At 39.3% G+C, this 63421-nt stretch overlaps 2 protein-coding genes across 4 annotated transcripts; both read right to left on the bottom strand.

The window, feature by feature from the left end:
- Window positions 1-10911: 10911 nt before the first annotated feature.
- Window positions 10912-18994, bottom strand: Nras (NRAS proto-oncogene, GTPase). Its single transcript, XM_051199559.1, has 7 exons — window positions 18864-18994; window positions 18269-18396; window positions 16982-17160; window positions 13344-13503; window positions 12246-12369; window positions 11505-11546; window positions 10912-11430 (listed from the first exon to the last, which is right to left on the bottom strand). Exons 2-5 carry the CDS (start codon window positions 18377-18379, stop codon window positions 12250-12252), a joined length of 570 nt encoding a protein of 189 aa, XP_051055516.1. The 5' UTR covers window positions 18380-18396; window positions 18864-18994; the 3' UTR covers window positions 10912-11430; window positions 11505-11546; window positions 12246-12249.
- A 123-nt stretch (window positions 18995-19117) lies between these two features.
- Window positions 19118-55021, bottom strand: Csde1 (cold shock domain containing E1). 3 transcript variants are annotated; one of them, XM_051199181.1, is made up of 21 exons: window positions 54869-55021; window positions 45868-46280; window positions 39537-39683; window positions 37464-37662; window positions 36414-36523; window positions 35923-36015; window positions 35208-35305; window positions 32862-32943; window positions 32437-32565; window positions 32195-32320; window positions 31325-31537; window positions 29698-29838; window positions 29438-29602; window positions 27548-27655; window positions 26674-26849; window positions 26089-26201; window positions 24368-24487; window positions 22541-22719; window positions 21749-21912; window positions 20795-20927; window positions 19118-20400 (listed from the first exon to the last, which is right to left on the bottom strand). In XM_051199181.1, exons 3-21 carry the CDS (start codon window positions 39672-39674, stop codon window positions 20353-20355), a joined length of 2535 nt encoding a protein of 844 aa, XP_051055138.1. In that variant the 5' UTR covers window positions 39675-39683; window positions 45868-46280; window positions 54869-55021; the 3' UTR covers window positions 19118-20352. The 3 variants fall into 3 exon arrangements, with proteins under 3 accessions (XP_051055138.1, XP_051055139.1, XP_051055140.1); XM_051199182.1 differs by lacking the exon at window positions 35923-36015; XM_051199183.1 differs by lacking the exon at window positions 39537-39683.
- Between the last annotated feature and the right edge of the window lie 8400 nt (window positions 55022-63421).

The following is a 63421-nucleotide window of genomic DNA, read 5'->3' as shown; positions in this document are numbered from 1 at the left end:
AGGTTATCTGGGACTGACCTGGGCAGTAGCAGATAGCAAGCAAGAAAGAAAAAGTTCCTACTGACAATATCCAATAAAACACTTTTAAAACCAGGTATGATAGCCGGGCATAGTGACATACCTTTTTAATCCCAGAACTTGGGAGGCAGATGCAGGCTGAACTCTGTGAATTCAAGGCCAGCCTGGTCTACAGAGTAAGTTTCAGGATAGCCGAGACTGTTTCACAGAGAAATCCCGTCTCAAAAACAAAAACAAACAAACAAACAAACAAACAAAAACCCAGGCATGATGGAAGTAGAGAAGTTCCTGGTCATCCTTAGCTACATAGCAAGTTAAGACTAGCTTGGGGTACATGAAACACCGTCTCAAAAACAAAATTTCTAAGACAAACATCAGGTTATAATGAGTACTATGAAGAAAGCAAAACACCTTGATTTCTAATGGTGAAAGATGATTTTTGGCTAATTCTGTAACTTAGGATAGGAGAAGCTCACTCCTTAATGCTTACAGAAAAATGGGGGCTAGAGTCGGCTCCGAGGTTCAGTGCACTTAATGTTCTTGCAAAGGTCCTGGGTTTGCTTTCTGGCATGCATATGACAGCTCACACCTTTCTGTAACTGCAGCTCTGAGGGACTAAATTTTCTCCCCTTACAGCACCCAGTCTATACAGAGAACACATCCATACATAGAGGCACAACACAAATACATTAAAATTTGTTTCAAATCTTTAAAATTTTTGAAGTCATACTTTGTTTCTTTATTTGTGCTGGATGGAAGTCAGAGTACAACCATAGACAGCCAGTTCTCTCCTTGAGAGGGGACCCCAGAATTGTTACTAGTATGGCAGTTAGCTACTGCACACATTTCCATGACTCCACCCATGAATGGCATAATGCACTCTCAGATTGCCTATCCCTCTCTCGAAACCACTGGGGCTGGAGAGATGGCTCGTTGGTTGGGAATGCTTGCAGAAGACCTAGCTTTGATTCCCAGAATCCACAGCAAATGATTCACTACTCCCTGCAACTCTAGCTCCAGCTCTAACACCCTGTCCTATTCTGTGGTGTATACACTCATGTATGTAACTCTCTCTCGCCCAGTCCTACTAGACAAGTGTTCTACCACTGAACTCTACCTGTAACCCCAGGACTAATTTGGATTTTTCTTGAGACAAGTTCTCACTATGAAGTCCAGTACAGCCTTCAACTTTTTTTGTGGGGGGGTTGTGGGGGGGTTGTTTTTTTTATTTTTTTGAGACAGGGTTTCTCTGTGTAGCTTTGGAGGCTGTCCAAATTGGCCTCAAACTCATAGAGATCCACCTGCCTCTGCCTCTCAAGTGCTGGAATTAAAGGCATGCGCCACCACTACCTGGCCAGCCTCCAACTCTTTATCCTTCTACCTCAGCCTCCTGAGCTATGTACGGCATGTTCTGATTCTACTCACTGTCTTTCACGATGGAAGAGCAAGAACAATAGCTTGTTCTCCAGAATGTGTTCTGATCTATAGACTGAAAGCAGTTTTTAAGACACTGTGTTTGGAGGTCAGGTTTGTTGATCACTGTTATCCCCACACTCGAGAGGCTAAAGCAAGAAGATGGCCAAAATGTAAGGCTAAGCTGGGCTACAGGGTAAGATCCCGTCTCAAAGGAAGAAACAAACAAACCAAAAGGAATGAACAAAGTGTGTTCTAGTGGTTGGAGCCTGTAATTCAAACTACTGAAGAACTGAGGCAGGAGGATTATAAACTCAAGGCCTGCCTGGACTATAGAACTAGTCCCAGGGAAGACTGGATGGTTTAGTGAGATGCTCAGATAGACACCCAAAAGATTTACTGGGGCAGTGTCTGTGACAGACAAAGGGGGAAGAGCCAACAGAGTAGATGGGAGGGTCCAGGTCACCCCTGTTACAGGTCTGATACAAGGGAGAGTGATGGAAGGAAGCAGGAAGAGCCCCTGCAAGAGTGTTCCAATCAGACCAGCGAGGAACTCCCCAGAAGAAGACTTCCTGTTAGAGGAGCCCTACAGACAGCAGACTTGGCACCCCCATTCTGTTCAGGAGTGATTGTGGGGAACAAAGGGCAGAGACAGACATAGTCTCAGAGCTACAGGTAAAAAGATGAAGCAATTAGAGGCTTTCAGGCAGCCATGCTCCTGCAAACCAGCTTAGGAAGAGTCTGGGGAGATGGCTAGGGACTTAAAATCACTTGCTGCTCTTCTATAGGACAAGTCTGGTTCCCAGAACCTACACCAGGTGGCTCACAACACCTGTAATAACAACTCTAAGGGAGCCATTACCTTTTCCTGGCTTTTGTGGGCACTGACACACGTTTGGCACACACACACACGCACGCACGCACGCACGCGTGCGCACACACACACACTTAAATAACTTGGGCCTGGAGAGACAACCTAGTTGTTTAACTCACTGGCTGATCTTTCATAAGACCAGGGTTCAATTCCTAGCACCACATGGTAGGTCACAATGGTTTACAACTCCAGTCCTAGATGATCTGACTGCCTCTTCTGGCTTCTGAGGGCTCCAGGCATGCATATGGTATACAGACGTACAAATAGGCAAAACTCTCATACATAAAGTAATTTTTAAAAATGAGTAGGTAAAATTTAAAATTAAACTATAAATGGGTACATTTCAAGAGAATGTCTTCTTTTGTAAATTCAACATGCAGGTTAGAAATACACTTTTTTTTTAAACATTTTTAGTTCATGTATTTTGAGTGTTTTATTTGCATGTACATATGTGTACCATGTGTGGTGTATGGTGCCTTTGGAGACCAGAAAGCGTTGTTATTGTCAGATGCCTTATAACTGGAGTTATAGAAAGTTGTGAACTGTCATGTGGGTGCTGGGACTCAAATCTGGGTCCTCTGCAAAGCAACAAGTGCTCTCAATGACTGAGCTGCTGTTATTACTGTTTTTGTTTTTTTGAGACAGGGTCTCACTATGTACCTCTGTCTGGCCTGGAACTCAGTCTGTAAACCAGGCTGATCTCAAACTCACATATCTGACTTCCATGCCTGGCTTTAAAAAACAAAACAAAACAAAACAATCAGCCAGGCAATGTTGGCACAAGTCTTTGATCCCAGCAATTGGAAAGCAGAGGCAGGCAGAGCTCTGTGAGTTGGAAGCTAGTGTGGTCTACAAAGTGAATACCAGGACAGCCAGGATTGTTACAAGAGAAACCCTGTCTCAAAAACCCAAAAACAAAACAAAACAAAACAAATAAACAAACAAAAATAAAAACAAAAACACAGTCTTATGTAGCCCAGGTTGGTCTTGACAAAGAACTCCTTGCCTCCACCTCCCAAGTGATGGGATTTACAGATGTGCGTCACTGAATGTACACAGCTGGGTTAGAAATGTAGGACTCAGCTGGGTATGGTGGTGCATGCCTTTAGTCCCAGCACTTGGGAAGCAGAGACAAGTGGATCTCTGGGAGTTTGAGGCCAGCCTTGTCTACAGAAGGAGTTCCAGGTCAGCTAGGGCTGTTAGAGAAACACTATCTTGAAAAACTGGAAAAAAAGAAAAAGAAATCCATGACTCTTTAACCCCAGCATTTGGGAGGCAAAGGCAGGAGGATTTATGTAAGCCATCCTGGACTACACTGTGAGTTCTATCCAAGACACCCAGAGCTGTGTAGAAAAACTGTCTAAAAAATAAACTTGGGTGGGATGGGGGCTCAGTGGGGGGCATGGGAAGATGGGAGGGAGAGGGAATTGGGACTGATATGTAAATAAGTTTGTTTCTAAATTAATAATTTATAAAATAAAAAAGTAAAGAAACCTATGACCAACTTTGTTATAAGCTTCTAAAGCTGTATCACTTTTGTAATATATATATATTGTAACATATATATACATGCATGTATATATATGGCATACATACATATTACACACGCGCGCGCGCACACACACACACACACACACACACACACACACACACACATAGTTTTTCGAGACAGGGTTTGTAGCTTTTGAGCCTGTCCTGGAACTTGCTCTGTAGACCAGGCTGACCTCCAACTCACACAGATCAGCCTGCCTCTGCCTCCTGAATGCTGGGACTAAAGGAGTGCACTACCACTGCCCAGCTTTTTTTTTTTTTCCCCTGAGACAGGGTTTTTCTGTATTGCTTTGGAGCCTGTCCTGGAACTAGCTCTGTAGACCAGGCTGGCCTCGAATTCACAGAGATCTGCCTGCCTCCGCCTCCTGACAGGCTCTTATTTTTAAGACAGGGTCTCACTCTGTAACAGCTTGATTTTTTTTTTTAAACACAAAGGTATTCAATGGCTTATTTCAGAAATCTGCTTTCTTGAGACAGGATCTCACTATGTATCCCAGGCTGGTGTCAAACTCAGTCCTCAGCTTGTCATCACACCTAATCCTAGCACTTTGCCTGAGTGTGATGCACACACCTGTAGTCCCAGCAGTTGGCAGAGGTAGGGGCAGACCAGAATTGAAGGCCAGCCTCAGCTACACTTGATATTAGGTATGAACCTGTTTCCAAGGTGGAGTGTGGGTGCTGGGAGCCCTGAATTTAAAGCAAAACAGACCTTAGGCCCATCATCTGTCGATTTTAGGGAAACTGCCCCAGAAATTCTTAGCAAAAAGATGTTTTTGTTTACTCATCTTTTCCCTCTAATTAATCCTGCTTTTCTTTAGTTGTGTAAAGAATGTAAAATAGTTTTCATTTAATTCTATTTTTGGTTAGTTTTTAGGATACCAGTATTTTCTGTTTTTTGAGGTGCTGACAAGATGTTTTGGTGACTAAAGGTACTTATGGGTAAGCCCCACACATACACATACACTACAGCCCCCCAACACATCTACACATACCATAGCCCCTCACATATAAACACATACACACACTGCAGCCCCATACACATATAAATGCATCTACACATACTAAGACACAGTAAAAATGTTTGTACAAAATATTAGCCATATTATGAACTACAGATTGTTTAGAACATTGTTCTGAGGTCCAAATAAAATTACATTTTTTTTCTTCCCTTTTCTGTCTTTTCTTTCCTCTACCCCTTCTATCTCTTTGAACTTTGGATCCTCCTGCCTCACCTCTGAAGTGCTGGGATTACAGGTGATTGCCACATCCCACACAAATGTGTTTCTCAGAGAATTTTCAGCCAACTGGATGGCCCAACTGTTAGAGGCACTTGCCACCAAATCTGATGACCTGAGTTCCAACTGACATGACATGGTAGGAGCAGACAGCCTCCTGTAAAAATTGCCTTCTGACTATCACACACACACTCACATCCACTCTTATAAATGCATACAATAGAATTATATTGTGTTACTCAACAGTTCCTTGACTTAGAGGTGCTTGCTTGTGAGCTGAGGCCCTTGGGGAAGCTGATGACACTCTGCAGGTATGAACGTACGGTTTGGGAGTCTGAAAAGTTCATGATTAGACAGTTTGGTAAGGGCCCTTATGCTACATCATAACATAGCAGGATTGCAATTGCAGGAGAAAGAGGCCAAACTGGTAGGGCTACCTCACTTTCTAACAACCTGTTCTGTCAGTAGCAAGCCCAGTTCTTCAACACCTCCCTTGAGATGGGCATTAATTGTTGCTGGAGGTGGTGCCCTATAACCCAGTTAGCTCCTATTAGGTTTTATCTCTTAGAGATTCCACCATCTCTCAATAGTTACCTTGGGAACCAAGCCTTGGGGCTATAAACCATACCAATACCCAAGACCCACGGTAGTGTCTGATATGTATGATCTGAGCCATTCACCACTGTGAGGACCAAAGGGTGTGGTGAAGAGCAGCTGTCTCAAAAAGCCAAAAGGAAAAATGGCAGTGAGGTAGATCACATTTGGGGCATCATAGATAGTTCCCAGTATCTTCAGAAAAACTCAAGAGGGGACTGTGGTCACTGAACACAGGAGCTCCAATCACAAGCTAAGGAAGCTGGACCGGAGCTCCAATCACAAGCTAAGGAAGCTGGACCCTCTGAAAGTAGTTTCCAAATTGCAGCAAATAAACTTGTTTTGGTTATTTGTTCCCAATAGAATGTAGGGATCATCTGGCTCACTGCCATGTGTCCAGAGAAGCACAGAGCCTTGGCACAAAACAGGCCATGCAAGAACGCTGCTAAAGCAAAGTACATTAGGCTTTCCCAACACTGGAACACTTGGTTAGGACTGTGCCTGTGCTTCCCAGTAGGGTCCAAATGCTGTTCTCAGGGAGGAACACAGGCTTTGCTAATCTTGGTTCATATGCCATGCTAGGGTTTCATTTTTGAACTTTAATGTTAAATGTCAAAATCCTCAAATTTTACAGGCAAAACAAGCATCTCTTGACCTATCTTTCAAGGTGTTTTTAAATTCTATCTACCGTGGACTAAAAACCATCCAGATCAGGCATGTTTGGTCTCAGCTGTAAATGTGGAGAACTGATTTTATATATACCAAACTGTTTAAATAATGTATAAGGCTTTTCTTTCAGACTTAAATATCATACATAATCTATACATTTCAAGCGCCTACAGAAAAATGCTAATACCACCAATTTTGTCACATCCATAGCAACCATTCTGGAAGAATGCTTTTTCTAACTGGGCAAGACCCCAGGCTATCTTTAAAAGCTCTGCCAGCTGCCAGCTTCCAACCACATCTGCCCATCAGGCATGTGGCTGCTTCTATCTTTAGAAGCCGTTAGGGACTTTCACCCTTAAGAGTTTCCTACACAGTAGTTGCATATGGGATTTATACTTGCTAAACAAAGACTAGATTCTGCCATTTGGGTTGAGAAGTAACCAATTCCCACTCCCAAATGGGTTAAAATGATGATGATGTGTGAAGTAGTTCATGCGACATTAGTCTCCACATCAGTGCTGCAGGCCAGCTTCAGCTCATTGGTGTCAGGCTTTTCAGTAGGTTCACTTTGACACTAAAAAGCACACTGAACTATTTTGGTATATTCTTCAATTTGGTTTTCATTTAGTAAGGTAAAGTACCACGTTATTGCCTGGCTGTTTTAAAAGCATTCCAAAGCCTTCTTAGATCATGCAGGGCCTCTTGGCCTCTTTTCATGTATTTATGGGTATCATGTAGCTCATGCAACCACACTGGCCTTTTGATGACCTCGAGGATTGCTTGTTATGAGGCGAAGCCCACACCACAGAGCTGCCAAGCTGAACCCTAGGACCTAGGGAATCCTGGGTCAGTCTAAAAATCCTTATTCTAAGTGATCCTACTTAGCAGTGTTTGGTCACTTAAATTTGTTTTTCTCCTGTCTCTACCTCCCCGGTGCTAGGATTATAAATGTGTGCCACTTCACCACACCCAACAGTAGTGTGCTGTTTCTTCATGAACAAGAGTATAACAGTTTTGGATAATTCCCCAAGACAAAGCAAACCTTGACTTATTTTATATAGTGGTCTCCATTTGTTCATGAAGGATACAACCTAAGTCTCCCCATGGATGTATACAATTGCAGGGAGAAACACACAAACTTTAACCTCTATGTATACTGTTTCTTCCTGGGCAGATACACATATGAACATATGATAAAGTTCAGTTTATAAAGTAGACACAGTAAGAGCTTGACAGCTCACGCAATAAACACAGTAACGTGCTCTGCTGCACTGCTCATGTTGAATCTTTAGGTAAACCGTTCTACTTCATCCAGACAATGAGACAAGGGACCCCAAAGCAGGTAATGAATGCACCATGAGGCTGTGTGCTATGAGGAAGACTCATGATCCAGCAGGGTGGGAACAGAACACTGTCAAACTTCATCATGCTACTCAGAAAGGAATGCTTCCTTCCTTTAACACAGTGAGGCCCCGGAGTGAAAAAACCACAGAGAAGCTTCAGTGAAGGACTGAGGCGTCACTTACTGTACTGAGATCAAGTGAGCCTGAGTCTCCCAACACTGTCCAAATGGCATATCAATATCTGAAATATACATTTTCTGTCAAGGACCTTGGTGGGGAAAATACAGGTAAGCAAAGAACTTCCAGTTTTTTATTTTTAAAAATTATTTAACAAGGAAAACAGTCAATCAAGATTTTAAAAATTAGAATGGATTAATTTACAACATAACAGTCAACTTAAAATATGAGCCCCTTTACTTAGAGTCACGGAGGCCAAAGTCCTCATTGGAACAGCAGGCGTACACAGCTGATGTTCTGACCTTTATTTGACAGCATGGAAATACAAAATTCACACAGCCTCCACCACCTCCCCTCTCTCCAGAGTTCAATACTTGTTTAGTTAAGAGTAGTACTCAGACTTTTAAAACCCAGTTGTATTTTTAAAAATATCTACAACTAATCTCATGAGAATACTCTTAAAACAATTCTTATAAAAAACAAACACCTTAAAATAAATTTGTGGCACATCAGACAGCTTAAGAAATAGCAAAAATAAAAACTAAGGTTTAAGAATTATCTTTTTTTTTTTTTTTTTTTTTTTTTTTTTTTTTAAGAAACCACCCAGGCAAAATGTTATTAACTCTGCTTCTCATAATTAGCAGAGATAATTACATGAAACAGAACGCACCATTTTCTGATCCTTGGTTGTAGCTGCCAGCTTGAGTTTATGACTAAATACATAGGAAGATAAGACTAAGCTCACACAATCTGGAATGAGGAAAGCAAACACTTCTCCTTATAAAGTTTTTGTCTATCTTCATATTCAAGTCATGAAAAAGTTCACAGCAGTTAAAAGGCTGATTCTACAGGTGGCTGCCTAAAACCAACTCACATCCACATCCCACACGGCACTCGTACAGGAACACTAGTAAACATAGTGTAACCAACTCATACAGTCTAAGTGCTGGAGCACATAGCATTGAACAGGCTTACACAGGTTAGGTATCATAGCTCTCAGAACACTTCATTTTCATACTTTCCAATGTGTGAACAAAGCTTAAATAACTGCCTTAAAGGAATATGTTCATTTGTGACAGCTGGCCAGGCACTTAAACTCAGGAAGAGAGGCTTTGTGATTCTGAGGTAAACCAGAACTCTTTTTAGTAACCACACATTCTAAATCCACTTTTTGATACCACCTGGACTACTCAGCTTTTAAGTTGAGCCAAAATCCATACCCTGTGGGACATAAGCTACCAAGAGCATCTGAAGCCTCAATTGGCTCCTTTTGTATATATATTACTGTGCTCAGAACACACGAGACCAACTATAGACCTATACATACAAGAGATATGGTCAAAAGCCAAGGGGAGTAACTTTCTCCCTAAATAGACACTAAGTTTAATAGACATTTTAGGTATACATCACCAGTCACAGACACATTAAAACAGTACAAGCCTGAGGTGATGGCCTCAGCAGCTTCAGGAAAATGACTCTAAAAGGCAGTGTTTAGGAATGCAAACCCCACTAAAATGGTCCCAGCATTAGCACAGTGTATGTTTCTCCCCTCTTCTGACTTAGTTCCATGGTGATGGGGAATTTGCTTAACAATGAAAATTTGTATTAGAAAGTAAAGGATCAGCCAGGTGTTGTGGAACATTCCTGTAATCCCAGCTCTTGGGAAGTTGACACAAGCAGACTGCTGTGAGTTTGAGGCCAGCCAGAACCACACAACAAGGTCCTGTCACAAACAAAGAATCCCAAGTATCTCAGTAGGTTTCTAGGTATTACAAAAACAGAAGAGAAAGTGGCCATTTCGGAATTACTTTCGGTTTTTCAATCAAGGTATTCATTTTACTTTTCCATTAGAATTACTAAGCTGAGTATTACACAAAAAACAAAACCAACTAATGAATTACCTGCAAATGGAAATACCAAACCCTATATATCAAGCATTAATGGCATTTTACATTCCTTTCTCAAACAGCAAAGGAACCCTCTTGATTTGAATGAATGCATCAGTTTTTGTTATTTGGAAAACTAACTTATTGACATGTTTTAAATACTTTAAAAAAGCTATATAGATTAAAGAACAGTTAGCCGATAGGGGAGAGAGATGGAGCGTTGAACTCTGGCTTTAGTTTCCATGTGACTAAAAATGAGAGTCTGAAAATGTAAAAACTTCTAAGTTTACCCCACTGCACACCAAATGTTTCCAGACCTGGTATAGGACCACTCTTTTATTCTTGTGGCGCTAACAGCAGGCACCAGGCAAAAACCTGTAAGCAGAAGCAATGGGCAGGGAGCAAATATGGGTGAATTTTTCTGTGATGCTAACTGGCTTGTTCAAGTTTTGAAACCATGACCTTGGTCCATTAGCACCATGGTTTATCCAACTGAAATAATTACTCAAGCCTCCATGGGATGCTTGAACTGCTACAGGATGAGGGACTGGGATAGTAACAAGGGGACTAAGGGCAACTCTATATATGCCATGAAGAAACATTGCAGCAAAGATATACTCTGCTAATAAACTATATTTGAGTTTGGAAGAATCATTGATCATAGCTATAAAATAATAACATCAATTTTTATAATATTTGACTAACTATATATAGATAGAATTTCTTAGTACGACCCAAATTTAGTTATAATGGAAGTTCATTGAATACTAGAGTATCAGTAAACTAGAAAAAATTAGAAATATTCATAGGTAGTAGTAAGCTACCAAAAAAAAATTAGATGAAAATTAAGTAAAATTACTCATAATTGTTTCAGTATCATCTTTCTCTTGGGAGAATCCCAAACAGAGACACTATCTTCATGTTCATAGACATGGCATCTGCCATCAGGTGGATACACCTTTCCCTCAAAGATAGATGGCTTATAGTCACTTTCCTGTATAATGGCTCTTGAAACGTTTATCCCATTCACAAATTGCAAATTGTAAAGGAAGCCTACAGACCACTTTTAGGAAAAAGGCACTTTGTTGTAAAAGTTGGATTTAATTTCATGCAGCTGAGAAGACTAGGGTGGACTCAAGTCAGTATTCATGTTTGCATTTATGAACACAGAGCAGATGCCAGTTTATAGAACAGAGCTGATCACAGTACAAATCAACCAATCAACAACATTAGTAATATTCTTGGGAAAACAGTAATTTATGATATTTCCCCCCCAAACTAACAAGGCCAAGTTCAACAGTTGGGGGGGGGGGAATCACCAGCAGTTGCTACCTTAGAGCTTACGAAACTGTTGTCAACAGAATTACATGTCTATAGTTTGGTTCTCTGTATCAGAGTGTAAATTGCTTTTCAGAGGACAAACCCGGCTGGCAGAGGTGTGTTTGTTTCTAAGGAGGAGAACCCAGGTCAGAAAACTACTGGGGAGTAACAGGTGCATTTCTCTGGTCGGACAGCCGAGTGAGGAGGTAGTTATTCTGAGGAGGTCTCAGGTCAGATGACTGTGCTCATCTACTGAGTCAGGGACGCAGGAAGCAGGAGCTTCGATGAGATGCAGAGAGCAGCAGGGACACGTCTCCTCCAAGGATGTCAGAACCAGGGCATCAGTGCAGCTGAAAGAGTGGGATGTATGAGAAACAAGGGCAAGAAGCCAAGTGTGAGTCAAGACATTTCAAATTTGTCCTACCTTGACAGTGGCTCTTTTCTGATGACAGAACTTTCAAAGGGTCTAGAAAAGAACACAGTGTCATTTGTTTTCTATATTGTGAATCTTCAAACTCTTGTCCATTCCACAAACATGGCACACATAGGTCACAAATTTCTAATACTAAAAATAGGAAACTGTAGAATAAATGCTGAAGGCAGGCTGGAGAGATGGTTCAGAAGTTAAGAGCACTGGCTGTTTTTCCAGAGGTCCTGAGTTCAATTCCTAGCAACCACGTAGTGGCTCACAACCATCTGTAATGAGATCTGGTATCTTCTTCTGGTATGCAGGCAGAACATTGTATACATAGTAAATAAATCTTAAAAAAAAAAAAAAAAAAAAAAAAAAAAAGAATAAATGCTGAAAGAATAAATTAGGCCTTAGCACTCTGAAAGGGTGCCATTAGGGAAATTAGTTTATAAATGTCGTGTGTGTGTGTGATGTATATCAGTGCCTGTGGAGGCTAGAGGAAGGGCATTGTATTTCTTAGGGCTGGAGTCACAGGTGGCTGTGTGCTACCTAACATGGATGCCTGGAAATGAATTAGGTTCTCTGGAAGAGCAGTAAGTATTCCTAGCCACTGGGCCATGTCTCCAGTTCCCAGGAAAGTTACTTTCTAGTTACAAATTCAGGGAAACTCTCATTTAAACTGCAAAAGACAGTCGCGCTCACACTATTTGGAACAGCCTAATGCTAAATAGTTATGAGAGAACACACACTCACCTTATTACATCACCACACAGGGCAAACCCATACAACCTTGAGTGCCATCATCATTGCTGTTGAGCTTTTTCATTCGGTACTGGCGTATCTCCCTTACTAGTGTGTAAAAGGCATCTTCCACACCCTATTTAAAGAAAAAGGATAGAAGAAAACAAACAAAAAATTGACACAGTCCAAAGTGCAAGCTCTCAAACTTCTTTGTGTGGATTCAAATACTAAATCAATAGTCAATAAATTAGGGTGACTAAGTGTGGTGGTCTGTATAGGAATGGCTCACGTAGACGCATGTGTTTGAGTGCTCGGCCCATAGGGAGTGGCACTATTAGGAGATGTGGCCTTGTTGAAGTAGATGTGGTCTTCTTATTGGAGGAAGTGTGTCACTGTGGAGGTGGGCTTTGAGGTCTTACATGCTCAAACTAGCCCCAAGTAGCACACAGTCTCCCTTCTTCCCTTTTGCTGCTACCTATGGATCAAGATGTAGAGCTCTCAGCTCCTTCTCCAGCACCATGTCTACTTGCATGGTCACCATGTCCTACCATAATGGATGGAAACTCTGAAACTGTAAGCCAGCCCCAATTAAATGTTTTCCTTTATAAGAGTTGCCATGGTAATGGTGTCTCTTCCCAGCAACAGAAACCTTAAGTAAGACAACCATTAAGAAGACACTAAGTCCAGCATTTCTAGGGGATCACACTGATATGCTGATAAAGAAATGGCACGATTGTTTCACAAAGGTAGTCCAGCAAAGAGAAAAGGGCAATGTGGGACACAGAATAGACTATTACTACAAAATATGAGGATTTCCCTCAGTAGAGTTAAGCCCTCGAGAGCGAGGAATGCAAATAGAATACGGATTCACGCTTACAAATATGTTTTAAGTTCTTCACTAGAAAAAAATTAAGCCTGCTAATGCAGAAATAAAAATGCCACAGAACAGTGTTTATGGGGTGGCAGATGACACACAGAAGATTAACAAAAACCCAAAACTAACCAAATAACCGGAAAGTCATTACAAAGAACACAGACTACACCTCTAGCACATTTGAGCAATCAAACCTGCCTTAAATAACCCTCACACTGCTCATATCTCTAGCATACCTGTCGGGTCTTGGCTGAGGTTTCAATGAATGGAATTCCATAACTCTTGGCCAGCTCATGGGCTTGCTTTGTGTCCACTGTCCTGGTTGGCAGGTCACATTTGTTCCCTACCAGTACCATAGGCACATCATCAGAGTCTTTCACTCGTTTAATCTGCTCCCTAAAACATAGAACACAGTAGTAGATAATGAGAATAAGCTTTTTGGGAGGAATAAACTGGGAGGACAAGAGAAGGTGGTAAATCCTTTTAGCTTTTATTATTCAGTTTACAAATTCTGAACACTTACAACTATAGACCCATAAGCTAAGGATGTTGGTTTAGACTTGGTATAGCAGCCATAATGAGGCTTTTAACTTACTAGAAATAGCTGGCTCATATATCCCAACACATGTTTTCATTAGGCTCCTACATTTTTCCAAAGAGCTTGGCTCTGAATTTCATTAAAAACTACAAATAGTACTTTAAGATTAGAAGAATAAAAAGTAGAGCTCATAGATTCTAAATGACTTTAAAAAAATGTTTTATTAATTTGTGTGTGTGCATATGCCATGGCATGCATGTGGAGGTCAGAAGAAAACCCCAGAAGTTGATTTTCTCCTTCTACTGTATGGGTCCTGGGAAATCAAACTCAGGTTGTCAAACTTGGCAGCAAGGACCTTTGCCCACTGAGCTGTCTTCCTGGCCCCTAAGTAATTTTTGGAAGCTACCTCTACAACACTATTTAATGGAATTGAGTCACTTTCAAGATGGGTGGTGCCCTAATACTTTCCTTAAGTATTGGAAGCCCAAGATATGTAACACCAAGAAAATTCTACATTTGCTCTCAATAAGTGTATTTGCATGCAGGCAAGAGATCCGGAACTACCAAAGATAACTTTTCCCCCTTTGTTTTGGTTTCTCAAGACAGGGTTTCTCTGTGTAGCTTTGGAGCCTGTCCTGGAACTCACTCTGTAGGTCAGGCTGGCCTAGAACTCACAGAAACCCACCTATGCCTACCTCCTGAGTGCTGGGATTAAAGGCCTAGGCCATCACATTTGGCAAAGATAGTTTCCTTTTCAATGTCTATAGCACCTGGTACATTCTAGATATTTTAGAATCTCTTGACAAAGAACTTTTTGTGAGAATAGAAACTGGTATCCAACATGGTAGCTACTACTGAGCACTTTGTCAGTTGCTTCTTTGGCCAAGAAAATAATTCTTCAGTTTTGTGTAAATGTTAAATAACCATATCTGGGCATGGCTACTACATTGCATACTACTATTCTAGACTCTATCCTTGGATTTCAGTCACATACCTCAACTGATTCCTACTGGCTATCTACATAGCTACTTTAGTATGTCAGGACCCTTAGCCATCCTCCATTCCCAAACCCAAAACAAAAGAAAAAACAAAAACAAAACAAAGCTGGGTAGTGGCAATACATGCATTTAATCCCAGCATGCAGGAGGAAGCAAAGGCAGGTGGAACTCTTGAGTTCAAGGCCAGCCTGGTCTACTAGCAAGTTCCAGGACAGCTAGGACTGTCTTGAAAAAAAAAAAAAAAAAAAAAAAAAAACAACCAATCAAACAAAAAGAAACCCTGTCTCAAAAAAAAAAAAAAAAAAAAAAAAAAAAACCACAACAACAAAAACAAAAAACAAGCAAATAAACAAAATCCCACAAACAAACCAAGATAACCCACTTCCTCCTTCCATCCCCCCAAAAAACAGGGTCTTATTATATGTCTCAGGTTGGCAGTGAACTCATCATCTAGACCAAGGTAGCCTTGAACTCTTAATCCTCTTGCCTTGGCTTCCCGAGTACCACCATGCCTAGTGGCAGTGGCCTATGTTAAGGATATTATTGTAAACCAGCCTAAGCATTACTCAACGCTTCTGTAAGGATCAGACAATTTCTTCTCAATGTCAGTGTACTTTTCTAAGCAAGCATATACAACCTGAGTAGACAGTTATCATGTCTGTAGTGTGCTCAATGAAGATCACAGGAGTTTCATGACATTACAGAACAAGCTCACTGAATTTGCTCTTCACCTATTCTTAAGCCCATTTCTAAAGTTAACATTATTTTTGCTACACTATACTACATACATGCTACAGTGTGAATGCAGAGGTCAGAGGACGGGTCTTTCCTTTGATCATGTGGGGTCCTGGGACTGAACTCAGTCACCAGGCTTGGTGGCAAATGCCTTTGCCAAGTGAGCCATCTCACTGACACCACTAGACATGTCTACAAGATGCTTTAAATAAGTGGTTGCTCAGCAATAAAGTCATCCCTTGGGATCTAAAAGTATTTAATTTTAAGATTTTGCTACCCCTACAAAGAACACCAAATAATGAAATATGGAAATAAGCTAGGACTCAGAAGGCAGACTTACAAATTATGTTCTATGGGCCAACCATTGTTCTGAGTGTTTATTGTTTGCTCTTGCAACTTTATGAAGCAGGTATTCTTTTATTATTATTATTGTTTCAAGGTTTACTTTTATTTTCTGTGTATAAGTGTTTTTGCTGCGTGCATGTCAGTGTACATGTGTGCCTGATGCTCAGGGAGACCAGGGCAGCGTATCAGATGCTCTAGAACTGGAGTTACAATGGTTTCGAGGCCCATATAGGCGTTGGCAATTGAACCTGGGTCCTCTGGAAGAGTAGTCAGTGCTCTTAACTCTTGAGTAGTTTCTCTAGCCCTGAAGGAGGTGTTCTTAACTCCATAATAAATTCAGAAACCAAGACACAGGTTTAGTATTTTGTCCTGAAGTTAAATCTTTATTTAAATGGTTTTTAAATAAAGCTAAATAAAGTTTAAATAAGACTTTGTCCTAAATTTAAATGTTTATATTTAAGACTTAACTTAGCAAATTAATAAGAGATAAGTTTCAAGCTTGACAGTGCCTAAAGACAGAATACTTCTCTAAGAGAAACACCTGGTGTTTTGGGAGTAGAGCTCTGCTATTAAAGAAAAAAAAAAAAAAAAAAATCACAAAACACTTCTGAACTCTGTGACACTGTAAAGTAAGAATATTGGTTGGGCACGATGGCATAACTGCCTGTAACAGGGAGGCTGAGGCAGGAGGATTATAAATTCAAGGCTAGCCAAGGATTCAGAGCAACATCCTGTCTCAAAAATATAAAATGAATAAATAAGAATGCCCTACTAGAATTTTTAGGGTCCATCTAGCTTTGAAACTTTACAGTTCTATAGGAAAAGGCCACCTTTGTGTTCTTTGGCTTTGCTGTCTATGCCTTTCCTGTTACTCAGTAGCATGCTTTGTTTACAAATGATTAGTATAGTGACAGTATACTATACACAGGAACATTTACTTTCAGTGATAACCAGATTCTTAGCAAGTGCTTTACCACTGAGCTCCAGCTCCAGACCTTAACCTCACTTTTTCTGTAAGAAAAAGGTATGCAAGTGCCAGTGAGACAGCTTAGTCAATGGACAAAGGTGCCTACTAAGCCAAGATTCCCCAGAATCTAAGGAGAGAACTTTCATTAGCTGTCTTCTGAGTCCCATGATGCTCATGTGCCACTGCACACCTGTACCCAACTCCACAAATAATCAAAAATTTAAAAGTTGTATGTTCCCTAAGTTAGAACACATGTAAAATTTTCCTTTCAGAAAATAATATTCCCAGTACCTGTAGAGGTTAATATCTGCAAACGATTTGCTATTGTTGATGGCAAATACGCAAAGGAATCCTTCGCCTGTCCTCATGTACTGGTCTCTCATGGCACTGTATTCCTCTTGTCCAGCTGTGTCCAGTATGTCCAACAGACAAGTCTCACCATCAATTACCACTTGTTTTCGGTAGGAATCCTGGGAATGTGAAAGGGTAAGGTGGTAGTGGTGGCGCATGGGCAGGCTCAATCTGTAACGCTACAGGAATATAATTTCTAACAGGTAGCATGAACATCTCTCTCTCTCTCTCTCTCTCATGCATGGTCAGGGGAGACAGAGGCAGGTGGATGGATATCAATAAATTCAAGGCCATCCTGGTCTATCTTGCAAGTATCAGGCCAGCTAGGGTAGCACAATGAGACTCTAAGCCAGCCTGGGCTATGAGGGTAAGGAAAAAACCAAAACAAACAACAAAGAAACAGATCATTAACAAACCAACAAACTCCAGAAACTTCTGATATGGCTTTATGGCAACAATCTTACTTTTATTATACAATATTCCCACATTTGGAAGGTTTTATCTGTGGTACTAGAAATGTGCTTATTGTTCCATCCTCTGTATGGTTCCAAGAATATTTAATAATGTGGCCTCTGTAGATATCTTAATTTGTCTAACACACCTATATGGTAGTAGAACGGTTTACACATGTAGAAATTCTTTGGTATTTTGTAAATAGCGTCGCAATATGCAGTTTAGGCAAGCCTTGAACTTGGAACCTCCTCCCTCAGCCTCTTGAATGCTGGACTTTACACATACTTACATCAAGTCCAGCAAGGTTATGGAAATTTAACATGGAGAAAAATTAAACTCAAGAGATTTAGGTGATTTTTTTCAATATTCCATAATTACACGGCAGAGATGGAATTCCTAAGCACAATGACTCAAAACTCTCAACTTGTTTCTATCCCAACAGTCTGTACTAGCTCAAGGATGAAAACTGTAGACTATCTAGAGCTCTGAGCTCTTTTTCTGTTGTATGATCTCCTACAATCTTTTTCCTTGCGACCTACATTTTCCTATTTAACGGCTGCAACATATAAAGAAATAAAATGAACTCAGTACTATTTTAAAAAGTCTTTTGAAATTATTTCTACACAAACTCTTTACATTTTACTGTTTTTGGAATACAGTACCTCAAACGCCTTCTTGCTTTCTCTCCTCTTTAGTATCAAAACACAGAGAGGATATATTGGTAAGAAATAGCCAAAAGTGGGAGCCAAGGCCAGGCAGTAGAATGGGCCTCACCTCTATGGTGGGATCATATTCATCCACAAAGTGGTTCTGGATTAACTGGATTGTCAAAGCACTTTTCCCAACACCACCTGCTCCAACCACCACCAGTTTGTACTCAGTCATTTCACACCAGCTAGCACCTGTAGGAAAGCAGCAATCACGATTAAACTGGCAAGGTAAACCGACAGTACTTCAAAGGCTTCTAAATTGAGTTACTAAAATCAGTTTCAAAGGCATCCATTCGATACACGTGGCCTCCCACTAAAGTTCTCAAAAATGATTCCAACACAAAAACACCTGAGGTGAGTGAGGCCACCGCTTCTTTAAGATCCGCGTCTACTTTTAATAGTACTCAGCCCCGCCCTCAACCTACAGGAAAGGAATCCCCCGTTCTATTCCTCTTGCAAACCCAAGCTCTGGGGTCCGCCAGGCACGACCACTTCCCGAAACTCCCTTCCGGCTCCGAAGATCACCCCACGGACCGCCGCAGGCAGCCAGGATCCCCCACCCAGGCCTTTGTCTCCAGCTCTCGAGTCTCCGCGTCTTCCTGCATCCGCCAGGCATCCTTATGCCGCGGAGCCCGTCGCCACTCAGGCAGGAGACTTACCTCAAGCTCCGCTGACCCCGCTTCGGGAGGTTCTTGGACCTCAACCTGAGAAACTATTAGAGACCCCGAAACCGCCATGAACAGCCCCCACCCGGGAGCGGCACTTCCGGCCCCACCCGCTACGTAATCAGTAGGCGCCCAAGCGCCCGAGTCCCCGCCCCAGCCACGTGGGCCCAAGACCTAGCAGTCTTGCAGCTGGCCGCACCCAGTCCCGCCCCTCCCATCCCGGTTTCAATAATGAAAGCGCTGGGTGCTTGTGTCTCAAAAATCAGTAAAACTTTATTCGCTTCCATTCTTTCGCCATTAACAGAAAAACGGAGAAAGCAAAAATGTCTTGTGTTTACAAAGATAAATGGCCTCTTTACCCAGAGATCAAATACTCAAACGACAACGGGGAAGATGAAAGCGCCCTCCCCACAACCCCTGAGCTGACTCTTGTCATCTATAGACAAAAAGCCTTCACTCCACTTGCCAGAGACCCTGTTTGGGGCCAATTCAATGGGGCAGAGAAATCAGGCCAATCCATTCCCGTGATACAAATTTGAACAGAAGCTACACCAAGGATCAAGTGCCTGTATTCAACAGGGCACTGGAACCAGGGGGCTATTTATAAAAAAAACAGGATTCATTTCAGGCACAACTTTTTTATTATTTTTTTGTTTGTTTTGTTTTTAAATCAGTAAAAGAAACTGGGTCCTAGAAGCTGCAGTGATCTAAGCAGCAGCAATTTTGTGCATTCGTCTTTTGTTTAAATATGTTTAAATTATCACACTGCTGGCACACTTCATTTGCATGAAATTCTGCACCATACATACTAATTGTAGTAAAGTTATTTACCCCCCATCCCAGGAAAAAAAAAAAAAAACCTACTCTTACTCTGGAAGATAATTTTCACTGAAATGTAATCAAACTCGTTAAGTGGATTGTGACAAGATTATAAATGATATGAAAATAACATTTTAACATTTGGCCATCAACTTAAGAAAATCGTTTGCTATATAAATTTTTGTAATTTTTTAAAGGTAATATATTCTACCTTCATATGGTCCTCAGAATAAAAGCATAATGAACAGGAAAGGAAAAGAATGCAGCTGAGTGCTAAGTAATGAAGGTAGAGTATATACTGAATAGAGTGCAGAATTTCATAGGGCCAACAAGGTAACAGTCTGTATTGTTCATTTACACAGGCGAAGTGGAATTTGCAATTACCAGTTGCGTTAAATGCACCAAATAAAGCTCCTAAATTGATACTATAAGGCGCCACCTTAAGTTTCCCAGGCTGCAACTGTGCATAATTTTAAAATGGTTTCTTAAATTTATTTATTTTTTTTTAAACATAACACGAGGAAGGTGTTAAAACTGGTGTAATAGCTCAATAGAATAAGTATTCCAGATTGTGGGAGGGATGAAGAGAAAGATATTCAGAACCCTTCACCAGAATCCCCCCAACTTGACCATAGTGGATTAATGATGTGCTTTGTGGGTGTGGTTAGTCAATGACACCAGCTTGACGGATCTTTCTTTCTGCACCAAATCCCTGTGAAGACATAAACCAGTTAAGAATTTGAGTGTATGACAATCACAATGTGAAATTCTAACAAACTATGAGAAATTTAAATTATCATATCCACTACAAATTCTCTCCTAAGAGTAAAAAAATTTACGAAGTAGGCCTGAAAACAAGAAATATGCTTGTTGGTGTGATGGCACACACCTATAAATCCTACCACAGGCAAAACAAGAAAAGAGTGGGGAGTTCAAGGCCACTCTTCTACATGTGACCCTGTCTCAAAAGGAATGAAAACGAGCTTCTTTTCAGAAAGCATCTACAGGGGAAGAATCAATGTGTCAGGAAACCCTAACCAGTGATAAGCAATCCTTGCTTGAAGTAGTATCAGTTGACCTCCCTCAAATCCCCAAAGGAATCATACCATTGAGTTATCTGGTCCTCTTGGCTGACGAAGAACCATTAGACGAGGAGCACTGGCATCATCCAGGGAGATATTCTTCAAGCGATTGACCAATCGATCAGGTCGAGGAGCTGCAACAGCTTTGGGGCCTTCACTGTAAGTATGAAAGTGAGAAAAACCAACAATTGCTGGGAAGAAAGCAATCAGTGAGCAAGTTTCCTACCCAAATGACTCACATTTAATGAGAGGGACTCTTGCCTCAACTTAGCTGGCTAGCAAGACAAGACAGACAAGTTTGGTTATATACATTTTTCTCAGCTCAGTTAAAACTGGATAGGTGTTGTGACAAATTGTTTTCAGTGAGACCCTATACTTGTCTGCAGAGAGACTAATTCCACAGATAACATAAAACAAAGTAACATGGAAAACCTTTTAAAAGTCTAATATAAACACTTCTAGATTTCTATCTTTAAAGGGACCAATGTTGAGATTAAAAACCCTAATAGCATGACTCACAATGACTAAGGTATAAAAATTAGACATTTAAGCAGCATAGGCCTAGAAATGACTTGACAGAAAAAGAGTGAATAAGCCAAATTTCTTAAGAATTATGTAACCTTTTAATATTGAAGATCAGCACACATTCAGTGCTAACACATAACAGTACCCTACACAAGTGTGTCTCAGAGACTCAAGGTCAGATAATAGATACTAGAGACAGAAAAAGATATGGGAGACGGCACATGTCAGCAAGCACAAGGTCAGCCATGAATATAAAGTTCAGACCTGTCTCAAACCAATGACTAGAGTCAAAGGCAAAACTAGATAATGCTAGAAGTAGAAAATAGTACCTAATAAACCTAAACAGACAGAGTGGAAAAGGAAAGAAATCTGGCAAAGCACAGATTACACAAATTGGGGTAATGAACTCAGGGCTGTTACTAATCCAACCACAATAAATAAGCATAAACTCACCAGACTCGCCAAACATTACAGGCACTGCATTTCCCAGTGCGCTGATTAAGAATCACTGAGAATTCCACCTCATCTCCTGCCTGTAACTCAATGCCATCCTGAACTTCTTTCACATGGAAAAAGAGCTTCTTGCTATCTCCTACTTCATAGTTAATAAAGCCAAACTAGAAAAAGAGAACACACACACAGAATTTACAATGGAGAAGACATACTACCAAAAGAAAAAGCACTTCATTTTGAAAGATAGTGCTAACTCTAATTAGAAAGAACTTATACTGATGAGCCAAATTCAGCTGGGTGTAAAGTTACACCTTTGAGATGATTGCCATTCATCTTATAATAAGCTTGACTAAGATAGTACCCACTGAGTAATTATTAATAAGAACTCTTATTTTTTTCCTTGTTAATGTAGCCACTTTCCCCCTTGTCTTCCTCCCAAAACAATATAAAAAAACTACAGGAGTCATGTTGAGTGGTGGTGCACACCTTTAATCCTCCCTCTCCCCAGGCCTGGTCTACAGAGCAAGTTTCAGGACAACCTCCAAAACCTTAGAGAAACCCTATCTCGGAAAACAGGAGTCAGGCATGGCAGTTTAATCCCAGTACCCAAGAGGGCGAGGCAGGTAGATCTCTATGAGTTTGAAGAGAACCTGGTTCACATCATATAGTGAGTTCCAAGCCAGTCAAAGCTATATAGTAGGGGGAAATTTTACATTAATATTGGCTGATGACCTTTTCTTATCAACATTATAAAAGGACAGATGCTGATCCAGAGACACAGCACTTAATTACCTGATCTTTCACACACTCCACAGTGGCCCTACGAAGGGGTGTGATATTGTAGGCCATAGTTTGTGCATTTTGACCAAGGACACACAACTGGAACTTGACACTCTCCCCTTTCTGCAGGCAATCCCCTTTGTTGGCCATCCCAACTATGCCAAATGGATACACTTCACCTTTCATATCCCCTATAAGCAAAGTAACACAAAGTCGTTATCGTAATTTTTTTAAACATGAAAAGTTTTGCCTTAAAAGTTAATAGGAACCTTAAATGTTAAAGATTAACATGGAAGCAGATGACAAAACAAAAACAAACCCAGATAGTTCAACTAACTAACTTCTAAAATTATGAACCAATCAGCCAGAGCTGGAGAGATGGCTCAGCCATTAAAGGCTAGGGTCACAACCAAAAATATGAACCAACCAGCCAAAAATACCGACAAGATGGCAAACTAGCAAGGCATAGGTAAATCAATGCATACATCTGTCATCCAAAATTATTTATGATCCAGATTCCTTTCTCTTAAGAGGTCAGGGCTTATAATCAGGCTCTTCCCACGTGTTCCAATCCCCCACCCCCGTTCTGCCCGTTCTGCACTGTAACAATAAAGAGTGACCTGGAGACCAATGCAAAAGAGAGAAAGTAAGTGACCTGCTCATTGACTATGCATTCAGACAAAGCTAATAGATTAGCAACAGAAATAAGCTATAGAGCAACAAATGCTTAGTTAACCTATTAATAATTATAAGGCTGAGACACAGGTCCCAAATGTTTGAAATAATTCCAGCAGACTAATCTGTAAAGAGGTACAACCATTTTTAAGACGTCTATGATTTATAGTAATCATAGACTCTCCCGAGGCTAAAGATACCACCGTCTTTTTAAAGATGAAGAAAATGAACTAGCATTTAATGTTAAAGTACCATGGGGGGAAAAAAAAAAGCTGGGCAGTGATCCCAGCACCTGCAAGGCTGAGGGAGGAAAACTCTTGAGTTCAAGGCCAGCTTGGTCTACAAAGTGAGTTTCAGGAAAGCTAGGTCTGTCACACAGAGAAACAAAAACCCCGTCTCAAAAAACCAAAACAGACAACTGACAGACAGCACACGTTAAAATTAGTAGACCACATATCTTTTATTTGTCAGGCAGAGTATAACTTGGGTCACAAAGTCAATTCCTATTTGGAGGGCTATGATGGGGCAGGGAAAATTGAACAGTGGAATTCATGTAGAAGGACTTTCTAAGAACCTCATGTGATAAAAAAAAAAACTGGTTATCAAGGTTCTTTTCTTTCTACAAATGAACTTTCTCCCTTAATTTCACATTCTTTCTAGGACATCTTTATGAGACAAATCATCATGTGAGTGAAATGTTTCAACTACTCCATTATTTAATCCTGTTATCCTAATCATTCAGCATTCCCTACTACTTCTATTACACTTACTTGGTGCACACTTTTCAAATAAACTTGGCCTTTATGTGTGGTGGCTAGTGGGAAAAAATAAGTACCAAAACTTTGATTGCTTGGAGATGGAGAAAGCCAAAACCTGGAACAGAACTTCAGGAAGTGAAGTATTCACAAAACTGAATGGCTATTAACTGTATAAATGACTAGAGGATTTAAAAAAAATATTACCATTCAACATTAAACATTGACATTTGTTTAGTTTAATCCAGACTGATATCATTTTCAAGGAACATAGAAATAATATTAAGCATAGGAAGAAACAGTCCTTTTAAATTAAGTTTCCAAAAAAATCTGAAAACAAATGCAATATTATTTGTATCATATATTAAAATCTTGTTAGTGCTCATTAGAAGGAATGGACTGTGCTTACCCTCCTCCACAATCTCAATCATTCCTTGGTATTCAATCTGTGTTGGATCAACACCTCTCAGAGGACGAATGACTTTACCAGAATAGATGGTGGGATTAGCTTCTTCAGTAATGCCATTCACTACAAAACAAATGCACACATAATTTTCACTCAGTAATGTTAAACTCTGATAGAGGGAATGCAAAAAATACAAGCCCAATGTGCATATGAGGTGAATGTTTTTTGCTTAGATTTTCAAGGATTTAAATTATTATTTCTAATTATATGTTATGGGTATGTCTCTGCAATGACTGTCGTACTGTGCTATAAGAGGGCATCAGATATGGAGCTGGTTTATAGAGAATTGTGTATGAACTACCTGAGGTAGGGGCTGGGAATTTAGGTCCTCTGAAAGAATATACATTATTATGCATATAGTTTTAAGCACTGAATGACCTTTTCATCCCATTTCCTCCCTTCTCCATGCCCAAACACCTGCATGAACACCCAATGCATGATTAGTTTAGGCTGACTTAGAACAAGATTTTACACCTAGTTGAGATTATAGGGAATGTGAAGCCAGTTTAATTCCTGAATAATTACTTAAACATAAATGCTTCAAAATGCCATTAAAGATGCCTGAGTTTGGCAAGTAACTCAATTAGTTTGGTATAACAAACACTCCTATTTAAACATGTTTTCTGAGCCTGACATGGTGCTACACACCTTTAATCCCAGCATTCACAAGGCAGAAGATCTCTGTGAATTCCAGGATAGTCAGGGCTACACAGAGAAACCCTGCCTTGTAAAATGAAATCAACCAACAAATAAACAGATAATTTTGTTATTGTTACTTCTATTTTCTACCCCATGGGGTAGGGAGAGAGAACCCAGCATAACAGACCAGGACTTGTGTGGTTTACTCATAAGTATTATCTCTAGGGCACCAAACACATTGTGTATTAGGTATCTGTGGAATCAAAATGGACGGTATTAGCTGTCCTACATCTAGGCTTCAAGGTAAAGTATTATTTGGGAAATTTAGATAAAGAAAGCCAAAATGGCATTGCAGGCTGTGTAAAAACAGAAGATGCCAGAGCTATACTTTTCAGGTGCTAGATAGACCCTGGGCTCCACTCCCAACATGAAAGCGCACTCCCCTAAAACTAGAGACCCTAAACAGCTAAAATTGTCTTCATTTTCCACATTTAGGCCTATAATTCACCGAAGTAATCTACCAGGAGAATCTATTTTCCTAAGCGCATTAAGATGTATTTATATATATAATACATTTCTGGGATTTAAAAAAAGCCCGAGGGTGTTTAAAAAAAAAAAAAGGACATTTAATACGATTCCCAAAAATGATCAGAACTGCATTAATTCACCTTCCCCATCCCACTCCTAGTGTGTGGCAAATACTCTAGGAAGCTAAAGCCAGTGGTTCTGAGTTTGAGCCCAATGTGATCAACACAGCCAGTTCCAGGCTAGCCACAGAGAGAGAGCCTGCTTTAAACTCCTACAGCTCCCAAATTTAAAATGCCATCTTATATGTTACCCAAATCACAAAAACATGTCCAGAAGTTTAGAAACCCAAGGTAGGAGTAAAAACATGGATGTCTTGACAAACAGCCAAGGTGGACTGCTGCTCTGGCATCTGAGAGCAAATGTTATCTTATGCTTTTCTCCCACCCTATCTATTGTCTTCCAATCAAAGCATAAGATAAGAAATCACAATTCATTACCTGAATGAGTTTTGTTTACTTTCTCAGCACTGACTTTATTGCCTTTGCCTTTGGACAAGCTGTATTCAACCATATCTCCCAGTTCCAGGCTATCAACATCACCAGAGAACTCACTAAAGGGAAATGAAAAAAAGAGTGACATTAAAAGAAGCCATTACTACTACTAACATCAACAGTTACTCTCCTAACACTCATGACAACTCTGCTTACAATGAACACGGTTTTAAGGTATTGATTCATTAAATGCTTAAACAAACAAAAGAAAGACCACATTAATGAGGCTGGCTCTGATTCAAAGAACCCACACTTTACACTATATGCTATAACTGTATCAAATCACGTCACTCTGGTACCAATATTTACAACAAAACTAATCTTTATTGAAGAAGAAATATGGAAAGGCAGGTTAAGTGCATATTTATCTCTTTGGCAAATGACTAACTTCTATATATATCATGCCATAATTACAAATAAGAAAATTGGGTCTCAAAAACTGTAATTATCAAAAAGTATCTACTGATTAAAATTTTGAAACTCTAATGCAAAAGAACATGAATAGTATGCTACCTAAAAGGTATTCCTTACCTATAATGGAAAAATATTTCCTTATCATGATTAGCTGTTTCAATAAATCCAAAATTATCTTTCAGAGTTGCCACATAACCCAAGAGCCTTTTGGAGTTAGAATTACGACCTAAAAGTCTCACACAAATTGCAATCTGCTGTCCAGGCCTCTGTTTGTCACTAATACTAAATTCAACCTACAAAAAATAAGAAGATCATTAGTACCATTGTCACTCCCACATCAAATTCTGTAACTCTAAAAAGGAAACCCAGAACACCCCACATCATGCTTGTTGTTTCAGATCTCTTTTGGAATTTCTTTAATAGAATAATTTCCAGAAAACACTGGATGTTGCAACTCATTTTTTTCATAAAGGATTAAGTTTTGCCCCTCAACTCTTTGTAGTCTTAATCTCTCTAAAACAAGACTGTCTGAAAAAGGAGGCAATATAAATCTTTGGCATAATTTTATACTGGCTCTATTTTAGTAAGTACTTTAAGCTTGGTTGGGGTCTCTTGTCTATTGAGTGCTAGAGTTACAGGTGTATCCACCTCACCTGTCTCTAAAAACAGCTCATGCTGCAAGGCAGTGGTGGTTCAAGCCTTTAATCCCAGCACTGGGGTGGCAAAAATAGGTGGGTCTCTAAGTTCAAGGCCAACCTGATCTATAGAGCAAAATCCAAGAAGTCAGAGTTGTTACACAGAGAAACCCTGTCTTGAAAAAACAAAAAACTCATGCCTAAAAAACTCAGTTTCGGTATGTTTTAGAAGTTTACAAGACCCTGTTTTATTATATACTTAACCTTTCAAGTACTAAAAAATACTTCACCCAAGCTTAACAAAATTTAAAGTATTCATTAGGCTTCATGATCAAGATGAACTTTTCTTTTCTTGCCTTATCTCCTATTTGAGGAGAAGTAGATCCTTCCACATCCTTGGCTTGAAAAGCAATAGTCAGTTTCACCCCACAGTCATCATAAGCAATAATGCCATCTTCTGCCTCCTAAAAAAAAAAAAAAAAAAAAAAAAAAAAAAAAAAATATATATATATATATATTACAAATTCCTCAAGAACACTAACAAATTATAAAAAAGGAAGAAAGAATTAACTACAGAACTTAGAAATCCTTAACACAAAGAATTGGCAGAGCCACAGGAATTTACTCCAGGACACTCTAAATAATACAAGACAGAAACACATGAATAAAAGGTGCCTGCCTTCACTCAGAACTGCCTCAATCTACTATCGCTGAGCCTCTTCTGTTTTATCAAAAATTGAGTATGTCATTTCCCGTCATGAGAAAATGTTTGCAGCATGAAGCTTAGCCTTCTCATGAAGACTCTTTAATATTCCTAATTAGCAGATGAAGTATCCTCTTTACAGTCCTACAGTACTTCAATGTTTGGCCACTAGTATCAGTGTGAGAAAAATTAATTTGATTTAAGAACTAGCACAAATCAAAGCACTTGATAGAAGGTAATGATATACCAGCATTCCCACACTAATAATAATTTTCACACAATTTATATACAATCTGTCCACAATTATCATTTTGTGGTTTAATACCATTTTTATGGGAATAATGTCCACACCTCACTGCTATTACATAAACAAAGCCAGTTTACTTTGTGTTCTTCAGCAATCCATATTTTTATGATTATTTATACATTAATTTACTAAACATGAGTAATTTACCAGACAGGAAATTTGTATTAGCGAAACTATCTCCACTGTTACCAGGAAGTCTAAAGTTAAATAAACTGCAATACCAAACCAGTACAATGGTCCCTTCCTTGATGGTTATTTTAAAATGATTTGTTTTCTAGTAACTCTCTCATGTACCTTATAATAGACTATCTCATTTAGTGTTATATTAATAGCAATTTTCCTCATGTACATGTCTAATAAAGTCCAAGTTCATCACTAAACATAGCCATTATCAATGTTCTCCCTCAACTAAAACCAAAGAAATCCTCCCTGTTCCCTTTTTCTAGCTATACCTCCTTTCTGTCAGAAATGCCCTTTTCTATCTCCACAAATTAAATGCCAGTACCTGAACAGAACTTTTCCAGACCTTGCCAGTTATTTACTTTGCCAGAGTACTCTCACAAACTTGCGTATTAATGGCCCAACATGTATGACAGAAAACTTTACATCTAGCAATAATCATTCTGCACACATATTTGTGAGAGCAGAACTTAAGACTTCTATATAAACAAACTTGTTAATAAATGGGAAATACAAATACATGAATGTGATATATCCAATATGAAAAACTTTAATTACTATAGAGGTAAAGGCTTTTGATGAATGGTTCTTAAATGAAGTTTTGCCTTCCACAGTTCATTTGGCAAGACATAATGGGAAGAAGCAAGGACACTGACTAAAACATCCCACTTGTGAACTGTGGAAGATGCTGAAGCTAAGAAATGCTAATATTAGATACTTTAAAAACCAAGTTTGTCTGAATGCTCTACACAGCTGAGAATAACTCTGAACTCCTGATCTTCAAGCCTCTAACTTAGAAGTGTTAGAATCACAGGCCAGTACCATCATGGCTTATGCAGAGAATTAAAAAAGGAGTACTGGCACAGCCAGGTGGATTTTAGTGAGTTCAAGGCCAGCCTGATCTACAAAGCAAATTCCCAGACAGCCAGGACTGTTACAGAGAGAAACTGTCACAAATCATCCCTTCCCAAATGGAGACAATGTTTTATTATGTGGACTGTCTCTCTGTAATCAAAGATAAAAGACATGCAAAACAACTGATCACATAACACTTGCCTTGTCTTTGCCTTTATTTGGGCTTGTGGTTTTAGGATTGCAAAAAGTGGCTTCTTTTTCTACAGTGCCCAGAAAACGATGATCTGAATGGGAATGGAATGAAACCGTGCCCTTGGGAAGTTTTTTAATCCTAATAGCATGATTTCTTTGGGCAGAGAGCATATCCTACAAATGAAACAAAATTAACTTTAAAATTATAAAACAGACAGCAGAAAAAAAAAAAAAAAATCACCCCTCAATCTTCCCCAACAACTACTCACAGGAACCACAGTAAACTCTACTTCATCTGCAATGTGGAGCTGGTTCCCATCTAGAATTTCACTGAAGTGGAAGAACATACGAGCATCACGATCCACACACTTGATGAAACCAAAACCATCTCTCATGGCAGCAATCACACCCTGAAACCCAAATAACATTTTTACTGGTTGTGCAGTTTGTCAAAACCAGAAGTTCAGAGTCACCATCAGGTTGAACTTATATATTCAAAAACCTAATCTGATTATATCAGTTTAGGATTTTTTATTTATATACAAACTAATTTCAACATAGTAAATACTATTTTTTTTTTAATAAACCCAATGTCAAATTTCAACTGCCCACCTACATGCTGCCTGACCAACTTTTAAAAATGTATTTTAACCCCAGTAATTTTGAGAATTTCCAGGTGCCTCTCCTTGGTAAATGTACATCGTAAAAGTCTTATAACCATTTATACACTGTATTTCATAAAAAGCCAAATGACAATACAAGAATTTCAAATATTTACTCTTATACCTCATAACAAAATCAACACTTTATTGTCACTTGAAAAGCTTGTACGAGTTTAGGCCTAGAAAGACTTAAGATGCAAAAATCAGAATGTAATTAATATTTTGTTTCCTTTAATTCTATATGAAAATGCAGGCTTTGTGGATCACTGTATCCACAGACCTTGGAACATGCAAGATGCTCATTAAAATTAAATCCACGTCAATGAATTGCACATTGATCATTTACTGCAGTGGTAGATAACTACTAGAATTTTGAATATGACATGAGTATTTTGACATTTAATCCTTGTCAAACTCCCGATGGTAACCAGGATACTTCTTTTTCACCCTTTTTCTTTTCTTCCAAACAGGGTTATTCTCTATGTAGCTTTAGCGTCTGACCTAGAACTCACTGGGGAGGCCAAGTGGCAGGTAGATCTATGTGAGTTCAAGTTCAGCCTGCTCAATACACAGTTCCAGAGAAATCCTGTGTCAACAAACAATGAACTAACAAAAATTATGTTTTTACTGAAAACACCGAGGCATGCTACCGATGGTATGATTCCAACAACACTAAATACAAACTATATTTTAAGAAAAGTCAGTCCACAGAAGGTTTTAAAGATATATTTGGGTAACAAGTTAGGCACATACCATTCCTAGATGTACGCTCATTAAAATTATGCATAGCATTATCGTAAGGGAAGTGAGACCTATTGAGCACAGCTTAACCTAGTGTTTACTAAATATCAGAGGAAATCTTAAGAAAACATACTTCACATTAAATTAACAATTATCCAGATTTCCAATCTAAACTTAAATTATATGTATTTCCAAGATAAAGAGTGAGAAAGATGTTAAGCTCAGACTAATTCAAATATATGGTTCTTAGCTACTTAATAAGGTACTCAATAAGAGTCACTAGCTCAACCTAGTTCCTCGAACAACTTGGAGGAACTGGCTCTCTCCTTTCATCATGTGCATACTGGGGCTTGAACTCAGGTTGTCACACATGGAAGTAAACATCCTTATTCACTAAATCATTAGCCTAAGAGTTCCCAGTTTATAGCACAAATCAAAATCTATCAACGAACCCGAAATGTTAGATAACAATCCAATCACACTAAACACTTACCATTTCTCTGGCTTCATTAGTGAACTGAAATGTATTTGATAGAACCTCTATGTTGGTTGCTCGTTCTAATTTGTCACGTCGGTCTGTTGAAATATTAAACCTAACATGGTCACCTTCCAGCAGGGTCACTTTGGATTTTGTGTCTTTGTCTCCAAAGGGAAGTTCTTTAGGAATCACAAAGTCAACTTTGATTCGTCCTGGCAATGGATCATTCTGATGAGAAGGAAAAACGATTTTAGCTGGAGATTTCTCATCCTTTTTAGCTCTAAGTCAAACAAGAAGAACACACAGTAAATAGCTTATTTATAATATAGTACCCTGAAAGGGGGAAAAAAAAGTGCTGACAATATAAAGCCCAATATGAAAGCTTCATGATCTAAGGTCCCATGACAACCATAAAATTAAACACTGCAGTCAAGATTGTTCTATGATACCAAAAAATATTAAGGAAAAACATTTTTAGCCTTTTATATCCCCTATTTAACCAGCAATGACACCTCTCACTCTACATCCCTATAAATTAACAGATGGTAAGAGGGGTGACTGGAGAAGCAGCAGCAACAAAAGCAATCCAACATAATAAAGATCTTTCCCAATGTAGGTAATGTACCTTTTGATCTTAATTACCCAGTAAAAAACACACCCATCAACATGCCATTCATTAGTTTTGTCTTTTCTTTCTGCAGCACTGGGGACCCTTACATGTTTAAGACAGTCCTGTGTCATTTAGCAACACCCTTAGTATCTCTTTAATTTTTTATACTGCTACTATACACAATTTATGAATCAGACTATAATTTTAGTGTACCCCCCCATACTATTGTACTGCTGACTAGTCAAAAGAAGAATCTTCTGATAAAGACAACTCACCTGGTTTTTACTGGGTACTTTTGGGATAACTTTGGTTACAGTTCCTTCAAAATGTTCAATGCTAATATCTTCAAAAATGACTGTTCCTTGAGGCAATAGTCTGACATCTGTTGCAACTTCTTTACCCTAAGTCAAGAGGTTGGAATGGGCAAGGGGTCACATAATTTTAATTGTTTCCTAATCATATAATCCACTATTAGTATCAAAAGGCCAATGACCAAGTTAGTGAATGAACATCTTACATTTCTGTCCTTGATTGTGAATTCCACATCATCTCCAGGCTGTAAGGTTTCTAGGTCACCTTTAAATTCACTATAGTGAAAGAATATCTCTTTTACAACATCACCTCGTTCAATAAAGCCAAACGCCTCCTAAAGCAAAAAGCCCCCCAAACACAAGAACATTACCAATCAATATTTAAATGTATGATTACAATTAAAAAAAAAAAATCAGTAAGCATTATGTTAAGATTATACTTTAGCCCAAACAATACAGCTTGGTAAAGTCTACCTTTACCAAGACTTTCAGAACTAGCAATCAAGGAATGTATGAAACTCAGTTTAAGTTAATAACGAAATGGTTTTAAAGCAGAAGACAGGAAAACCAAGAAGTTTGGGTTTGTAGTACAATGCTTAAAAGCAGTTCAAAAACAAGAGCAAACAATTACCTTCATGGCGCAAACTACTCCTTGACAGCGAGCTTGTTTCTTTTTCAAAAGCATAATGTTACGAGCACTTACAGCACCAGTGCTGGAGAAGAAGAGAGAGAAATCAAGAGTGTTAAATATTTGAGTTGGGTTACAAATTACTGAGTCAAAAAAAAAAAAAAAAAAATCCCCTAGTCTTAAAAATTCTCTCATTAAGAACAAAAGTAAGGTTTGATATCTGACCCTTCTATATATGGGGAGAAAAAAAAAAAAAAGTGCTCAAAATCTCATCTTTTCTAACATTAAATTCATGGGATTCTTTTTCATGAATTTTTGAAATACTTTTTAAAATTAAAAAACAAAGAAAACTTACTTGGGTATATGATGTGTTACTCTACTTGACAATTCTCATTCTCTCTCCTCTCTCTCCCCCCCTCCCCCTCCCTCCCCCTCCCTCTCACTCTGTCTGAAACAGGGGATCTCTGGAGCTTTGGAGCCTATCCTGAAACTAGCTCTGTAGACCAGGCAAAGATCTGCCTGTGTCTGCCTCCTGAGTGTATGCCACCACTGATTGGCTCTACTTGGCAATTTTAACAGAAGAACTGAAATAATAACGAACTTGAATACCATCAAAGGTGGAAAAACTCTAGTTTTACAGTTAGGTAATCTGAGTATTTGTGGTAAGAATTTTAAAAAGTCCATTATCAGTAAGTGATAAATTTAGTAGCCATTCCTTTATCATTTTTTGAGACTGGGTTTCTCCATGTAGCTTTGGCTGTCCTGGAACTGACTTTGTAGACAAGACTGGCCTTGAAGAGATTATCCTGCCTTTGCCTCCTGAGTGCCATCTTATTTCTGCCCTCCAAGAGACAGGATAGTTTTGAAAATGATATTCACCCTATTAGAACTGAAAACACAACATCACATGTTGCTACACTACCCAATCTTTGAACAAAACAATACTAATACAAACAATAGTAATATAAACTCAAGTTTATTCCAAATACAGTGTGGATTATATAATAGTATTACTGGGGGGGGGTGTCAATATTCTAAAAACAGCTGTCTAAGGTCAGACAAATTACTTCAATGCTCTTTTGAGGACTAAGAACTAAGTGTAGGTACTGGAGAAATTGCTCAGTAGTTAAGAGTGCTTCCTGCTTCTTTCAGAGGACATGGAATTAAAACTTAGTACCCATGTGGGGCATGGGTGTGGCTCACAACCTGTAAACTCCATCCAGGGGATATGATGCTTTCTTCTGGCTTCCTGGGGCACTGTATGCATGCAGTACAAGCAGCTATGCACACACACTAAATAAATATCGGACATGGTGCCGCACCCCTTCACTCCTAGCATTCAGGAAGAAGCTCTGGGTTTGAGGCTAGTCTAGCCTACATGTTGAGTTCCATGACAGGGCTACAAAGAGACCCAACCTCAAGAAATCAAACAAGAAAGTACAAGGTGAAATATTTAGTACAACTCTTTGGCATAGATAAGAAATTTTTATAAATGAAATAAAGCTTTCAGTGGCTTCTGTCTGAAACCCATTTTATCTATTCCCCAGTTATGTACTTCATATTCAATTAAAATGTTTGATCTAGGCAGGTGGTGCTGGCACATGCCTTTAATCCCAGCACTCGGGAGGCAAATCAGGCAGATCACTGCAAGTTCGAAGTCAGCCTGGTCTACAAAACTACAAAGAGAAACGGTGTCTCAAAAAAACAAAAAGGTGAATGGTCTAAAATTAGTAATATAGAAAGGCACAATCCAGTTTCATTTTTTTCTAGCATTCCAACAACTATCATTTGCCTCTTAAGCCAGGCAAGAAAAAAAAACAGTATCTAGATTCTGACCTCCTCAATGTAATTTGAGGTCATGTCCAAATCCCTGGCTGATCTTTATCTTACGGACTAACTCGAATCACTACTAGTACTATATTGAACAAGAGCCCACTATCTCTAGCACTTACACAACTCTAATCTTACTCCCTCCAAGTTTTTCAAGGATCATGCTCCTACAGAACAACTCTAACACAGCTAAATCAAACTTCTAGCCATTTCTCCCAAAATGTCATGATACATCTCTGACCACACCTTTCCACATTTCTTATTTGACTTTTCATTGTTCTCTCAAAACTAATCTGAAGTATTGGTCCTTCTTCAAAAAATCTTCAATGGATAGGTAGTTTTCATAAATGATAATGTTAGCCCCAGCACTACTTCTTAGGTTTTTGAAACAGGATCTAACCTAGCTCAGCCTGGTCTACATCTCCTGATCCTGCCTGCTTCAACCTTCCAAGTGTTTAGAACTACCTGGAGGGTACACCTTCACACCTGGCACTCACTTCAAAATAAGAATGAACTTACTGTTTATTGTTATCAATTACAAAGTTAATTTTATCTCCAGTTTCCAGCTGAACATTCCCTTCCACATCTTCAGAGGTGTAAGTCAGATAAAAAACTTCCTGTGAATTAACAAGCCATTATTATTATCTCGGCAGGATGCATGTTTACTGTACAACGTTATTTACTTAAATACTTTTTATATTGGAGTTTTAAAGCCAATGTTCTTAAGTTATATGCAGTATGGCAAGTAAGTTGTCTTATTTATAAACACACTTCCCCCTCCATGGTGCTGATGACTTCTGTGAGTCCACAGCTGAGCAGCAATCCAAGTTCAAAAAGCTTTTACACACGTGGAAGCGTTTGCCCAGAGACTGTAGTTACATTTCAAAAAGACAATTTTTATATAAGGCATTCCAAATAAAAAACTGGAGTTAGTGCTTAAAAGGACAGAAATAAATCCCCCCTCCCCACAACCCACCAAAAAAGTGATTTAAAGGAGCATTTTACCTTAATGTTCTAACTAAGGTCACACACTTGGGCAAGCTAACACACTTGGAAGCCCTATGGATTTTTTTCTTTAAAAATAATTTTATTATGCTGCACTTGAAGCCTCTTAAAAACCAAATTTAAAAATGATTTTAGCAACTAGCTTACGTTTTCTACTTTGAATTTTAAAGTACGCTTATAGATCACATGATGGATCAGGCAAAGGTTTAAGAAAAATACACAAGTTTACCCCATTACGTTCGTAGCATACACTCCCTGTTGGACTCTGACCCGGGGCAGCTGGAGATTTACTCTCTAAGTTGTGAGGAACAGCGCACACAACCTACCAGTCAAAAAAAAAAAAATTTCCATTGCTAATCATTTCAGGAGCAGCACTGTGCAATATAAACTGAGTTCTAATATCCTCTATACTATACACAGGGATGCATTTTAATATGATCCACAAGAGGATGTCATGCTGCCAAGTTTCAAACTTACAGTATACAAACTGACTGTAAGTAAACTCTTAGGGTTATGTATAAAACCCAAATCGAGTCCTGACCATGTTTTTATTTCAGGTCAAGAAACGCCAGTGCTTCTGATCTAATTTTAAAAGTTATCTTCATATACTAGAGCTCTCTTCGTGCAAACTGAGGAGGCAGGGGACAATCTTCCTTTTCTAATGTGAAAGATATGCAAATACAGGGCCCTAAGGAAACACAAAATATCAAAGTCACTAACTTGTCCATTCATTCGTTCTTCAGGATGTATTTCTGGTTTTATCTTCACCAATTTAATAGCAATAGGTTTCCCAGTCCGCCGGTCAGATGATACTTCAAATTCAACATCATCTAAAATAAAGAATGTGTTATGTTTGTTGGACTAATGCTTGAAAACTGGCATCTTGCTTCTGAACCCTAAAGTAATACATGAGTGTCTTCGACCATTGGTTCTCAAAGAGTGGTTCCTAGACCAAAAGCATCAACATTACCTGGGAGCTTAGGTGACATGCAAATTCTTGAGCCTCACTTCAGACCTAGGCAAAGACAAACTCTGGGGATCAAGTACAGCAATATGTATTTTAGCCAGCCTTACAAGTGACTCTGATACCCATGAGCATTTCAGAGTCACTGCCTTAGACAAAGATAGCATATATCAAGCCCTACTTTCCCAAGGCATTTACATGCATTACAAAATGAGATAATACAAGATTTCAGTATTTGGAAACTTCTACTTTAACTTCTCTATACTTTGGCTTCCTTACCTATAAAATAATTTCTAACATATAAGATTGGTGAGGATTAAACAAAATGATGCTAAACAGCATGGCCCTCCAGCATCTGGTACACCAAATATTTATGTTAGTCGTGTGCGTGCGTGCATGAGTGTGTGGTGCCCACAGAGGCCAGAAAAAACCAACAGATCCCCTGGAACTGGAGTATAACTGAGGTGTGGGTCCTTGAAACTGAATGCAGGTCCTATGTAAGAGCAGCAAGTATTCATAACTATTGTGGCCTATTTCCAGCCCCGTTTGTTCTTCTGTTGTTTTGAAAGAGAAACCATGTAACTTCATTCCTTTAAATCCTCCAAGTATCTAAAGTAAAAAATACTCAATACCCTTTAAGTGTTTCAAATCTGAAAAAGATACCACCACAGTAAAAAAAAGTTAGGATACATGTTTCAGTAGTTAACTAAAACGTTCATATTCTTTGGCTTATAACACACTGAAAAAGCACTCTCAAGAACCAGTAGACCTGCAATAGGGCATTAAAAGGTAAGCTGACAGATTACCTCCTACTTTTAAGTCCTGGAGGTTGCCATTATATTGTGAACAGTGGAAGAAAAGTCTAGCTTGCCGTTCTGAACACTGAATAAATCCGTAAGAGGTCAAGAGTTTTTCAATAACCCCAGTTTCACGCAGTGCTGCTGAAGTACCGTTGGGGTACCCATTGTGTCCATTGTTGTGGAGAAGGTTTGGATCAAAGCTCATCTGTTTTAAAAAGAAAATAACACTCAATATATACAATCTGCCCATAATTTCCATAGCATACTAAATCTGGTAACAGATCTTTATCTTTGTTATAGAAAGACAAAGAAAATGAAGTTAAAATATTTTTTAAAGTTGATTTACAGATTTTTATTACTGCAATATTTAATTAACATTTCAGAAGAACCATTATTTTAAGTAATTGCTGTCACTTATAGAATTTCCACTTCTAAAACCAAACAATTCCTACAGCTTAATACTAAGATAAAGCAATGACATTAACTTAACATTAACTTTAAATTACTGAAACAAGTATAGAACAAAAGTAATCAATATATTAAAAAAAACATTATCTAGAATTAACACCTTTGTTCATATTTAAGTAGGTATCTTCACACTATTTAGTAAGCCATGCAGGTTGAATTCATAAAGTTAGTAGAGATTAACATAATAAACTTTTTATTCAATACTTAATTCAAATTAAAAATATGTGGCAAATGCATGCTTAAGTCCTTGAAAAAAAATAGAGAATTATGAGTCAAACTCTAATACAAAACTCACAGCTGAAGAGTTATTTAACAATGTTTAGTAATTCCTATGAATATTCAAGACCTTTTTCTTGATAAGAAATCAAGCAGTAAGTACCCAGACACTAATAACATCTCTAAATGACAACTGCTATGATCAATTCTAAGATCTAATAAAGCAAAAACATTCTGCAGTAAAAAAAGGAGTTATTACAATACAACACAATACAATGTAATCTGTCTACGTCAAATACTATTACCTTGGGTATTTCATAAATCATTAATGATTTTTTTAAATTAAAAAGCATAAATGTAAAAAGCATCTACTAAATAAAGACTAGCTGAGTAATTTTCTACAGAAGCACCATCTCTAAGTCTTTACATTTAGTTTTTAAAAGTCCTTTTCACTGAAATTATGACATAAATATTTCCACTTACCTGAAACAGGCAATTACTAGCTAGAAGGACATATCTTCAATGAGCAAAATTTTTTTATGTAAATGATGCTTGCATGTATGTCTGTGCACCAAATACTGCCTACTGTCCATGGCCAGAAGTGAGCACTGGATCCTCAAGAACCAGAGTTACAGAAAGTAGGGCTAATAGGAATCAAACACCTGGGTCCTCTGGAAGAGCAGCTAGTATTCTTAACCACTGAGCCATCTCTCCAGCCCCAAAGACCAAAATTCTTGAAAGATAAAACAGTTAAACTGGGTATTGTTGTTAATCCAAGCACTTACAAGGAGGCAAAGGGAGGTAGATCTCTGAGTTCCAGGCCAGCCTAATCTCAAGAGTTAACTTGAGAGTCAGGGCTACACAGAGAAATCTTGTCTCGGAAGAAAGGAAGGAAGGAGAGAAAAGACGTGGGATGCTCAAAATATGCAAATCAAAGCACAGCTGTTAGTAATTAAGTTCTATTTCCTTTATTATTCCAGTCACTGTTCTGAAGTGTATTAACTCAAGTTTTCACAAAAGTCCATAAAAATAATGTGCCCATTTACCAAGAAGGAAATAGAATCACTTGCCAAAATCCACTAGTAGATGACTCAAATCATGTGCTTTAAGTTCTTTCCAACTAAAACCACTTGGTAATTTGATTAGAACACAAGAATCTGACTGGGTGGAAATAAGGATGTGAAATCCTCCATTTCCAACAAGATCTAAGCAACCATTAGCAATGCTCTTGGGCTTTCTTTGAGCAGCAAGGTTCTAAACTACTATTCTAATTTCAAAGTGAATGAAAGAAGTTACAAAGTGAGTCTGCAGGCACTTCACCCAAACCACGAAGCTCTCGTAAGCCATGCTTAACACGATGCAAGACAAACTGGATCAAATCCTTTCCTGACTTACAGATCTCTGATACGTGGGGTTTCGCTTTTGTTTTTTTGTCCCAGATGAGGTAGAAGATGAAGACAAGGGTAAAGAAAGTGAAGGAGGGGCTGCAGAAGTGGATTGATGATCCGATGACAAGGTAAATACATTCTCCATATCAAACAGCTGTGGCAATATAGCACAATGTTTACAAGTATGATCAATAAATAAGAGTCAAACTGAAAAATATTCTCAGATACATTAAGCAATCACTATCCTGTGTTATGCCTAAGTTTTTAAACATCATAAGAGTCGTAAGAACACTCTAGTGACAGCCAGGCAGTTTGAGGTCAGCCTGGTTTACAGAGCAAGTTCTAGGACAGCCAGGGTTTCACTGAGAAACCTGTGTTGGAAAAACAAGAACTCTAGAGGCTACTAAGGAAATTACTAAGTCAAATTTCTTCTCAATGTTCAAACAGTTTAAGCAGAATCTAATCTCAATTCTAATTCAATGGGAAATAGGACAAAAATGCTACAATTACATTTTTGCTTAAAATTTAGTTCCTATAAATATTACTGTGTATATATAGCTCAGCTCCCAAGAAGCTGATGTACCAGACAGCTAAATTTCTCAGATAACTCAAATATTCTGAGAATTAAACTATAACTCACTAGGTTGTCTGTAAGTCATTATTTCCTTATTCATTTGCTCTCAGCATACTACAGTTTAAATATACCCAACTGAATGGCCCAACATTATTAGTTACACAGCCAATTCTATAGCAGAGGCACTTGCTGCAGAAATTTATATGGAAGGTAAGGTAAGCATAAGCAAAACTCATGGGAGTTGACACTTCTATTCCCAGTAACTAGCTATTCAATCTCATTACAAAAGAAATGACTACTTAATGAGATCTAATGAGTATGTCAGGCTTATTTATATTAGCTGCAATGTAATAATATACTACATATATAATGTCCCTGATATAACAATTCATAATAGGGTTAAATTCAAAACAAAAAAGCCAAGCATGGTGGCTCATGTGTATAATCCTAACATTTAAGGGCCTAAAGAATAAAGATTACTTACTGAGTTGAAGAACTGTATCGAGTACAGTAAAATCCTATCTTACAAAAGAAGGTAAAATAGAAAAACAAGCCTTCAGAAACAGTGGTTATCAACCTGTGGGTTATAACCCATTAGGGGTGGGGGGCTCCAACAATCCTTTCTCAGGAGTCACCTAACACCACTGGGAAAATACACATTTACAATTCATAACAGTAACAAAATTACAGTTACGAAGTAGCAATGAATATAATTTTATGGTTGGGAGTCACAACACGAGGAACTGTATTAAAGGGTTGAAGCATTAGGAAGGTTGAGAACCACTGCTCCAAAACATGATTTTAATTCCAGTACCTAGGAAGCAAAGACTTGCTTATCAAAAAATTTAGAAACAAAAGAGAATCAAAAACTTCCCCATAAAACAAGTATACAGACAATTCTTATCTAGTGAAAATACCACGAATCTATAAATAGATAACCTATTTCCATAATACTGTTCATTTTTACTATCTGTAATCTTCCAAGACAACCACAGTATAATAATACAATTCATGAAGTTCACAAGCTTCTTATTGACATGGATTTTAATCAATTTATATGAGGACCATTCTTTTTGGTCCTAGATCATGAATTTCTAAGGCCGATTTCTAGACTTTTATTTAGTCTTTCTTACTCCATAGATTTTTACATGAAAACCCATGTGATAAGAAACACAAAATTCAGAAAGCTGTAACCCCAATCCACCAGCACTTTTTCTTTCAAGTTTCCATTACTGCCACACATCACTCTGTAGGTAGGAAGAGTCCCCATTTTCTCACAAAAATAAACCAGAATCTGAAAAGACGTACTGTGTTCTTTTCTGTAGACTTGAACCAATTTCAGTACTGTTTGTTTAGATACTGTTTTATCCCTCATAGGAAAAGACAGATATTTTATTCAACTTTACTGTTTTTGATGTTTTAAACCAGTTATCTCATAATATAGTTTTAATTGGCCTTGTATTATACAGCCCAGGCTAGATTTGCAACAGCAATCTTCCTGCCTCAACCTTTTGAGTGCTGAGAATACAACTTTGGGAATGTTTTAATTTTTTCAAGGAATTCCTAATAATTTGGGTAAACTACATACTTTTATGTTATTAAAACCAATTTCTTCAAAATTGCCAAAACCCCTCTCCCAGCACTTGGAAAGAAGAGACAGGAGGATCTCGGGATTCAAAGCCAACCTGATGTACTTAGCTAGCTGCAGGGAGGGGGCATAAAGGACACACTAAAAAATAATAAACAAACAAAAAAGGTTCAATAAAACCCACAAAAGTCAATACTTAATGTAATGGAAAGTGCTCAGAAAGAATGGAAAAAAAAAAAATCAAAACAAAAAAGAACTTCAAAGGGGGCACCTGGGAAGCAGAGGCAGGCAGACCTCTAAGTTTGAGATCATCCTGGTCCACAAGTTCCAGGACAGCCAGGGTTAGACGAGAAACCATGTCTCAAAAACAAGACAAGCCAGGTGGTGGTGGCACATGCCTTTAATCTCAGCACTAAGAGGCAAAGGCAGATGATCTATAAGTTGGGGGACAGCTGGGCCTACACAGCAGGGTTTCAGTTCAGCCAAGAATAGAGAAGAAAGGAGGGAGGATGCCTGCATACAAAGAGCTAGGTGTGATACTACATGACCAATATAATATCAGCACCTGGGAGATGAATGCAGTACTGGTTAAAGCACTTGTTGCTCTTACAGAAGACCCAGGTTCAATTCCTACCACCCATATGTGTCAGCTTACAACTATCTGTAACTCTAGTTCCAGAGGATCTGAAATCCTCTTCTGACCTTCTCAGACACCAGGGACATAAGTGGTTCACAGATACACATATACATGCAGGCAAGCCTCTCGCACATAAAATAAATTAAAAGACCCCCACAGATGGAAAAAAAAGGCTAAAAAACTAGCAAAAAAATGAAAACAATCCAATTCTAACTCCATGGCTCATAATTTTTTCAAACATTTATTTCTTGCACGAGTGTTTGATTACATGTACACATGGTACCATTTGAGTGCCTAGCACATACCTGAGGAAATAAGCTTTAGGATGTCCTGAAACTGGAGTTATGGATGATGGTTGTAATCAACCATATGGGTGTTGGGGACTGAACCTGGGTACTCCTAGCAGCATAGCCAATGCTGGATTATTCATTCAACCAGGAATTGAGTGCCTACAATAGTAGCACTGATCTAAGTTCTATTCATATAGATTAGTATCTTAGTTACAATTAATTTTCCAGTGATTATTTTCTCAAATGTAAAGTCAGAGCTCAAATGTTTTCAAAATTCCCTGAAATAGGGGTTAGAGAGATGGTTCAGTAAGTAAGCACTGACTGTTCTTCCAGGACCCAGGTTCAATTCCTAGCACCCACATGACAGCTCACAACTGTCTGCTAACTCCAGTTCCATGGGATCAACACCCTCACACAGACACACATGCTGGCAAACCAACACATATAAAAATTAAAAAATAAATAAAAATAAAAGTTATAATTTTGTGCCATAACATCTGAGAGAAATTTTTGTGATGTAGTCTGCTGGTTTCTCTAGTAACAATTCCATTCTTTAAGTTATTTCTCTCTCTCTTTTTTTTTTTTTTTGCATTTTTTTTATTTATTTTATATAACCAAGTCATTTAAATGAAAACAAACCTTTATAGACAATATTTGGGAATCTGGGCGTCGTTCTTTCCAAACTACTAAGTTATTTCTCTTTTAAAGTCAGTTCTAAACAAGGTAGCTCAGAGTCAGGCAGTACAATCCCAGCACTCAGGAAGCAGAGGCAAGTGGATCTGAGTTTGAGGACAGCATGTTCTACACAGTGAATTCCAGGACAGCTAAGGCTACACAGAGAAACCATGTCTCACAAGGGGGAAAAAAAAAAAAAAAAGACACATACAGTCTTGTTCTTACTCATGCTGTCTTCAATTTGTGGGATTAGGTCCTGCCTCAGCCTGCCAAGAAACTTAAGACATGCACCACCCCAGATGCTTCCTTTAGCTTTACAAGGAGCTTCAATTTGTGGTAGGCATCTGATGGGAGATGTCATTCTGTGTATGTTTCTCATACTGGTTAATGAGCACTGTTGGCCAATAGGAAAGGAAGATAGGAGGGACTAGGAGACAAGGAGGAAATAGGTAGTAGGAAGGATGGGGAGTCTGGAGAGAACAGAACCGCCACTCCTCCGCTCTCGGTAAGACCACGTGGAAATACGTAGAAATGGGTTAAAAATTAAGACAGAGCTAGCCAATAAGAAACTAGCACCTGGCCAACAGCATAATATCAAATACAGAGTCTCGGTGTGTTATTTGGGGCTGGCACAGTGGCAGGACAAGACTCGGTGACAGGTGGAAAAAACCATACACCTTACAGGCATCTCCATCTAGCCCAATAGAACAAACAATAGCCTAAACTTACTCTTTAAAAATCAGAGAAGAAAGAGACAGAAGACAGGCTAGAACAAAGTTATCTTAAAATTGGTTGTGGAAATAAAATCATCACTAAGAGCAGCTATCAGTTAAACAATACAGGAGCTAGGCTGGTGGGATGCACCTTTAATCCCAGCACTCAGGAGGCAGAAGTAGATGGATCTCTGAGTTCAAGGGCAGCCTGGTCTATAAAGCGAGTTCCAGGACAGTCACTACTATACAGAGAAACCCTGTTTTGAAAACAAAACATGGGGTGAGGTTGGAGACAGCCTAAACACTTTCTTGCTAATTTTTAATTTATTCATTTTTATTTTATATGCATTGGTGCTTTGCCATGAATGTCAGGTCCCCTAGAAGTAGAATTACAGACAGTTGTGAGCTGCCATGTGAATGCTGGAAATTGAATCCAGTCTCCTCTGAAAGAGCAGTCAGTGTTCTTAACCACTGAGCCATCTCTCCAGCCCCCTACTTGCTACTCTTACTAAGGACCTAGGAACTCCAGTTTCAGAGGATGCAAAGCCTTTTCTAGCCTCTAAAGGATCTTGCAAGCACATAGAGCACACACACACACAGTCACATATACACACAAGAAATAGTGCTCATCCATGATAGGCCTGTGTGCTTCTTGAAATAAGACAACTTATTTCCACTGAATTTAATTTGCAACATTTTAAAATATGGTTGTGGGACTTTTTGAATCATCTTCTTGTGTTCCTACCTATATGGTTGTGTTGTTCTTCCTTAATGTTCTCTTTCCAACATTCCTCCTTTACCATTTATAACCTAATTCCCTTCTCAATTCTAAGACTTCACATTTTAGAAAACCTAGAAACTAAAAAGAAAAATTGCTCTTTATAACCCTAATTCCCTCATAACTGTTTAACATTCCATACTAGTAGCCTTGACTTCTGATTACAAAAAAATTACAGGTAGGTCCCCATTTCAACAAGCCCTGACACAAATTCCACATTTCAGTAAATGACAAACATTCTTTGTAGTTTGGACAACTAATAAGTCTGCTCTCCCTAGGCTTTCCTTCACTTTGAACCTGTTACAAGACTCTTCAACCATTAGAATCCCACTGTCTGCCTACTCCTTCATCTATACACTGGCCTTTGTCTTAACTGTTTATTCTTTGCTTTCAGCAGATCTTCTCATCTTCAAATTACCTCTCAAATGAGAGGAATCATTTGAGAAGGAATCAAGCCATGTTGCCTTTGAAAAAAACAAAATCCATTAAAATTGCTAATACCCATCCAATGGTTCTCATACATATAGAACAGAGCCAATATTCTGTACCTCTCACAACCTGGCTCCAAAAAGCTTCCCTGTCCAGTTACTCTAGACACTCCAGAAACTGTACTCTTGTCTGTAACTGGACTGCTCACTCAATACAGCCCTGTGCTTCAATCTGAGAACTGTTACTTCTGTACTCTAGCAGAAGCCTTTTGAGAAAGTCCTGCTCTGTCCACACACCTCCTGAGTACTGTCCTTTAGTTATATTCTCAGCACTTAGTACCCTTTCTCTTAGCCTACATTTAATAGTGATATTTTGCAACTAAATGCTTTAAATTTAGTTTGGTGAACACTTTATTCACTACCATAAGCAATTTGTAACAATATAGTAAGCATGTAAACAATCCATTCATACACCACCATGTCCAGTTTATACATATATTGGTTTTTATGAGGCAGGGTTTCTCTGTGTTGCTTTGGAGCCTCTCCTGGCACTCACTCTGTAGACCAGGCTGGCCTTGAACTCACAGAAATCCACCTGCCTCTGCCTCCCCACCAGTTTATATATTCTTAACCAATGAAAAAAATATAAACTCACCTCGCAGTGATAATCAAATATTGCACTTTCAGTAGTATTTGCTGACTTTTCTTTTGCAGCACAAGTTCCAAAGGATGAAAGTTGCTAGTATTAAAAAAAAAAAAAAAAAAAAAAAAAAAAAAAAAAAAAAAGCGAGAGGAAATGATCTATCAAGCTAATAAAGAATACAACTGCTGCTGCACCGGGCAATCTCACAGTACAGCACTGAAGAAAACAAAGACTACTAGCAGCGTTGGGAAGTGCTCTTTCAAAGCTGTTGAGTAGGCACAAACTTCTTGTTTCAGATCAAGTGTTGTGTCTTCAACTTGTGTACTCTTCTTTGGTGTTGCTGGTTGTTCCGGGTCTGTTCCTTGCCTGATCTGAACTTGAAGCAGCAGTTTCAGGTGGTAAAGTCTGTTCCGTTACACTTCATACTGGAGGCAGAAACAAAGACAAAGTACAGCTAACAGACAATCAGGAACAGCGGGTAGGAGGCTTAGAATCACTGCCCAGTATTGCCAAGTAACTTGAAAGCACTCACTCTTGGAGAGTGCAAGTGAGGACTGTTTACATCCTCTGCCAAGACCCCAAATTATTCCTAAATCCTGCTAACCCCTACCCGGATCATCTGCCAAGTCACACAATATAGTATTCAGCTAGGACAAGCATCTTACACACATGTGTGTTAGGTTTTATGGAAAATATAAAATAACTCCCCAGGACAGAAAATTCAACTGCTAGGCTGGGTGCTGCATCATACTAGCCTAGAAATCCTACTCCTTTCAATACTGTACAAGAGGCAAAGCAATATGGTAAGCACAGATAACTAAGACAGCAAATCTGAACAGAGCCTAACTATCCTATGTGTAAGTATCACCTAAGACAAGTCTGTATACAAAATTCTAAGTTCTTTGAAAACAGGAACATTGTAGTATTATTTGATTTTTTAAAAAACCTTATTTTTGTGTAAGAATTGTGGATATTAACTCATACATGTGTGGATTATCAGATGGGGGGGGTGTCAGTTTTTTTTTTCCATCTTATGTTTCTGTGATTTAACTCAGTACCTTTACCCATCGTGCCACCTTGCTGGTCATCATGGGATGATTTTCTTTTCTTTTTTAACCTTTATTTTATTTTATTCAGACAAGGCTTCTCTGTGGAGCCCTGGTTATTATGGAACTCAATCAGTAGACGAGGCTGGCATTAAACTCACAGAGATCCACCTGCCTCTGACTCCCAAGTGTTGGGATTAAAGGTGTGGACCACCAATGCCTGGCTGGCCCTCATGGGGTTTTTAAAAATTGTGCTTCAAGTTCTCTGGCATGGATGGTTAATAAGTGTAGTGTATTTCAGAGGAACTGAAAAGGTCAACCTGGACAGAAGAGAGGGTCAGCCGGCAGTGGTGGCACATGCCTTTACCCAGCACTCAGGAGGAGAGGCAGGAGCATCACTGTGAGTTGGAGGCCAGCCAGATTTACAGAGTGAGTTCCAGGACAGCCAGGGCTGTTACACAGAAACCCTGGAGAAAGAAAGAGAGACACAGAGACAGAGACACACACACGCGCGCGCGCACACACACGCACACGCACGCACGCACACACACACACACACACACACACACACACACACACACAGAGAGAGAGAGAGAGAGAATGACTTATAAGGTGACCTAGATATGGTGGGACATGTCCACAATTCCAAGACAGCCAGGACTATAGAGACCTTGTCTCATACAAACACAAATTATTATATTTATTTACTGGAGGGATTTGTAAGTGTGTGTGTGTGTGTGTGTGTGTGTGTGTGTGTGTGTTGAAAGGGGGGGGGGGAATGTAGGTCAGACAATGCATAGAAGCCAATTCTCTCCTCCCAACATGTGGGTTCTGCAATCAAACTCATGTTAGGTTTAGCAGCAGGTGTCCCTTAACTGAAAGGTGATTGTGAGTTTCACCTTTTGCTTTGAGAAGGGATGAAGGCTAGCCAGAAACTCACTTTGTAGCACTAGATGGCCTTGATTTTTCTGATTTCATCCCCACGTTCTGTTTATAAGTCCCTGTCAATACCTATGCCTTTCATTCCTCTTTTTTTCCCCAGTAGTACTGGGGATTGACTGAACCCAGGACCTTAGGCACACTAGTCTTCCTACCACTGAGGTATACCCCACCTCCATTCATTGTCTTAATTCCCTCTAAAACAGTCAACAGAATTAAGTGCCAGCCAATCTTTTTGGTACCAAATCATTTCTGAAACTTATGTCATGTTTATGCATCCCATTCTTCTAACTATATTTCAAACTTCTGAGGGGACCTATCCCACTACTGCTTCACTACAGCAGCAATTAATATAGCAAAAAGATAGTTTCTATAACAGGCAAATGACCTCAAAATTCAAGCATAAACAGTTCTAACAATATAAGACCTTAATTACCCAATCAGAACTTATCTTCAAAAAAAGCAGACAGATTCGGCATAGGGATTTATCTTAACACTTTAAGATTATTTATAGCTGGGCATTGGTGGCACTGGCCTTTAATCCTGGCACTTGAGAAGCAGAGGCAGGTGGATCTCTGTGAGCTCGAGGCCAGCCTGGTCTACAGAGCTACACAGAGAAACCTTGTCTCAAACAAACAAACAAACAAATAAATGATTATTTATAGATCCCAACATCAAAATTAAGAGCAGTACTGTTGAGGATAGCAAGACAACTACCAGCAGTTAAGTGCACTGGTTGCTCTCCCAGTCAGAGGACCCAGGTTCTATTTATTTCCAACACATGCTATCAACTCACAATGACCTGTAACTCCAGTTCCAGGGGAATCACAAACTCTCCTAGCCTCCAAGGACAAAAGATACAAATATGGTGTAGAGACATACATACATACAACCAAAACATCAATATACATAAAATAATTGGGTGAGGGGTTGAGACAGGGTTTCTCTGTGTAACAGCCCTGGCTGTCCTAGAACCAGGTAGGCCTCCAACTCAGAGATATCTGCCTGCCTCTGCCTCAGGTGCTGGAATTAAAGACTGGCCACACCACTCCCCAGCCTCATAAAATAATTAAAAAAAAATTTTTTAACAACTATAGTGGGGGCTAGGAGAATTTATCAGTAGTACTTATGCTTGCCACCAACCAATGACAACCCCCGCCCAAATAAACTACAACAAAATCACATGTATTCTGAAAAAAGAAAAACAATGATAGTCAGGCAGTGGTGGCACAAGCCTTTAATCTCAGCATTTGGGGAGGCAGACGAAGGTGATTCAGAGCCTGGTCTATGGATGGAATTCTAGGACAGCCAGGACTACAAATAGAATCCTTGTCTCAAAAAAAAAAAAAAAAAAAAAAAAAAAAAAAAAAAAGTCTTTAAATTTGAACTACATTAATTCAATCTAGGGTGATAAATCATGTCACTATCTGTCTGATCACCAAGACTCCTATAATCCACACCAGGTAGTACCGCAGAGCTCATTATGAAATCATGAACGAGGCATAGCAATATATATTAAGCACAAACTTACAACAAACAATTATCCAGTAGGTAAATTAGCATCTTTTTATTTGGGAGAGAGGGGGTTGAGACAGGGTTTCTCTGTGTAGCACTGGTTGTTCAGGAACTCACTCTGTAGACCAGGGTGCCTTGAACTCACCGAGATCCACCTGCCTCTGTCTCCCAGGTGCTGGGATTAAAGGTGTGTGTGTGCCACTACCGCCCTTAAATTAGTATCTTATTTATACGATTTATAGGTAACTGAATGGTTTTCAACCAAATTAACTCTGAAGTGCTTGTAGGTATTGGTCAAGCATTTGTATAAAATTGGCTAGCTATCTCAAATAATATCATTCATCAGTGGTGTTGACTCCTCTAGCTCTCTGAAAACAAATCCATCTCTCTTTATTCCTCCAAAGCTAAACACTTCTAAGAGTAGGGAACAAACAAAGAGTCTACTTGTTGATGCTCAACTCTTTCCCCCCACTGTTCCAAAGAGAAACAGTACCATTACTTATCAATATTATATTATTTTAGGAGCTAAAAGTAGTATTTACTAAACTGTTATTCTGACTGGCACCTGTCCTCTATTATTATTTCCCACAGATGCATATCTCAAAGGTTTAGCATAATATAGGCTGAAGGGATTTATGTGGTAATAAATCCATAAAATATATCAAAAGATTTGGTTTTTTAAAGTCAAGAATCTTACTATGAAGCTTCAGCTGGCCTCGAATTCACTCAGTAAAGGAGGCTAGCCTAATACTCAGAGATCAGTCTCCCTCCCAAGTAATGGGATTAAAATCCTGCGCCACTGTGTCCACTCAGTTTATAATTTTTAAAATCAATGCGTATATGACAGCATTTACTTAGAGAGAATAAAAATGAAAAACTAAACCAGTGTGCAGAGCTCCTCCTAACCCACTTCCTGTAGGAAGTACCTCCTTTTTTAGAGGAAAAGACCCAAATTGGTCAGAATCTCCACTGCCACACATTTTACTGAACATCATACTTATATTTTCAATAGATTTGTGTGTGATTATAAATAAAATCCTTACCTTCACAGTTCAAATCTGTGATGCATTAGCTGGTTTTAAATTCGAATGCACCATAACTGTAGCACAGAAGCTGTGATTTGCCTGGACCTTTTTATTTTCTTCCTCATTTGTGTGTTTAGTGGTAGTATGAACTGAACTCAAAATCTTAGTTATGCTAGGCAGAGGCTCTACTATTGAGCTATACCTCTTCTCGCTTAACTTTTGAAATTAAGATTAATGATAAGCTTTAGATATAAACCTTACTCTTACTGAATGTAAATGGATCTGAGTTCAAGGCCAGCCTGGTCTACAGAGTGGGTTCTAAGACAGAAACCCTGTCTTGAAGACTCCAATAGTCAAGTGATATAGGCACACCTTTAGTCCCAGCACTCAGGAAGCAGAAGCAGGCAGATATGTGAGTTTGAGGCCAACCTGGTCTACAGAGTTCCAGAAAAGTTAGAGTAAGTAAATAAAAATAAATATATAAAATAAATATAAACCACCCCCTATTAAAGAGAACTAAATTTGATATCCATTCAACTATCCTTTACTATATAAGTAGTTGTTAATGACCTGGATGTTAGGACATTTAAAATTATGTATCTAACATGTAACTGATATTAAATACAACAGTCAGGGTGAGAAGCTGAAGAAATTATTAACAAAAACCTAATCTATGCTATATCTTATTTTTGAGACAAATTTAAGATGATCTTGAACTTGTGATACTCCTTTTCCTGCCTTTTCCCTGAGTACTGGGATTATAGGCATATGCTTCTATACTGAGTTTTCACTCTGTGCTAGAGACTGAACCCAGGACTTTGAGCTATCAACCAAACACTAAACTATATATATCCTCAGCATTTGATACATTTGTAACTTAATGAAGTCAAAACAAAACTTGCCTCATCTAATTTAGTTATACTAAAAATGTTAATGTTCATAAGTAATGGACCGCATTAATCAAGACTCTTACATTCTTGAAATCAGTGTTAGTTTATAATTATAGTGTATTTCTTTTTCTTTCCACCTCAGACAGGGATTCTCTGTATTGCTTTGGAGCCTGTCCTAGAACTAGCTCTGTAGACCAGGCTGGCCCTGAACTCACAAAAATCTGCCTGCCTCTGCCTCCTGAGTGCTGGGATTAAGGGGTATGCCCGAATTGTAGTGTATTTCAATTCAACTTTTGTTTTGGTTTGGTTTTTACAAAGTGAAGTTTCTCTGTGCAGTCCCAAAGCTCCCTCTGTGTACCAAGATGGCCTCAAACTCAGTGATCCACCTGCCTCTCTGCCTCCCTCCCAACTGCTTTAATTAAAGGCTGTGTCACCATGCCCAGCTTAAAACTTACATTTTAAATGTAGCTTAGTGGGTACCATGCTGCAGAGTAAGCCATCAACTAGAGAGGAAAGCATGCCTTATAAAGTAGAAATGTATTGGGCAGAAATTACAACTAATAAAAGGAGGTACTATTCAGCAAAGACTTGCACAGTGGAACTTGTAGCTGATCACTGGAGCTTGCAGTTACTAAGTTGGAGAAACAGAAATGCCACATTTCAAACCAATGGGTAGTTTACCTGTGCCATGTTGAGGAACAACAGATACATTTTTTTCAATGTTATATTAATGCCATATCTTACCATAAAAGGGCACATTAAATATCCTTAAGTTTTGCATTGTTTTGTTTTAATTCTGTATTACCACATTTAAGTAGAAAAACATCTAATGCTGAGACAAAGGGACTTTCTAAATCCTGCTTGGGTAAAAGGGACTTAAAAACAAATGCCTTGGAAGTGGTGGCACATACCTCTAAAGTCAGCAGTCAGAAGACAGAAGCAGATTGACACGGTCTCAGAATGAATGATGAGATTCAAGAAGGAAAACACAAGTCACTACCAGCACAGCAGTTTGACCATGTAAATCATTTCCACTAAGTTTTTATAATTGAAACCACTGTGGAAAGTTCTTAATTTGTGTTGTTTTGTGAAAATAGTCTCCCTATGTAGCCCATAATGGCTTCTGATTCAAGATCCTCCTCTCTAAGCCTCCCAAGTGCTGGAACAAAGTTTGGGCAAAAATCTCAAAATGTTCTCTTTTTTGATTTTAGAAAGGTTTCAAAGGCACAGCAATTTTGTGTGTCTTATCAACATTTCTACTTGATTTTGCAACACACTCCTCTAATTATTTTACTACTCAAAAACTCACCCAAAAAGAATTTCCATGGTATATCTACCTGATTGAGAAAAGTATATCCCTCATAGCAATATGAACAATGTACTTCAAAAATGATCAAAACTAAGGTTTATGCTAGATAAAAAAGGGATGACTAAGGGGCTAACTGAAGGTAGGAGAGGGAAAATGGGTAGAAGAAAAACACAAGTACGTTTTCATAATTTCCATTTATTGGAAATTTACCACAATTCTCAACCACTCCTTAAGGTTACACTTGAGTCAGAACTTATTTACAAAAAAAGAAAACCTATCATCTGTACTTCAAATACTTTGCTTTTCAACTCAGCTGCTATAAATACTCATCTTGACCGTAAACATCCAGAGCAGCTGCAATTGAAACTATCATCTTTTTTTTTTAATTTCAGTTATAAGATCAAAAGGAAATAAACATTATATCTGAGCCTTTTGTCTGTGTAGCCTTGGCTGTCCTGAAACTAGCTTTGTAGATCAGGCTGGCCTTGAACTCAGACACCTGCCTGCCTCTGAATTCCAGTGCTGGGATCAAAAGGGTGTAACACCACCACCTAAATTTTACACTCATACACACTTAATCCTCTCATCCAAATGAATAACTATACTGCCCCTCAATTTAGTATTAAGTTTGGCTTCTAGTACCTCAAAATGAGAAATGAGCACCAGACATGGTGGTACACACCTTTGATCTCAGCACTTGGGAGGCAGAGACAGATCTGTGACTTTAAGGCCAGCCAAGGATACACAATGAGACTCAAAAAAGAAGACACATGGAGCTTGAATTAATACCCTATAATTTGGCCAGGCAATGAATGGTAGCCCACGCCTTTAATCCCAGCACTCCGGAGGCAGAGAGAGGTGGATCTCTGACGGTTCAAGACCAGCTTGGTCTACAAGAGCTAGTTCCAGGACAGCCTCCAAAACCTCACTTTTTAAAAAGTAGGTTGGAGCAAGCAGACCAGAGGTGGAGACTAGACAGTTCAAGGCTAGCACAGGGCTACGTAGTTCAAAGCAAGCTTGAGCTGCATAACCAGTCTCAATAAAGGAAAGAAAAACAAATTTGGCAGCTCTGTGAACTGCAGCCTAACAGAATTTAATTGTTCAAACTCAACTGCCTGTCTCCTCAACTACTTAAATAGCACTATCTTTTCGCTCATTTTAGTTGCAAAATAAGGAAACTAAGTGGCCTAATAATGTTCAGATTGTTTTCTGCAGTGGGAAGCCTGTTTTAGGGAATACTCCCCGCTCACCTGAGTCAAGTTAAGAGATGAGCCACACAGGTATTTCTAAGGGAAATTCTTGAAAGCAAAAAAACCGTAGCACTAAGATTTCATGCTGCTGAAACATTCAATGGTAAAATCGTCCCATTTTGTCTCAGAGTAGTGCTCTAAAACTATATACATGACAAAGCCAAGCCATTCATTGCACAATGCAGGCCAGAGCTTGCACCATGTAGAGAGGGCATCACGGAAATCTAACGCATGCCATCTACCCCGGACAGAAGGGTGGGAGACACGTGCTTGGGCTGGGACCCCGCTCCCTTTTCAAATGTCACGGGGCAAAGTTAGGAGTGGAGACCCAGCCGTGACTTAGTAAAGATGTCGATTCGGCCGCGCTAGGGTCAGATATGATTTGGGAGGGGGAAAGAGGTGTCTCTAAGTACTTCCCCAAGAAGGAGCAGGGTCTCGACCCACACACAAAGAAGGCGCCACTGCCGCACTGCGCTCTGGTAGTCGTAGTCATATCCCCAAAGCAACAGACGGTCAAGAAAGACAAGATCCTTTAAAAAAAAAAAAAAAAAAAAAGTAGGCCCTTCTCCCGGCCTATTCCAGCTGCACACAAAGGACCGCGCCACCACCCCCTCGCCCCTCCCGCCGGGACTTGTAGTTTCCTTTCCCCAAGCCAAGCCGCAGAGGGGGACGAGGACAGACTACAGCTCCCGGCAGCCTCCGCGCCCGAGCCCCGCACCCTCTGCCTCCATCTTGGCTGCGGCCGGAGCCTCCATTTTCGCTCCCTCCCCCCACTTCAGTCACTACCACTACCACAAACAAGCGCGTCTCCGGGCCTCAACTCCTCACTAAGCTTCGGCGGCCTGCCGTGAGGCCCGGACGGTTGAACCGGAGACGAATGAGGAAGCTTGAAGTAGGAACTCACACTGAGAGCTTCCCGACCCGGAATTCCAATAGTGCCCACCCTGACTCAGAAGTCTCACCCATTAGTCAGGGTCTCCTCACCTGCCCTTAGCCTGGCTTCTTGCTACCCCCCACTGGACACTGAGGTCGTACTCACCCCAACAGCTCAGCGCCCCCTCTCCAGCGCCGCCATAAGCAGCACGGCCCGGTACGTAGGAATAAATCTCGCTTCTCTCGCGAGAGTTGCAGGCTCGGAGCGCGTGCACGGGAAGGTGGGGGGCGTGCTCTTAGTACGCTTGCGCGCAATGGCTGAGTGACGTTGACGAGTGACCAGCGTTTCTCCACTAACGAGATGGTTACTGTGCGCTTTTATAGTCTCAGCCCTTAGTACTGCCACAAGCGATCTCGGCGTCTACCGTCTCTGCTGGGACGCTGTGGGCGGAGTGGCGACTGACTGGAGGCGCCTCTGGTCTTCGAGTAAACCTTGAACAGGAACGGTTCTGAGGGCATATCCAGGAATGTCATGAAAAAAAGGATTTCACTTTCCTCAGCAATAATCCGGGAGTCCTCAAACCGCAGTCTCTCTGTTTTAGTCACCGGACATCCTTTCTCCTGCCTCCTACATTAGAATGGATTTCATTGTTTTAGAGGCAAGTTTTTAACAAAGTAGTTTGAAAATCTTAACTGAGACCATTTGTCTTCCAGAAATTACAAACAAACAGACAAAAATGAGCGAGGCTAGCTGGGGAGTGGTGGTGCACACCTTCATTCCCAACAACCCTCAGGAGGCAGAGACAGGCAGATCTCTGAGCTCGAGGCTAGCCTCATTCCCAACAACCCTCAGGAGGCCGAGGCAGGCAGATCTCTGAGCTCGAGGCTAGCCTCATTCCCAACAACCCACAGGAGGCAGGCAGATCTCTGAGCTTGAGGCTAGCCTGTCACTGTCTACAGAGTGAGTCCCAAGACAGCCAGAGCTACACAGAGAAACCCTGTCTCAAAAAAAAAAAAAAAAAAAAAAAAAAAAAAAAAAAAAAATCACAAAACTCTCCAAGCCACTTTGTGTCCTTTTCAGTTACCAGAAGATATTTGTAACATGTCAGTCTGAATAAATATTTAAAAGTCTGAAATCAGGGTAAAAAGGTGGATGGATCTCTGAATTGGAGGCTAGTCTGGGCTACAAAGTGAGTTCCAGGACAGCCAGGGTTACACAGTGAAACCTTGTCTCAAGAAAAAAAAAAAAAAGAAAAAAGAAAGAAAAGAAAGAAAGAAAGAAAGAAAGAAAGAAAGAAAGAAAGAAAAGAAAGGAAAGAAAGGAAGAAGAATGAAAAAAGAACACCCAGGACTATGTAGAGAGACCCTTTCTAAAATAATAATAATTAAAAATAAAAATGAAAAGTAAGAGACTGAGTTGGTAACTCCTCTCTTTGTTCCATTCAGCATAGCTTTTCTTAATAAACCGACTATGGTTCTCCTATAAAAATAATAAAAACGAGAAGAAAAGAGTTGATGTACTTTGGTGGTCCTAGGTTCACACAGAAAGGAAAAAGAAAAATTGATATGGTCCTGTTCAGCTTACATTCATTAAATAATAACAAAGCAAGTATAAATGTATAAGTGCAATAAAGGAAAGATGCACAGTATTAGAATAGTCAGTCTCCAGTTACGAGCAGTAGTTTTCTATTGGAAAATTTCCTCTCCATCTCTGTTGCTGTTGGTAAAATTCCATCCATTCCACTGTGAGTGCAAGCTACATTTTGAGTTTTAATTTAAATGTCTCTGATCTGCAAACCCCTCACCCAAGGACAGATAGTTCTAGAAATGCTGGCGGCTGTTGTTTATGGGAGATAACAAGCCATGTTTTTCACATTTGTTTGACCCACGAACTGCACTGGATGTGCTTGATCACATATGGGCAAGAAGTTCACATGCAGGAAATATGTCAGAATGTATGCTTGCCCTGAGTGGGCCTGATGGGAAATAATTAAGCCATTGCAAACCGACTGGGGCAATTTCTCTGGGGAACCAGAGTTGGATATGGCCAGAGACCATCTACCTGGCTAATATTTAATTAAAGCTTGCTTCAGATTTGACTTAAATTGTGATAGTGGTCTTATTCTCCATTGGTGGGATTAGCACACCTCAGTGTCCTCTTTGTGGTCTTGCTATACTTTCCTAAGCACCGATACTTAATCTATTATAATTATTAGTTTGAACCAGATAGTGATCGATACTTTGGGACAGGACTGCTGACACTTATTTTGCATCCCTGGTTGATGATGGTGCCAGGCCTAGACAACTTTGAAAGGCTTCAATGAATAGCAGGGAAGGTGTTAGAAATTGGGAGCTGGTGTGGTGGTGCAGGCTTGTAATCCCAGCACTCCAGAGATGGAGGAGAATCAGTGCAAGGCTACATACATTTCAAGCCAGCTTAATGGTATAAGAGACTCTGTCCCTGTCTCTCTCTCTCTCTCTCTCTCTCTCTCACACACACACACACACACACACACACACACACACACTAAAAAAATAAAATCCAGTGCCCTACTAGAGAAGTATAGAATGTAAACATTTCAAAATAGTTGTTTTGTTTTATTTGCCTATTTCTTAAATACAGATATTTTCTCCTTTCCCTGGCTACACATCAAGTATAAGAAATCTCATCTAATGTTACAAAAGAACCAACCTGGGCTCTTATACTAGAAGCAAGGTCATGTGAAACTGACTAAAAGTAGAATTAGGTCTAGAAGCACTCATTCAGAAATATCACAGCAAAGGGAAATGTTAAATATAATAGTGTCACTGTGTTCTATCAGTATAATCATCTGGATAAAAATAAGATAAATATGTTATTTCTAAAGTTACAGACTTTAACCCTTAAATGGTCATTTAACCTTGTTCTGGGCATGCCCCAATTCCTTTATCAATTTGTATTTAACACAAAGTGTAAGTAAATCTAAACCCAGAGGTGTAAGTTTTTGTTTCTGAGACAAGAGGGTTTTGAGTTCCAGAACAATACCTTATCTCAGAGGATGGGGGTGGGTATCTTTGCCACAGTATATGGTACTACTCTTCTAGAGGGTCTCAGGCAGGCTGGTTACCTATTTCTGCCTCTTGGTGCAGTAATTAAAGGTTTATGCCATCACACCTGGCTTATAAAAGGATTTCTTGAGTAATGGTATACCAGGTGTTTTGTTTTTTGGTCAGTTTTCCATCAAATGAGGAAAATTAACTCTGTGGGGAGCCCTTTTATTTTTTTTTTTTATTTTTTTTAGATAGTTTAATTTTACTCAACATTTTAAGCACTGTTTTATTCTGACATTATGCCATTCTTATGTGGGAAAGTTAAAAAGTGAAGTTCTTTTGGGAAACTATGGTGATAGAGGATGGGAAAGAGGTCCACATTCACGGTTTCAGAGCAGGAACATATACTAGAGCAAAATCTCCCCTAAACCCATGGAGACTAAGGGTTGGGGTACACATCCTACCACTGGGGAGGTTGAAGCTGGAAGACCAGGACTTCAAGAACATCCTCAGCTTCACAAAACTGGGTTTGAAACTCAGGCTGAGGCACAAAGACTCTATTTCAAACAAAAACAAAACAAACTGGATGTGGTCATGTATGCTGTTAATCCCAGCTTTTAGGAGGCAGAGGCATGTAGATCTGTCTGTGAGTTCAAAGTCAGCCTGGTTTACAAGCCAGCCCCCAGGGCTACATTGTGAGACAAAACAAAACAACAAAATTGATGTAAATAATTATTTTCTTCTAGAACACTACCATCCAAATGTTTTCATTCCTTAACCAACAAATTATGTCATATTGATAATAACATAGTAAGAATGACACTAGCCGGGCAGTGGTGGCCCATGACTTTAATTCCAGCTCTTAGGAGTCAGAGGCAGGCAAATCTCTGAGTTTGAGGCCATCCTGTTCTACATAGCGAGTTCAAGGACAGCCAGAGCTACACAGAGAAACTCTATTTGGAAAAACAAAAACAACAAAGAATGACATTAATATGAAAATATTAGCCAAGTGTGGTATAGCATACCTGTAATGCTAACACTTGGGGAGCTACAGCAGGGAGATCTGGCATTCAAGGCCAGCCTAAGCTGTAGAGCTACCCAGGACCACAAAGCAAGAGTCTGTCTCAAAGAAAAAAACTAATAATGCAAGTAACAGTGTGGGAGGAAGGACACAAAACCTCAGCATTGTACTTAAAGAAAGTGTTAACACCTTGAAGTAGTCACTGTGAGATTATAGCTCAGAGAGCCAGTTAACCTGATAGGAGGGTGGGACAAACACGTGTGTTTACATTTATCTGTCTGTTCGTCTCCTCTGTGTGTGTGTACCTGAGCTCCTGCTGTGGGCCTTCAAGTGTTGAATCCCCTGGAACTACAGTTACAAGCAAGTGTGAGTCAACCAAAGCAGGCACAGGTACAGAAGGTGCAGAATTTGGGTCCTCTAGAAGAACAGGGAGTGCTCTTAACTGTGAAGACAGTTTTCTGGGCCCAATATATATATATATATATTACATATTATATAATATATAATAACATTACATATTAGCATATACTGTAATATAATAATATAATGTATCAGACACTTATATTTATAATATAACACAATATAGCATTTATTCTATATACTGTATGTAGTGAGAAATCCATGTGCATCTGTTTCAGGGTTAACAAGAATTTATTAAGATATGAAAAGGAAAGAATACACTCACAAATACAGGATATGGTAAATCCAATTACAGAGTCCTTGGAAAGCTGGGGAGTGATCACACCTGCTTTATGCCATCTGACTGGGTCTTCACCACCCAAGAGAGCTCAAGCCCCTCTCCTTTTCCTTCTAAGAGGTCACATGGGCAGGCAAGAGGCACTGTCTCTATCGAGCCAGATACCTAAGGTCATGGGTGGAGCAAATACCCACTATACTATACTATACTATACTATATATTTTACTTACTACATATTATTTTATCATATATTTTTATTAATATAAATGCATTGTAAATTTATATTATAAATATAGTATGCTATATATTTAATAAATATTAAATATATTTATTTATGTTGTATATTAATATTATGTTGTGTATTAGTATGGTTATATACACACACACACACACTCACACACACACACACACACACACACACACATACACTCACACACACTTGCTTTTCTTTTAAGACAGGCTCTCTTTGAATAGTCCTGGATGTCTGGAATTTACTATATAGTCCAGGCTGTCCTCAAATACAGAGATCCTGCCTCTGCCTCCAGAGTGCTGGGATTAAAGGAGTGTACCCTCACAGCCAGCTCTAATATATTTTTACTTGACCTCGTAGTTACAAGTAGTTTTCCCTGCTGGTTGGTCTGGTCCCACCGCCACGTCAGCCCCAAATAACACACTGAGACTCTGTATTAGATATAACGCTGTTGGCCAGGTACTAGTTTCTTATCAGCTAGCTCTGTCTTAATTATTAACCCATTTCTATTAATCTAAGTATTTCCACGTGGTCTCATCTTACCAGAGAGAGGGCCCAGACTTCTGTTCTCTCCAGTCTCTACATGCTGACTCCTCCTTACTACTTCCTCGAATCCTCCTTGTCTCCTAGTCCTGCCTATCTTGCTTTCCTATTGGCCAACAGTGCTTTATTCATTAACCAGCATGAGAAACATATTTACAGAATGACATCTCCCATCAGCTCGTCTTAGATTCTGACAAAAATCAGCTGTATTTATAATAAAGTGCAAACTTTTGCAATGGTCTACAGGCTCTACATGATCTATAATTCATCCAATTCTCTAGACCCCTTGTTCACTGTGATTTTTTTTCTACTACCATTTTGGCCCTTCCAACACTGCAAGTATATTCCTGCTTCAAAAACCATGAATTTGCTGTTGCCTGGCCTGGGACTCTTTCCTATATCATCACTTACCTGGCTTGTTCTCACTATTCAGGATTTGGCTCAGTTGCCACTGGCTCACCATTTACAACAACCATTCTCTACAACATTATTTACTTATTGTCCTCAGTGAATGTATTGCTATCCAAAACTAATGTACTTATGAATTTGTTTATTGCCCATCTTCATGATATAGCACAAAACTCAGCTTTCTGTGTGGTTCTTCCCTATAGCATTAAAGATCATTAACTTTCTTTTTTATTTATTTTTTTTATTTAATTTTATATAACAAAGTCCAATTAAATGAAAACAAACATTTATACACAATATTTGGGAATTTGGGCGTCGTTCTTTCCAAACTACTTCCTGCTGGTAAGGGGCGCTGTCTTGGGGGATTCGAAGAAGATTCAGATATCCTAGCTGTAGTCTGTAGCATTAACTTTCATATATAATAAATAATAAATATTAGCAGGGTGAATGAATTAACATGCTTTACTGAATTTAAGGCTGTATTGATTGTGTGGCATTATTTATGGATGATCAATAAGTATGTTGCCAGTTTTTACTTTGTGGTGGTGGCAGTGGCAGCACATGCCTTTAGTCCCAGCACTCAGGAGGCAGAGGTAAGCATATCTTTGTTAGAGGCCAGCCTGGTCTACAGAGTGAGCCAACAGTCAGGACTATGCAGAGAAGCCCTGTCTCAAAACATTTTCATTATGACTGAATAGTTTATTTGGATTATTTTGTTTTTATTTTGCTATGTAGCTTAGCTTGGCCTCCAGCTCCCAGTCTTCTTTCATCACCTCCTGAGTGCTGGGCTACAGTTATGTGCTCCCTCACCAGGCTGGATTTTATATTATTTGTATGAGTGTTTCGCTTGCCTATGTATATGTGAACCACTGTGTATGTGTGCCTGATGCCTGTAGGAATCAGAAAAAGGCATCAGATCTTTCTGTTTATCTGTTTGTTTGTTTTTGGGGGGACTTCTGAGGACAGGCTTTGTTGTGTAGCCTATGGCTGTCCTAGAACTAGCTCTGTAGACCAGTATGGCCTTGAACTCCTTCTTGCCCAGACCCACCTGCGTCTGCCTTCTGAATGTTGGGATTAAAGGCATGTGCCCAACCAGCATCAGGTTTTCTGGAACTGGAGTTATAGAGAGTTGGGAGACACCATGTGGGTGCTGGGAACTGGACCTGGGTTGTCTGGAAGAACTGTAAATGCTCTTAACCATTGAACCATCTCTCCAGCCCTTTCTTTCTTACTTTTGTTTGTTTGTTTGCTTTTGAGACAGTGTTTCTCTGTGTAGCCTTATAGACCAGACTGGCCTTGAACTCACAGAAATCTGCCTGCCTTGGCCACCCGAGTGCCAGGATTAAAGGCATGTGCCACCACTGCCCAGCTCCTTTCTTACTTTTTTTAAAGGATGTATTTGTCACAGCTGGACAAAGCAGCCTGACAGGCTACAGCCAGGATTTCTGAATCTTCTTCGAATCCCCCATGACAGCACCCCTTACCAGCAGGAAGTAGTTTGGAAAGAACAATGTCCAAATTCCCAAATATTGTCTATAAATGTTTGTTTTCATTTAAATGGACTTGGGTATATAAAATAAAAAAAAATCTTAAAAAAGGATGTATTTGTCTACTTTTATGTGTATGTGCCCATATGAATTTATGTAAACCACGTGTTTTCAGGTGCACACTGGGTCCACAGGAAATGGAGTTACATGCAGTTTTAAGCCACCACTCTGTGTGTTCATGCTAACATATTTGTACTCTGTGAAAATGCATTGCTGTGATTGGTATAATAAAAGCTGAAAATAGGTAGGACTGAGAGAGAGAGAGAGAGAGAACTCTGGGAAGAAGAAAGGTGGAGTTACCAGCCAGACTGGAAGGAAGCAGCATGAGCCATGTAGCAGAATGTAGATTAAAATAAATGGGTTAATTTAAGTTGTAAGAGCTGGTAGAGACAAGCCTCTGCTAAAGGCTGAGAGCCTTCATAACTAATAAAAAGTTTCTGTGTTTTTATTTGGGAGCTGGCAATACAGAGAGAACGACTTATTGTGTGTGTGTGTGTGTGTGTGTGTGTGTGTGTGTGTGACACCAGAAATAACCTACATAGACACCCCTGCCAGGGTTTTGCACCTCTGTTGTGATTATTCCACAGGTCTATTTATATGAGGAGGAAGAATTGACACTGCTATTAACCAAAAACAAGAGCTACTCCTCTTTTACTGATAGGAATGAAACTTGTTATCTCCCTTGTGCTATAGAACTCTATGATAGAAGCATGCCACTTAATGCAAGTTAGGGTTTGTTCCCAGGCTCCCCAATCTATATATTCCTTATACTCTGAAATAAAATTGAACTGATCCACCAAAATTCATCTCCTAGAGGGCTGTTTCCATTCATGCTGATGAGTTGCTAAAGCTGTAACCCCATCTGCTTCTTTCCTGTCTTGGCCTTGTGACCAATGGAGACTCATTACTGTCTGTAACTCCAGTCTCAAAGGATCTGGGTACTGGTCACCTGTGTAACATATATTAACGCGGTTAAACAAGGATCAGGATAAACAAATAGGCCGAATAGATGTGTATTCAGGGAGAAATAACTTACAACCTAGACAGATGAACACCAGGAAATTCAACCCGATCCTCTCCTGTCCGAGTCAGGCCAGAAAAGAGAGAGCCTTTCCTGGTTCCCCTCCGACCTCCTTCCACAGGTCACTCCGCCCATGGCTCCACCCCCCAATGGGCGTGGTCAGTGCCACAGAACTATCTCACTACAATATATTATGTAGGTA

Source organism: Phodopus roborovskii, unplaced genomic scaffold (assembly GCF_943737965.1).
Source record: "Phodopus roborovskii unplaced genomic scaffold, PHOROB, whole genome shotgun sequence".
NCBI classification, from domain to species: domain Eukaryota; kingdom Metazoa; phylum Chordata; class Mammalia; order Rodentia; family Cricetidae; genus Phodopus; species Phodopus roborovskii.
This window is presented reverse-complemented; position numbering and strand designations above follow the sequence as displayed.

What these genes read in the sequence shown, in the direction of transcription:
- Nras (XM_051199559.1), bottom strand. Translation starts at nt 18,379, where the DNA reads ATGACTGAGTACAAACTGGTGGTGGTTGGAGCAGGTGGTGTTGGGAAA. An exon ending in AATATGATCCCACCATAGAG is followed by an intron (nt 17,161 to 18,268) that starts GTGAGGCCCATT and finishes TCACATTCCCAG; the next exon opens with GATTCCTACCGAAAACAAGT. An exon ending in CCTCAGCCAAGACCCGACAG is followed by an intron (nt 12,370 to 13,343) that starts GTATGCTAGAGA and finishes TTCTTTAAATAG; the next exon opens with GGTGTGGAAGATGCCTTTTA.
- Csde1 (XM_051199181.1), bottom strand. Translation starts at nt 39,674, where the DNA reads ATGGAGAATGTATTTACCTTGTCATCGGATCATCAATCCACTTCTGCA. An exon ending in GTAATTGATAACAATAAACA is followed by an intron (nt 32,944 to 35,207) that starts GTAAGTTCATTC and finishes CTTCTTCTCCAG; the next exon opens with CACTGGTGCTGTAAGTGCTC. An exon ending in AAGTACCCAGTAAAAACCAG is followed by an intron (nt 31,538 to 32,194) that starts GTGAGTTGTCTT and finishes CCTTCTCATCAG; the next exon opens with AATGATCCATTGCCAGGACG.